This window comes from Homalodisca vitripennis, chromosome 2 (assembly GCF_021130785.1).
Source record: "Homalodisca vitripennis isolate AUS2020 chromosome 2, UT_GWSS_2.1, whole genome shotgun sequence".
NCBI lineage: Eukaryota > Metazoa > Arthropoda > Insecta > Hemiptera > Cicadellidae > Homalodisca > Homalodisca vitripennis.
Window position 1 is genome coordinate 158,174,857 of NC_060208.1, and position 72,089 is coordinate 158,246,945.

Sequence of the window (72,089 nt, forward strand, 5' to 3'; positions counted from 1 at the left end):
TAACCTTAGAACTACTTTTTTGACAATAATATTTAGTGTTAAATTATACCCATTAACATTTTTACTTACATACATGGGTATGTAAACTAAAAAAATTTAAGTTTATTTGAGATAAATGTTTTACCTCTCACAGTAACCACGTGTCATTCGGAAACCGAAACCTTTCAACAAGCAATCTTTCAGGAGCAAACAATAGCACGCGTGGTTGGTCAACAGAGGCCATTTTACAGCCCTATCTCTTTCACAACTCTTATACTGTTTCTATATCCTCTATTTAGGTGATTGAACTTTTCATTTACTTCTTTTTCTACTAACCACTGACTTATCACAAGATGTGTTGTCACTTTCATACATGTATAACGCTTTCTATAATGAATGTTTACAAGATTATTCAATAGTACAATTGACTGTAATTATCTTCCAATTATTGTACATATGAATGAGTGTCTGTTTGTCCATGCATGTTATCGGAGTTTAGAAAAAAATTATCTTTGGAAACAAAATACATCCTTTTGTGACTTGACCAATATTGTTTGTTAGAGTATTACTTGGAGTAGGCAATTATAAGAGTTCAATACCACTTATATTCCTAGATCGGTATGTACATAGCTGTTTGATACATATATGTAATCATTTTATACAATAGATTGTAAAAGTGAGTATTTCAAAGTAGAACGCATTTTGAAAAAACTCTATTTATTAGAATTGTAATTGAAATTATCAAAACTTCCCTCTTACTTAAAATAAGAATTAATATTATACTTAAATTTGTCTCGTGACCTTCATAGTTTATTTTATTTTGTTACTAACAGGCTTATATCAAGGTAAATAAGCCTAATAAGGCAATAAGGCTTATAAGGTAACAAAGGGGAGGGGGTTGTAAGGTATATAAGACTTGTATTAATTTTGTTCTAACCAAAGGCATGTTAGTATGTATATATATATATATACATATAATTTCAATAAACATTGAATCACAAAAATTACTTGCTCCGCCGGGAGTCGAACCCAAATCTTTCACTTGCCGGGTGAATGTGCTACCATTACACTGTATACATACATATATATATATATATATATATATATATATATATATATATATATATACACACTTTTGTTCTTCTTTACGTCTAATCAGGAACACTCCACGTCACACTAGGCATCAAGCAAAACACGAGTTTGACATTTAAACATCGACTGTTCTAAAATCTTTATATGCTAAAGAGTGGTGATTAAATTGGCAACGACTATAAACTGTCTCTAACCCCCAAAGATGTTGTTTTTAAGTACAGTACTTTATAGTATTGTTTGTAAATAGTTAGTATCGTAAATTATGTCACATTTAAGCAACTAGGATAATAATATAAAATGGACCTTAAGTTGCACTACTTTTAGGAAATAAGCATATAGGATGGATATATTTCCTTATATTTCTTGAACTTCTGAATGTACCTATCTAGTTTTTAGCAAATTTATACATACAATTTGTAATATTTTGAAAATTATTTAAAACAGTTTTACTGACATAAGAAGTGAATTGACAAATGTCGCTTAGGTATTGCTACTTTTTACTAGTCACACAATATTTGTCAATTAAGCTCTAAGCAAAAAATCAGTTTCTAAAAAAGTTTAGTTCAATGTTATTTACATACATTATAAAATAAAAAGTTAGGGTAACGTATTAATTTACCGTATATTTAAACATATAGTTTAAGTATATAAAATATTTCATAAGTTAGTAATATTAAAACTACACAAAAATTTTAAAATGCCAAATAGTATTACACTACACACACACACACACACACACACACACACACACACACACACACACACACACACACACACACACACACACACACACACACACACACACACACACACACACACACACACACACACACACACACACACACACACACACACACACACTGAACGTGCGTGTGTGTTTTATGAAACAGATAAAACATTGAAATGCAGTATTGACAATTATACTTACAATTAGTGTACTTATTGTACCATTCAGATGAATAAAAGGACAGTTAGCTTTATCGAATGAAATAACACGTTATTCTTCACCAATTTCTCTTATATGATTGTAACGAAGTCTATGTGTTTACACAGTTATAAAAAAGCTTTTGAGCCTCACTGTATCAACTCCCTATTTTAAAACCGTATAAGATTAAAAAAAATATGTTTTGGTTTCTGTTATTATAAATGAATATTTATAATAAGAGATGACCTTTACCAAGTATTACAACGAACTTTTGTGTATTGTAAAGGTGTCCATCAGGGAATTTAAAGATTTTCGTATATTACGTCTTACGAATAAGTTGACAATATGCAAGAAAATTCCGTAAAGTGTAAATACTAATTGGTATTAACACGTTTTTGTTCAGTCTTAAGTCAAGGATATCAATTGATCGTTCGTTACTATAATGATTCTAATGTTTTTGGCAGTTGACCAAAGCCTTTATGTGTGAGTTGTTTTGGGACCAATCTTGCACAAATGTTATAAAATCCCAGCATTTTGTGGATAATATCTTAGACAGAATCTTAAATAATTTGCAGATAATATGCTATTTCGTCAATAGTTACTCATCTGTCTAAGAGAACCATTTTAAGTGAACGATCAATGTTTTCCTTATTTGTGGCGGTAAACAGTCGTCCGGTGCCTTCATCGTACATAAAATTTTTACGACATATTTTTTAATGTATTTAATACATTCGCAGACATTCTGTAGGGGCAATACTCTGTTCCCGTACAGTCCTGAAAGCCTTCTATGAATGTTGTCCGTTGGTACACCCTACGACAACGAAAAAAGTGGATCGCTGAACGTTGTTGTTCTCTGGTGCAATTAGAGAGTATCAACCATGATTAACAGAATTAGAAGCGATAACGAAACTAACCTATCAGCTTGAAACTTGCAGATACATAATAAGAAATAAACAAAGCAAAACGACATTACTACCAACATATAGAAAAATAAAACTAAATTTCGGAGAATAATTTATCTGCTCTCCTTTTATAAAATATTACACATTACAATGTGAATAGAATGTAGCATTTAATGTAGCATGATATATTTCTACATTTAAGTTGGAAAATAAATTTTTAAGTATCTGTTTTATAGCATTAAATTTTGTTCACTTTTTTATTACTCTCTAAAGAACTATAAATGCTGTTCTGTAAAAAAAATTCAGCCATTGAAACTATGTTTGCTGTTTCAATTTACAGGCGCTGAAGTATTTTAATAAGGGTAGACGGCGCTGTTAGTGACGGCATCATTACGAGGACTTATCGCCTCTCGTTACTGGAATAAATGCTTTTTATCTACATGTATTTGAGGAAGTGACGTCTAAATTACGGGGTGTTTTCAAATTAACTAAAGCTGGGTATCATTCACATTTGTCTATTAAAAATGTAAAGTATTATATCCAATTATTGAATAGCCCGTATAGAAGTAAAATCACTAGAAGCATACTTTACGATAATGCTTTTAAGAACAGTTAATAATACACATTTTAAAATTTGGGAGGAATTTTCACAATTAACAAATACTCATGTCGAATTTGGAAAGTTTATAACAAGAATGTGAAATGTACACATTTTTAGAGAACTTCACTTTAAGTATTATTCTTAAAATTTATTGATTTATGCTACACGACGCGTAACTGGCTAGGCTGATGTATGAAAAATTTAAGGTCTATAAATATATTCTCAAGATGTCCTGCGGACAGGCAGGTATACAAATACGAAATGTTACACCGCCAAACAATCAAAAAAGAAAAAACATTTCAGCCCACTTAGTGACAGGTTTCAGTGCAGCTCATTCAAATTCCATAGTTAAAAAAGCGCCACCATAGAATGTATTCTTGACTTTCTAAAAATGAAGTTTTCCACAGGGAAAAATCGTTCTTGAGATAATGTATCACACTACAAATTCAATGTAAACAAAATTGTTTCACATCAGTGTTTCCGGTGAGGTATAGCAGGCACTACAACAAAAGATTACACTAGTATCAAATCTTGTCACGAACTTTTTATATAACTTAACACTCCATTAAAAAAATCATTGATAAGCAACATGTATGTCACGACTTTTTTTACAGGCCCTCAAGTAATAGGCTTCAGTGATGCTCAGTTAATAATGTAGTCTTGTATATATATTTAAATTCAATTACTGACATGGATTGATGCATTATTACGTGTACTGGATTGAGAAAAACTCGTGCGGAAAACTTGCATGTGTTCTTGTCTCCCTTTTCCATTGAGAAACAAGAACCACCATATACCACTCATTGGACAATACTTGGACTAGATGGACTCAATACTTGGACTCAATACTAAATTGGACAGATGTACGAGTATCAGGCATGACCTTTTTCGGCTTTTTTTACCATGGCCTCCAATAATCCTGAAGTTCTTGCGGAAAACGTTGGGATGTGTTCTTGCCTCCTCGATCTTATTGACCTTACTTTCTGCACTGGATATGTGTCTCACGCATAACCATTATCGGTTTTCGTAACCAATGAACTCTGATATTCCCAGAAATCGTGTGAAAAACTTTAGTATTTGTTCTTAAATCATAGCCTTCATTGACGATACATTTTCCATATTTATATCTCTTAAGCATCAACATTTCTGAATTTTTTTCTTGTAGCAGAGACTTGTATGAATGAACTGCAGGGAGTGAACCTCTAATCGGCGAGTATCCATCGAAAAACAGCATACATGATTAGGCTACACCTGCTAAAGATGAAAATAATTACTTTCATGTCTCAAATTAACAATATAGTAATAATAATTTCTTTATCCTTTTATTTTAACAATTTTTACATCGCAATCGTCAATCATTTTTGTCAATTTACTAAGTTTTATCTACACATCCACACACTTTCATATTCACAATTCATACAATCATTCAAGACACAATCTCATTGACCTCAGATCCAAAAATCTCAAATATACCACCGGCTTATCATGAATTCATCAACAGAGTAGAAATTCTTGGACACCAAACGTTGAATTTGAGGCTAGTTTTTAATTGATTTTTAATAATGGAAATTTTACTTTTTCCAAGGAGCCTGTTGATTAATCTGACTATCTTCTTGCGGTAGATATTGTGCTAATATCAGTCTGCGTTGATGAGTTCGAACTGTCTCCAGTTTCGTATTGAAGACCGTCCGTGACACGAATCAAGGCGCCCCTAGATGTGCAGTACATAATCACCTCAAAAATATAGAGTCAGGACAAAATTGCCAAACTCAACTCCACGCGAAAGATTCCCCACACGGCAATCTGTAATTCAAATTTCCAATGACACTAAAATAATTTTATCGGAGTCTAAAGACGCGCTCAATTTTATTTTAGTCTTATTCCTACGCAAAATGAGGATGGATTATGCTATAGTAGGCCACTTTTTAAAAAAAGTTTGGGAGCTAGGTAGAGTAAGATGCCTGACAACTTTAGCGCATACCCTTGTCAACGTGATTGTTCCAGGTGCGCCCTTCGTCCAGAATCATTCCTAAAAGCTTTGTGGAATTATTTTCTTCAAGAAGGTCGTCATATATGGCCGGACTCACCACTCGATCATGCCGACGAATGTCGAAATTGACTACAATTGGTTTTGACTGATTTGTTTTCAGATTCATTTCAGTGAAATACTGAATGCATGTGTTCTGCTCCATGAAAGAGTTGATTTCCAGTTCTTGAATTGATTTGATTTTAAAACAAAGAGTCGTGTCATCTGCATGTTGAACCAGTTTTCCATGCTGGATAATTGAATTGAATCCGCCGACATAAATAAAAAAAACAGCAGAGGCTCGAGGATAGAACCATGGTGTAAAAAATAGACACTGTAGTCTATTTTTTTTGTAATTACGTTTGACATTTTCATGCAATGACGTCGATTCTTAAGATAAGGACAGATCCATAAGTACGGGAAACCTCGTAAATCACATTTCTCCAACTGGTGCAACAGTGTCTTGTGGTGCACGCAGTCAAAGGCCTTGGACAGATAGAGAAATATGCTAGGCACGTGTTCTCGCCTATCCAAACCATCGACAACATTGCCAAAAAGGATGTTCACAGCGTCAATTGTGGATCTGTTTTTTATAAATGCAAGCTGCTCTGGATTCAGAATTTAGTATTTTTCCAGAAAGGTTTTTAGCCTTTCATAGACTATTTTTTAAAACATTTTGGTAAGAACTGGAATAATTGAGTTTGGACGATAAATGCTCGTCAGACAAGGATCGTCCTTTTTCCAAACTGGGGTGATCGTGGCCGCGTTTAAAAAAGATAGAAAACGTACAGTTTCCCATGAAAAGGTTATCAACTTTGTTTGCGGACTTAAAATATGGTTGAAACAGCGTTTGAGTAGCCACATGACATCCCATTGGCGTCACTGGTCTATTTTATTTCAGTCTATGTATGGCACGTGCTACCTCATACACAGGAGGCAAAGTCATGGACGCAACAGGCTATCCAGTCTTTCATCCGTGAGACTGAGGATTCTTAAGGGGAGTCGGGAGGTCAAATGGGTCAACAATTACTTTTTTTGTGTTTTTATTATATATTAACTTGCTTTTCGTAGCGGTTAATTCAAGACCAATTTCATGAAAATCGGTCAAGTAGTTCTTGAATAAAAGGTTTTTTCTAAAGGCTGTACTTCAAATATTTTGTGAGATTTTCAGCACTGAGAAGACAGTATTTTATATTGTACTATAACTCTTTGTGCAAAAGAGAGCTGTATTACTATAAAATTTTTGCTATTGGTACATTTGTTTGTCACCTGTTTTTTCTTTCATTACCTAGTTTGTTATTGTTTTCTTATGTTTATAACCAAGAATAACATTTCAAATGTCACAGTTAAGGTTGACAGATCTGCGATCCAACAGATCACTACCTTTTATGGACTTGCCATCAGGAGAAATGTTGATAGTCTGACTAAGATGAAACAAGCTGCTTGGGCAGTATACTATCACCTTATTTCTTCTGATTCTCAGCCAGCACATGGGCTTTGCCCTAAAGATCATGAGACGTGGTGCAAGTTTCAGAAATCATTCCATAATAAGGAAGTATACCAACACAAAGAGCACTTTTACCTTCCAGCTGTGGTTATGGAGGAAGTTAAGCCCATTTTCAGGGACCTTAGCAATAATGAACTGTTGAAGAGGTGTTTGCATAGCGGTACACAGAACCAAAGTGAATAGCTAAATAACATGATTTGGGCTCGTGTTCCCATGAACTTTTGTCATGCTATCAACTCTAGAATTAGGGATATAAGATGCTATTGCTGTCTTCAACAAAGGAAATATAGTCAGATGCGAAGTGTTTGCTAAATCAGGGATTGTACCTGGGGTAAACTGTGTGTATGTGCTTCAAGACATGGACATGCTACGCATCAAAAAAGCGAATGAAGCCGTCGATGAAATAGAAAAAAAGTGTCGAAAACAGACTATACTGGCAAAAAAGAGGCTAAAAGACGACTATGAAGCAGAGGAAACAGACAATCCCTCATATGGTGCAGGAATGCATTTATACAGTAGGTTTAGTTGCTAAGATAATGGATGTTCCAATTAAATGGCTTTTTCCGAAAATGAATTTTTTTGGTAAATAAGGAACATTATCTCCAAAACTATAAATGATTTATCAATAATTTTTTTTATCTTGGAGAGGACATTAATCTTCAAATTTTAACACATAGTTTAAGAAAATTTCAATCAGAAAATTTTTTATTGCGACTAATTTATACGTATTTTTTTTTAATTGCCAAAAGTCCAAAAAATATTTTTTACAACAATCTTGTGTTAAAATATGTTGCTGTGCTTTATCAAGAAAAAAAGGTGCTATCATTTTATAGTTTTTTGGTAAACGTTCCTTAAAGTTTGAGAATTTAAACATGGGCTTAAATGGAGCTCCCGACTCCCCTTAAATGAGGAATTCGTAAAAGTAACCGTTGAAAAGTATTTTTTGAAATAATTTGCCATTTTTAATCTATATTTAACAGTAAACAACATCTATGTAACGGTAAATAAATAAATAGTGAAAATTCAAAAAAAAACTTTCCCAATAGAGAGTTGCAAATCAATAAAATTCCAAAACAAGAAGTTTTAAACTTAGAATTAACTATCAATTAACTGTTTTTTAGGGCAGTACGCTCCTGGTTACATTAATTATTAATTATTTAATATGGACACTTTTTGCAAGTTAATTAAGTCTATTCCGGAGTCAAAGCTGTTCCTCAAGTTAAAGACACTTTAAAATTAAATTTAACCAGGAAGCGTCGTGGATTATGTGTTGATCAGATAGAATCAGTCCAAATGGCGATTTGTACACCTTACTCTTCTTAAAAATATAAGACATTCAGGCTAACACTGTTTGCTGCTACCTGGGTATACTCAGGATTCGGGGGTGAATTCTTTCACATTTAGGTGATATTTAAAATTCCGTGATATTAGGTGATATTTAATTAACACATAAGGTGATATTTGAAATTCCGAGATTCCGTTTACCAACGTGTAAAGTATAAGATATCAAATTCAAACTTTCTGACATTTCCAACAATTCAATTTAGATTTAAGAGAACTAACTGTTCTTTTCAGCGAAGGCGGATATGTGTAATAATGTATACACGTAGTTGGCTTACAATCCAACCAAGAGACTAAGCTTGAGCGAGGTAATATGGGCAAAATATAATTCGGTATTTGACGGGATTGTAGCAACCTGTGCTATAAATGGAAAGACGTTTACCTTGTTTGGGGCAGTGTAATAGTATTAAGAAATAAGTAGGTAGACCTAAAAAACACTGATAACAAGGGGTTAAATTCTCCAGATGTTTATTACTGCGTTTAAAATTGATACAAAAGGTTTATTTTAATTAATAAAGGCAATATGTTAATTGTATGAACAAGTACACAGAAATCCATTATATAGTACCATATTACCTGATTTGATTACTTAAATTAGTTTCATAGCTTCGGGTAGGGTATTACAGATAACAGTAGGGTATTAAATGTTAAGATTTAAATAAGTGGTAATTTTATAACGATATCCAAAATCATGTAACAAGTGTATTAAGGTGTTAACAAGTCCGAGAACAGAGAGCCGCTATTTCAACATCCCGGAGGTTCACAAGACACTAATTACTCTCCTTTGTTGGTCTAGGGAAGACCGCGTCTTCATTTAGGACCCGTCACACGTTGTGCTTGTATATTGGTTTTTACACTTAAACAGCTTACACTTAGAGTTACGCTAAGTAATTTTAGTATATCATAGTATTTTATTACCTAATATAGATTATGGTGAGAAGGATTTTTGCCTGTGCTTAATTAACATAACAAATGGATGTTCTGAATTGTGAACAATACACGGCTTACGTTATCTAAAACACCTACATTCACGTTGGGCGGATATTGCATTATTGTTCGATCAGAACCGTGTTTTTGTGGGCATGATCAAAACGAAACGTCTCCTTGACTAAAGTTTATTATTGATGATTTGAAACGGTAGTAGGAGTTCAGAAATTCGACATCGAGAAGTGTTATAAAAAATATAACAGTAGTAAATTCTAGAATTTGAATCTATCATCTTCTTCATCGAATTTCTAAATTATTATTCAATTACTGCGTTATAAGCAACGATAAAATAGTAGATATCTATTATGAATCTAGCTTTATTTCTGTATAATGAAAATCTAGTTCGAAATTAATAGTTGATACTCCATGGTATTCGGCTGAAAAGTACCAAAATGTTTTATATTAGTCTAATAGGTAACCATGACAGCAACGAGAATATATGAGATTAAATAAATTTGTAAACTCAATGAGTAGCCCACGAATTATATGTCATTTAAACATATGACCTAGTACTGTATTAATGTAGCTTAACTAGCCAAACAATCGAGTGTGTGTTTTCTTAGCTTTTTTGTGCTAAGAAATTATTAAGACACAATCTCTCTTTTGTCTGCGGCAGAAATGTTAACATTATTTTTCTGCACGTAAATTAAACGATGATGGGATTTTACTCTTTTTTGACTGGCATTACCGATAAAAATGGACTAAACATGAATCTACAATATATGATAATTAGAAACTTACTGTTAATTCACTTTCTTTTCGTCTTTTAAGTACATTTTTTCGATTCCGAAGTAACTTTACAAAGACCTAGGCTGTTGAAATTTGTAACTTAGTTCAAAACTGGGTAACATTTACTTAAATAACGAGATAAATTTACATGCCTTTATAGGACTGTGCCATTTAAAAAGAACTATATGCTTTCTAACATATGAAGTCAATGAATGTTCGGCACTGGATAAAGCAGTTATATTTATTTATGTGGTTTTCCAGATACAGATAAAATCAGATGCTGTTTTATTATGGAAGATGTGAAAGGAAACGTCACAATGTAGAAATAAAATTATAAACTGAGATTCTCCTATTATAACGTAATTATATATCTAAAGGTAAGTAAGAAGTTTAATTGTCTGAGCGTTTAGTGGTTTCTTCTAAAAGTTTATAAAGTGATCAGATATCTGTCTGTATTCACTATAACTTTTGCATATCATCTTTGAGATTCTTCCTCTATTACCTCCTCCTATATATCGAAATTGAAAATGGAAATTAGTGATACATTGGGAGTCACTCTATGGGCTAGGAAGTTTTCGGATGTGGGGTGAACGTGGAGCCTCCCACATTAACACGAGGAATAGAGTGGTTTTCACCTTGTTAAAAAAATGCTGAAAGTTAAAAAAGTGTTATGTGAATATTATTGGAGATATTAAAAAAAATGTTAATTCCAAATATACAACATTTGAATACTGAGCCTTATTTTGTAGTTATATATGATAATGAAAATATTGGACATAAAGCACAAGGATGTTTCTTTTAAACTTTTATTTTGCATGCTAAAGTAACCTTGAGTTTATGGTAAAAGCAAATATTAAACTTTTTGTAAGCTTCAAATCTACAGTGAATACTCTGTGATACTTAAAATATTACATTTTTTAGTTTGGATGCTATTTATTTTGATCAAGTTTTTAAGTCACAAAGCATTAATAAAATTATGTATAGCGTTATGTGAATTAAAATTTTTTAAACTAGGAATCGTATCATATACCTAAGAATTTTACGCACCCTACTCACACATTCATGAAAATTAAACAATTTTAAAAAGTTCCAGAGTTTTTCTAATGGCAAAACCATTTAGATCACTCTTATACGATAATTTGAACTTTCAATGTTCCACATTTCTTATATTACTCAACCTGTAAAGAAAGAAAAACGCTCTGAAACACGAAAATTATGACTGGCACCAAATACATAAAACGGGTAATTCTGTGTTATGTGAGAAGTAACAATAGCATTGACAGGAACGTTCATAGTTAGAAAGGAATGTTACAGCTTGTGTTCTGTATGGTGGGGTGTGGTATTGTCAACTCAACAACGATTGTCTGTCGGAATGCTTTTGTTCTAACCGCCAATGTAACTGGGCACTAACACCCAATACCACTGTTCCCTGTCCACTGTTCTCACACCAGTAATCCCAAGTGTCAAATCAATCTTCCTTCCTCTATTGGAATAACAGTACAAACCAGTATTGTATGCAATTTTTAGCGATTAATACAATACAATTAAATGTAATATTTATTTATTAAAAAAGTTTTGGGTAATTCCACAATGAATTTATTTAAATAACGATATTATATATTTTCGAACAGCATAAGTACACTGGGGCTTTTCATACTTAAAGCTCACTTTATTTGTACAACTAACAAAAGTATTTTTAATGATACAGTTATAACGTTAATCTACTTCCATATTTCTCTGAATGTCTTTGCCTAGACCGGTCTGTCTACGAAGAAATTTAGTATTTCTCGATCTATGAATCTTCCTGTTTTCTGAGATACCATTCCAATTAAAAAATCTACTAATATCTTAGGATTTCTAATACTTGTAAGATTTCTATCGTATCTCCTAGTCTCTATCTTCTTGACCTCACTAATTCTTTAGTTCTTGATCACTTAGCTGCTTGAATCTCCTGGTTAGCTAACTATCGATTCGATACCTAAAGAATTAATAAATAGTTAATGATATTTTGAGAAGATTTATTATCGTTTAAGTTTGCAAAATATAATATTAAACATTTTTAACACGATTTCCATTAAGAATATATATTCTACTGCTGTTGGTACAGAGAGCATGGGTAACGAGTACAAAACGCTTCCTGTATCTTTATCCCGTTTAGTAACTAAAATCATATATTTTACACAGAGAAATGCTAAAACCTTTTTTTATTTTTATTCATACAAAAATGTGGTATTCGATTTACTTTTCCTACAGGTATCACCAAACATTCATTACAAAACGTAGAGATATTTTATTTATTTCATTGTGTTTCTATTCAATAGACCTTTAAAATAAAATTTCACAAAATAGTGGTTATAAATTTGAAAATTTAGACAAAGTTACCCCTTTCTACCATTCATTGAAAAGAGGAAAAAAGTCATCAAAAGTATTGTAATAAATATTGAAACTAAACTAAACCTGTTTCGAATATATCTAGGCGTATCAGGACTTAATTAACACCCTGCATATTGCACTTCAATCATAATTCACAATGGTATCAAGGGTCTGTTATGAACTTCCAGAATATTTACTAGTTCTTAATTAGTAATAATAAGGACGCAAAAACACAATCCTACTCTTTTTATTTAAATACGTATATACATTATACAAACACACACACACACACACACACACACACACATATCATACGATATAATGTTACCCGACTGTTTGTATTGGATTTAAAATAAAGTGGAAGAATTTAATACAAATTATGTAACTGAAAATTGTTTACATAATTTTTAATCAGTTTTTCTAACTGTATGAGTCTAATTATATATATAGATTTGTTGAAATGGTAATTTTAGTGTCCACAGTTCCTGCACGAACGTCAAAGTGTGTGCTAATATATTGTATAACAGATGCGATAAACGCTATCTATTTGTACACAAGCATGTTAATTTCCGTACGGAGTCATGTGGTTTGATAATGTATGGCTAGATTTAATCATAACATCCTGCATTAGACAAATGCAAGATTAAAACAAACATATATTACGTGTCACTGTGCAACGCGCAAACCACATAATTAAAACAAAATAAAATTCAATGTGTTGCAATACTTTTTAAAGAGTTTTTTGCATCAAAGCTCGTTTTTATACTGTGAGCACATACACATTAAAACATACATCATAAACAATTATAACAATCACGTTTATGATACAAAGTTAAGATAAAGTCCTGTGACATTAAGATGTAGAAATGAAAATAATTTTAAAAACATTTAAAAGTGCTATATTTGTCAGATCTATTAATTATTAAACATTGGTAGCATTTCAGAATACAACAAACATCATGTATTATCTTGTAGACTATTAAATAAATGTATATCCTGACCACCGTATATCTTGTACAAGAAAACACAAAATTTATAATACTTTTTTATGAATATATACTACATATAACCCTTCTTACATTAACCATTACAAAAACCTATTTATTCTTTGAATATTCCTAAAGTTTATATATCTGCGTTTTTAGAGAGATAGAATGTACTTAGTTGGTTTTAATTTTTGCTATTAAAATCATAAAAAACGGAAACTTTTAAGTGTGTGTTGTAAAGAATATCTTCTGCACATAAATGTATTATTCTTTACTGGAGAGATCAAAAGTCTTTAAAGTTTTTGACGATCAAGAAGAAGACTAGTATGGAACTTTGTCAGTCACGGAGCCAGTGACTATTATCATACATTTCAGCAGTCACTTTCTGTCTTCATTGTAATATGTGTTCAAGTTTGAGGTTAGCCATTACTTTCAGCACTGTTGAGAAGGAGGTTTACATTTTCTAAACTTTACAAGTCACATATATCTTAAGAAGACGAGTTAGTTGTCGAAGAGTATAGACAATTATAATATTCCAAAGCTGCGGTATCTTACGTCAACTGTGATGGTGTGATAAATTTTTGCATTGATTTTATATAAATGTATGTTTGGTAAAAACTATAATAAATGAATCTCAGGAAGATTTTTAAATATTTTTTAAAAGTAACTCCCGTTTGTTACTTTATATGATACATGCCGTCAATATAATTGATTGCTTGGTATTTCAATAAAACTTACATTTTCTTGAACATGGTAAAATTATTATTTAACTTTTAAACTAGTGAGTATTCATACTTTAAGCTGGAATTGTATTATTAGTCTACTGTGTTCGGCTGAATTTAAAATCGGTAAAGTTTTTAAATTCTATGCATCACTAATACATTATTGAACATAAGTCACGATGTTTTAACATAGTGTCACACAAACATGCAACTAAAAATAAATAAAATAAAAGTTATTGAATGTTATGCAAGTTATTAACAAAAATCTTTTATTTAGAATGAAATTTATAATCAAAAGAAAAGTTTATTTAAAATGCATTAGTATCTTGCCGATTCCAATTACATATTCCAATGGAATTTGTTTTCTAAGTAATATTTTCCTTTTTATTTTTTGCTCTGTAAAGATTTAGTTTTTATTAAAGTTTTTAAATTTTATTATATGTTTAATTTATTATTTGCAACACTTTTTATTTTACACTCAAACCCTATTTTACTTTACGAAGAAACAGTAACATTTTATTCCATGAAGAATATTTATTTATCATTTTATGCAATAAGTTTTTCTTATAATTAATTAATTATGTTTTATTTTTCTGAAGATATAAAATTTTGACTTACATAACGTTAGTTTGGAATCCGAATAATTTTTTAAACATAAGTAGGGCTTATCAGGAGGAGTTTAGATAAGTAAGACGCGCGGGTAATCAAGGCACAGTTCAGCCGCTGCGCTGCCAAACCGCCACGCTGCAATGCCGTGCCTGCCTGTTAAAATTAATCATCCGCTGTTGATGTCTACTCCTGAGGTACTTGACGCATGCGCCGCTGGCTATAAAAACTGGCCGCCCGTCCTTGGGGCAGTGAGTTCAAGTCTCGCATTTTATCTTTACGGATAGTAATGCGTCTGACAAGTGAACATCGATCAAGTGAAAAAGAATAATTTGAACAAAAATCCTTCATTTAAAAAAATAACTTTTGGGGTTAGTGCAAAAGAAATGATATATTTAGAAAATAATTATTTTAAACAATGTTTCAAATCTCATTGTTAGTAAAATTAAAATTTACTAACCCGCTAACTAATCCCGTAATAACTAAGTCCCGAATCCCCAAGTAGGATAGTCAGTCCCAGACCGAGCGGATCATCAGAGACAAACAGTTAGTTTTCTGCGTAAGCGCGGAAAATCATACACAGACCTCCCCGAGTGCAAAATTCATACTTTGAACCATCCAAAACTAGCAAATTTGTACGTCACAGAGGGCGAACGAATCATTCAAGCCGTTGGGCCTACAAGACATCACCACAGACAGGTGAGTTGCGCGAACTTGATCCTGTACGGGCATCATCTGTGGTCTGGGAAATACTCTCCGCACATACAGCAAGTTTGTACTAAGTTCTGCTTCAAATGCAGGCTAATACCCTACAGTGGAATAGGGTAAACTCCATAATATTAAGCCCCCCTGACTTCACCTGAGTTAAAAAATGTATCACCAATCAGATCAATGATAGCTGTGCTGAGTGAGTCCTTTTGGAGTAGTGAGCTTCACTGTGTTCTTATATATGACTATTTTACCGTTACTGTGATTACAGGCTCAGCCCTGAAACATTGAGTAAACAGTATAATGTGTAAAACCTTACATAATTCAATGATGACTTGTTTTGCCAAACATTATTTGTAATATAAAGAAATAAGTATTAGTATGCCACATGCATTATTACCAAAATTCTGAGTACACATCAGAGATATTAGAACTATAAGTGAGAGATAAATATTAGGTTTCAATGGCTATACGTAATAACAAGAGAAAGAAATTGTATGTTACACATTTATATATTAATATAAAGCTTGCTTACGTCTATAACATTGACGTACCCAATTCACCTATGTAGGACACGTGGATTGAATACCATGAACTTCAGAAACTGTTATGATCTTTGATTTACACGCACTGTCCACTTAAAAAAGTAAATAAAATTTTCTGTACTACTCAACTAAATATTTCTTGAAGGTCATTTTTATCAACGTCCTCATCAACTGTATTATTAATTGATTTAGAGGAATGAGTTCCATAACTACAGTGTCTATCAGTAGTACACAACAGCACTTCTTATGTTTGCTCTGGAAATAATTTACGAGGTCCTAATACTGAAAATTAATAATCTTAAGATGTATATCATTTTATTTTAATTATCATGTTACGGTTTACAATGCATTTATTATTGATGTACAAGAATATACAGAGCTGTATATCAACAGAAATGGAATACTGCAGAAACCTACAAATATAGTTTTGTATCATCTTTCAAAATGACTTGTACTGACTTATTAAGATAAATTGTAAATAAATATTTTTCATATTATTTTATACTCAGAGATAAACGTATTACGTTTAATTTTAGAGGTATAACTCTGAAATAGAATATAATCTCCATTACAACTATTTAGAGTATTTAGGCCTGGCCAAGTTTGGAGATGATTAGACCTAAACTTGTTCAATATTAACTGAAGGATTGTTAACAATATGCTTTCTTTTCAACATTTCCTGGAATGTTTACATATAGTTCACAACATATTCGGTTTGTAGGCTAATTAGGGTATAACAGTAATTAAGAAAAAGACTGTATAAATACAGATTGAACACAACTTCTCTTTCATTCAGTAACCAGACGCCAAAACAAGAAACCGATAAAATGTAACGAAGGACGTGTCGGAAACGTCACCGCACAGACAACCCTGCTGGGTTTAAATAAGCAGACTTAAGCAGACGGGTATATAGCTTTTTTATTATAGCTACGTCACCAGAATAGCGAAGATCACCAAGTATAGTAATATATTGTGAAGTGCTAATATGTGATAATTTGCATCAGTTTCACAGTCGTAGGTTGTTAATGTTAGTTTTAAAGTTTTTTAAGGCACTGTTTTACGCCAAAATCTGTTTAATTAATATTGACATTATGAGGAATACGATTTTGGAATATTTTTGTCTACTTGTAACGCCTTAAAGTGGTTGCCTCTTAATATAGGTGACATATTTACAAATCCATGGATAATTTTTAGTAGTAAAAGTATTTGGGAATTTACTCACAAACTTTGAGCATGCACATCTTCTGAGCTGTAAAAAATTTGTAAATTGTAAACTGAGTCAGTTTTGTCTTATAGCCTAACAATAATAAAACTTTATCGGCTGTTATTTCGTATATTAAAAAAGAATATTATTAATTTCAAAACAAATTAACCACATAAAATTTCCAATGTAGCATTAACAAAAAAACCGAGTTTTTTATTTAAGTAAAGTTTATAAAAAGTAGTAATTTAATTATATCAAAATAACTATATTGTTGATAATTAACTTAATTTTAGCGTTGGTCGGTGTACTTCATAAAGTGTAACCGTCCATTGCAACGTTTTATTTCTCTTGGACCATATTTAGCAATTATCGAAAACCATTAAACTTCGTACATCTAAAGCCATAAACGGTTTAATGTAGTAAATAATAACTGACGTCTGAGTGTAGATAACTGTTGTGGTCACTGTTTTCTGGTGTCTTCTTATATCCTGTAACTGAAGACAAATTACCCTTAAGCAAATTAGTTTTACATGAATAATAAACTCATGTTTATAAAAAGAAGGCAAAAGGTATGTGTAGAAAATTTATTTAATATACGAGTAAGTAGCTATATAAAAGTTTAACTGCTAGGTTTAAAGAATTTAGGTGTATTGATTTTTATGTTTTATAAGATAATAAAATATATTGTGCTATTTAAAACTATCATGCTATTTTGCTATCAGTCACAAAATTTTATTAATACTGATTTTTAGACTGCCCTTGTCATATAAATGCTATGTTCCACTAAATAGCTGACTTTAACACTGTATACATTGAAATATCACACAGGTTTACCAACCATCCAAATAGTATAATGCAAATTTCCTTCAAACAACCATACAAAAACAGGGGTTTAATGAATTAATTTACTATACCCACGTATATATATATATATATATATATATATATATATATATATATATATATTCATTTAAAATTTGCTTTTGACGGTGGATGGACTGTGAAGGGATAAATCAATGCAGGAGTCACAGTATGGTTTTAAGAAGCTCATCTAGTATGAACCAATAATAAAAAAGGCCCACTCCCGTCCCTCCTTTTTTGCTGTCATCATATTTGAGTGTGGATAAAGCGTATATTTATATTTAGCTTGTCTTTTATTAATATGTTTATTCATTACTTTTCTAAATTAGAAACTATTGTTTAAATATACGAGTATATACAAAAACATAGAAAATCTTGTACAGTTTTTACAATTCTATTAGATTATTATTATATTCTTCAATAATCTAGAGAAAAGCTTGTTTTAAAAGGAACGGTCAACGTTCCCCAGGATAACATTTTGCAATAACAAACGTCTGATAGTGAGCACAAACACTAAGGTAAAGGTACCCATTTTGTTTGTTTACACCTGCCCAGAGTAGTCTCATACGTTAAATGGGGGTTCAGTTTCTTTTGTTACGCAGAGAGCTACTCCATTTATAAACTAACAGTTCCTCTATATTCAAAAGAGCATTAATAAGCACAATATGTGTGCGTGAGTGCGCGTGTGTGCGTATAATGACGTCTCTTTTGCCATGCATTGTTGTTAAGCTGTACAACCGAGCTGTTAGAGAAAGGATAGTTTTTTTCAAATAATTATGCATCATGATGCTGCAATCAAGCATGAGGCTTTATTAGACGTCGGATGTATCACGGCACAGAAACAGATGTACACTATGATGTCATAACTCCGAAGTGTTCTACACTAAAGGAGACAACTATTGCTTTATTAACTGGTGGTTTTCATGTTAAACATGTAGACGAATAGATTTAATATTTTCTGAGATCCTTTCACTCCGCGATCAGTTTCATAGTTGGGTTCAGCTGCTAACGGAAGTGTAGTTGATTCATAAGCTTTATCCACATTTACCTCTCGTTCTTATTTCCATATCTTGTCGCGTTTTTTATAAAAGTCAAGTAAAATAAGAATAAATAAACATATAACAAGAAAAAAGAATTGAAATCGCAAAGGGAGTGTCAGTTAAACATACAAACTGCGGTAAGTAGATATTACAATAGGAATAATGTAGGTCTAACCATTAGTGGTATAATTATGTATAAGTTTATAATTGTATTTGTTTGCCTATAATATTGTTTTGTTGATTCAATGATCTGTAAAAACATTTTTTAAACCATATAACAAGTTTTATGGTTGGGTAATTTAAAGATCGGGTTGAAACCGACTCAAGGTGTGCAGTTAAACATTTCCATGTGAAACATATCGTAATGTACGGTACATAATAATTGTAGAAAAGACAGCGTTAAACCAATGAAATGTCTGGGCATCACCGTCATATGATTAGAAAGTACTTCAGCGTACATTTTCGCTCAATGAATGTACTAATAATAGAATAGGAAAATATACTCCACCATAAAAAGCAAAATATTAAATTACTTCAGGTAGCATATGTTATTATTTTACAAAAACATGAACTTCCCAAGATTAGAAGACACGTTTTGTAAGGAATGTGTAGAGCTGGGAGAGTTGCTGACCACAGGCATCTATAATGCAGTACCGGCAATGTCTGGTTCTTCATTCGCTTTATAATTAAAAATGAAATCATTGACTGTGTACTTTTCCATGTGCTATCTCAAAAAAGGGAAAACACGACAAACCCCTACATGTGTCTTAAAAATATGAGTTCTTCTATTACATGGATATAAAATTTGAAGAGTTTCTAAATTGAACTTTATTAGTTTTATTCAAAAACAAAATACAATGAAGCATTAAAATGATGTCTTTTCCATTTGAAATGTATATAATTTATATTGTAATTCACCTACTTCACAGTTCAATGCTGTACCTATGACGAGATATATAGAGGTATTCCCCTATGAAGTTTTAAAATTTAAATAAACTGTGGAAAATTATATTACATGTTTGGGTGAGTATAATTTAAATTTCATACTAAATTTTATAGAGAATTGTTTCTCTTAATAACAACGATAAGCTAACAAAAAATCCAAATTACAACAGTTTGTACAGTTATATTCTCTGATCATTTTCAGAATTGAAATTATTAGAAGACTATAACTGACTATACGTTTGGAGACAATTCTAGAATGAAACCAATTCAGTATCATCATCGTAGAATATTACGTTTCCTGTATTTAGCGCTGTTGGTTTAAGGGTGACAAATATGTTTGGGTATGTGAAATAGATACGAGTACTTATACAGCTTGTTATTACACATACGCCTCAGTTATGAGGAAAATATTTCACAGACAAATCCTTAAGGTAATAATAGTTTAAAAGACCAAGCGAAAGTATTAACACAATAAGTAAATAGGCAGTAATGAAAGTTTTATTATATGATTAAAGAAACACTTGTTTCCTGTTTCAAAACTGATAAAAGGTTTCATAATTTTTCAACTTACGGTGTCAAAGCCATTGTTTGTATTAAAATTGTCATCAACATTTTTCCGTAAAATTTTCGGTTGATCTGTTTTTCTAAAGGGACTTTCATGGTTTATAGACGTGATCCAGCAGAAGCTGTATTAAGTACGCACATACAGTTGAAACGAATTCTAATGAAGTTAGCAATCACTAGTTCCCTAGCAGACGGTTATCAACGTCACCAGTTATACATTTTTACAAAAATCTAGCCAAAATAGTTTAAAAATTATTATTTAAAACATTGGTATTTATATTTTACAAACATACACTATACATGTCTACTTTAAAGTTTGCAGAAAACATAAGTATATAGATTGTATAACTCATGAATTAATAAACATATCTCCAGCTAAACTCAAGACTTCATTGGTTTTCGGCTTCCTAGGAAACATGTTTGAAATGTTATACTTTCATAAATGTGTTTATTATTCTTGATTTGAAAATATTATAAGTTATGAAAGTCAGCGTTATTTATTTTAATCCAAAATATTCAAAAAATCCATCTCGAGATTCAGTTATCTAATGGAATATAAAACTTAATTTTCATTGGGAATTATGCTGGAAATTAAACACTACATTATATTATTCGTGAAATCTGCCTTCTTAAGTTGTATTTTAGATAATGAGGTTCTAATTAATTATTCATCGTATTTATAATAAATGTTTTAATTACTTACAGGAGAGTTCATTTAGGAAGAAAGTAAAAAAGAGAGGAAGAGTTTGTAGACATCTGTTGGCCCCCACTCATGATAATTGTTTAAAAATAATATGTTGAAAAATGAGATAATATATGTTTGCCTAATATTAATAGTTTATTCCTAATAGGTTTAAATACTCTTAGACTTATTTGTACATGTCATGAATATACAGATTAAGAATAACTGTTTCTGAAATATTTATTATCAGTGCAATGCTAAAAAGTACAAAAAATGGCAGGTTACATCATTTAAAACTGCATTATTTACAGCTAATATTATTTGTGTGAATTGAAAAGTAGTTTGTATAACAACGCGTATTCTTACGAAGTGTTATTATTAATTAATTTGGATTAAATGCCGCAATGAAAGGCCTACATATTATAAATAAAGTAAAATGTTAAATTTAATGTTATTTCTTTTAATAACAGTGATTAGTTAACATGCGGATATAACACAAAGGCGACAAAGTAACGGCGATGGAATAAAGTGATTGGATTGGAACGACAAACATCGCCGTAAGTTCTCAGCTCGGCAACCCTTTCTCTCCTGAGACACGGTTTCTCGCCGCCCTCTGCTCTTGCGGCAACCATTTACTGATATTTTGATATTGTGATGACTGGAAGCACGGTCAAGGGCAACATTCTTAGCTCTTCCGGTTTTGTTCCTGATCGCAAAACTGTCCTTATCATGATTTTAGTCTTTATTTACCACCACCTGTTTACCTTTATCCCGTTGTTTTCATTCATAAGACACGAAAATATGTGGTATAATGTGTCAATTTTGATTTTTAATAGAGTCTTTCGTTATTTTTTGTGTTGGTATTACCGATTTCCTGTGTAGTGAGTGACATATGGTAAATTTGTTTTTATTTTAACCTTCTTCTCGACAATCAATAACATCTTCTGTGGTTGGCGTGAATGGTAATTTTGCCTTGATTTCAAGAGCTATAGCAAATCCAAAAATTATTAGTCTTGATGATATTCTTAACTTGTTTCTCGTTTTGTTGTTGCTACACAACTTATCAAAACATTTTACCTTTTCATATACTCAACAGCAATTTATTCTTTTCCATTTTTTCATGTTTTAAAGATTACTTTTATATCCATGTTTTCTATGGAAAATAACACGAAAATAGTATTTTGTAGTTTTTTAATAAACTATTTCAAACATCTTAACTTTCTTACATAAAGAGTTCAATTATTTTATGAATAAAATTTATACAAGTAAATGCACTTTTGTAACGCTGTATTTACTTTTAAAATATTTCAATTTGAAACCTTTAGAATATTAATAAGTACTAATTTTTGGCGATAGTAATATTACGAATCTAATTGCTTCTTTAAAATATAATTCCTGCAATTATTTGGAAAACGGGAAAATTTTGTTATAGTATAATTTCCAGAATTTAGACCAATAATAACGTAATAGATTGTATTAAGATTATACAATGTGCCTTGCTCTATAATAATCAATTTTGTGTTTCCCTATGATTTGCAAATCGAGCTGCTTTAAAATATAAATTTATCAATATTTTCGTGTATAATTCGTCCATGAGCATAATTATTTTTTTATTGAGATAAAACTTTGTATTATTTAAATTGTGTGTTTAATGCCATTTCGCGTTTGGTAGAACGAAACTTTGGCTTGGCCCAATACTCATATCTGCATTGTATACTTATTTCACAGTTCCAAGTTATGTATGTCCTTTGGTAGTCGTTAATAAATATCAAGACAAGTTGTTTCAATTGTATTGCATGCAAAACTTGCACTACATAATTAATAATGCCTTATTAAACTAATGGTTAGAACAGTACAATACTGCGTTTTTCACGTTTAAAAGTACGCAGTAGCGGCTTTATTTTTCACGTTACATAATGACTGCCGTCACATCACCAGACCGTGTGTACAACCCAATATTATAAACGATCGTCAATGTCATAGTAATTTCATTTTGATGACTGAACTTCATAATGTTTATTTTTTTTATGCGCCATCACGACACTTTTCTCATACGTTATGCGCATAAATAGATTACATTTGTTACACTGGCGGCTTATATTATGCTCATTACAATAAATAAACAAACTGAGTAAAATGAAATTTTTCCTCTACTTCGTGTGATAGACTTCTACAGCTTAGTAACGCTCAGCCAATGAATAAACAGTTTTAAAATAGCTAAAAAGAAGTTGCAGGTAATTTTTACACAATTTCACATCATACATACTAATTTCTGTAATACTGTAAACTTTTATAATCACTATTAAAGGCGTACTTGAATTTTAGTGCCCATTTAGCCATAAGGCTTCCATTTAATTTCAGCTCTCGTTGACTTTCACTTGTACACACATAAGTTTTAAGTCTATAAAAATTATATTTTTCAGTAAATTAGTACAAAAAATAGTTACACCTTCCTGGTGTAACTTTATTCAAGTTTTGTATTTTTAAAATACTGACTTCTAGCACATGTGCAGAAGTGCAGTATATTTTTTTGTAAATTCTAGCAATAAATTTTGGTACGTTGGCGAGCGTTACCAATTTAATTTCTGTTTGTCTGTCTAACCCAACGATATCTAAAAAAATTACCTGACCTATAGACCTGAAATTGTGCTTGAAGCTTCATTTCTAAATGAGGAACACTGAGGTCGATCATGTTTATTGTCACTCTATGTGATTACACTGAGTGTTAGTAAATATCTTAGTAAATATAAATAAAAACGTGTCTGTATGCGTTTTACATAGGTAACCATGATGGAAACGAGAAAATAACAGAAAAAGTAAATTTGTAAACAAACTGAGTACAATCATACGAAATTTTTGTATGTAACAAATGAAAACATGAAGGTTATTCATAAAGTAAAATAGAGTGAAAGTCATAATTAAAAGTTTGCTATATGATTTGCTTTTAACGAACTCTTTCGTTTCGATGCCTTCCCGATCTTACCGGAACTTTTTAAAAAATTTAAAATATTATCTAGATAAATTATATACAAGAATAAATTCTACGATGATACAAGTCTCACCATGGAATTTGGCTGAGCATCATGGAAGAATATCAATCAAACATAATATTTAAGGCCAACATAAATTCCATTTATCAGCCAGGAGGATGAAGAATTTAATTTTCAATATCATGTCTGGATGTCTATCTGACTACAGGACATCTCAAGAATGAAATACGAAATTAAGGGCCTCGTATTTTTTAGGCCCTTAAAATTGTACTAGCAACTTTAGTGAAGGCTGTTACACGTTACGAGGTCTGGCGTACTCTCACCTTATTTGATAATAGTACAAATTATTTTCTTCCAATTATTTGTATAGTTGCAATGAAAATGCAATTGAGGAATTCAAGAAGAATGTAAGTAAGTACCACTTTTATATAATGATAATGATGGGATATGATTGTATGGGATCGAACATTCACTGATATGCTTCAGTATGTCAGAGATACGATTAAATGGACTAATGTCTGGTGTTTGGAAATAATTTTTTATTGTATTGTAAAAAATATCCTAAGTTGTATTATTGGAAGGTTAAGATCGATTGCCAGACAAGAGATTTTTATTGGCATGTTCAGCGATACAATAACCCTTGGCATTATTCCATCCCCTGTTTGGTTGCCAGCACTGTACATCAAACAGTAATTTGGCCTCCTTCTATGAAACACCGGAGGAATGTTTTATCAAAGTATTTTAAAGATATCATGTATTTGTAGTTATAGAATAAATTAGGGCGGTACCAGATTATGGTGTATATAAAATTTAATGTAGACTAAATTTTAAGCATTATATGAATATCCTTTTTCAAGACTGATAAAATTACCTAAATAAGGAGATTATAATTTTATGTTACGTATTATTATACTCTTAATTTCTTTGTGGTAATTAAAAAAATTTAAAAATATTTCAATAGATAATACCTGGCAGGACTCAATGTGGTATAATACATGTAATATGGTCGTTAAAAATTGCTTCGATCAATATTGGCAATGGTGTAGTCCAGTAAGGGTTATTATACGATAATCATGCCATGCAACGCCATTATCCATTATAAGGCGTATTTAAATATATTAACAAGTGATGAAATTCTTATTAATAAGATTATTAATATATTAATAAGTATTTGTTATTCTTATTTAATTAGGTAAAAATATTGGTTGAAGACTCATTGGCTTGAAACATTTCATTTAAGGTCAGTCTGTCTTCTTGTCTGCACGATATCTTGAAAGCAAACTGACCGATTTACTTCAGACTTTTCATGAAGGTTAATTTTTATAGATGGAACATAGAGTTCGTTTCTAAGTTGTTTCTTGTTGAATCACATATTTAAGCAAATCGGGAAGGCTGAAACGTAGTGATAAAACATATCGATATAAATTTTGTTTCAGAAATTTCTTCTACTGTTTTTTTGCATTATTCACTCACATTTGGTTATTGTAAGCACATTAGATCCTTTCCTTTAGATATGGGAATACCATTCTGAATCCTTCAGAACATTCTTTACAAAAATCAATTCCAGAAACGTTTCTTCTTATTTTTCTTATACGGTAACTTACATCATATAGCCATGCACAAGCCTCAAGGGCCTTTTTCGCACCCCGGAAGCACACTATGAAGTCCACCAGTCTGCAGTTTCAGCAGTTCTACAAACCGTCTAAATCAACTGATCAGGTTCTCCAAAGGGAAATTGCCAAACTATCAAAGATTGCGTTCCGCTATCTTGCTATTGCAGAGCAGTCAACGAGCAGGTGTTAAGCAGTTTTCTACTGTTCGTCACACATTCTACAGAGCGGATCCTTCCAAAGGATACAGACTCTGTCAAAATGCTTTCACACGTGACCATGTCCCGTAATCATACCCATAACCCGAGAAGACACCGATCTTCCTAATTATAGCAGGTCAAACACCGTCTTAGGAGAAGACTACTGTAAAACAATTCTGTTCATTCTCAGACCCGGATACAGCCTCCACATTCTTTCATGTTCAGCTTAGGGCTGTATCACCCATTACGATACAGCCCCAAATGATTCATACCTACAAAAGTTACAGAACTGTTGAGGTTTCATCATATTAGACACTGAGCCCAAGTTATCCAGGACATGAGCTCTTTCGTCCCTGAGACCCCCCCATGACCAGGATACAAGAAATAGCCACATTATTGTTTCTCGGAAGGAGAGAAATTACTTGATGAGCGTCACAGCCAATGACTAATTCCAAACTGTTCCTCTCAAAATGATCTACCAAGGAAGGGCGTGTAATCATCATCATACGAGAGAAATGTTAATGTAATCTACAGGGCTCGTCTAGCACTAGCCCCAATAAGCCTGATTGTGGAGAGATCCCTAGAAAAAAATTTCAGAACATAATGTTGTTCATCTTGTTGCTTACAGTAATACAAGCTTTGGCATTACTAACATGGGCGCTAACAATTTTGACCCCTGCCATGAAAGGTTCTGATATTTACCCTTAAAAATCTACGCCATAAATCCCTTGGTAATGCACGGGTTGCCTTATACCATGGGATTGGGGGATCCTTAGTCATGCAAAATTAGTATGTGGTACGATTCTGGACAGACCAGTCGAGACTGGTCATGGCCGACTGGCACCACTACTGCCGAAGACAACCGCCGCACAGTGGGGACAATCGTGGCACTAGCTTAAATCCTGTCGAAACAGTGCCTTTTCTTGCCGGACGCTGAACTAGTGTTTATCCGAGCCCAAACACTAGTTGTATCCGGATCACCCATTGTTCTTTAGTTGCACCTGGGTGTCACCCCCAAAAATCGCTGCTAATTGTACAGTTTTAAGAGTGACTGCTAATTTAAGCATAAACGAATCAATTTTACGACAGGTGGATAAAGAGTGTAAATTTTACAAACATATGTAGAGGTTCATCAGTGTTTCCATACAAATGAAATTCCCCACGTTCAATATTATTTATCTTCTAAATAAAAATGAATGGCAAAATATCTTTTTAAAAGCTAATGTCAAAAACATATGAACGAATTCAGCTAATTTCCTTTTGTTAAACATTTTATGGAATCCAAGGTAGGTTTATATGAAGAGAAAGATTGGAAAAGTTGTTTAAAATGTCAACTGAAGTTCCATGATAGTTTCCAAAACATTTGTTTACGTTGAAACTTTATAAAATATTAAGTATACACTGCTTTATCAGTAGTGTAATTCTGTAATACTGTTTTTCCAGACTACGTGAGAGACGAATAAAAAATCTAACGCATTTCAAATACTATTTGAACATTACTACAAAACCAACCTTAATAAACAAAGTTGTAAATGTTTTCACATAAGGTACTCCAAACTGGAGATATTACTCCAATCTTCTTTGACATTGATATATAGGATTTTAACAGTGGCTTAAGGAAAAACAGTGAAATGATAAATAACAACACAAAGAATCATTCTTCCTAGCTTACAATCCTAAAAATCAACAAGAACTTCTACAACATAAAGCCTTATAAGCCATTAGTTTGAAATTTTGCATGCAATTATAGGAATTTCACTTACACTATTAGAAACTAGTTAATTCACAATGTATACTCTATACAGATTACTCGCAGGTTCCAGTTGAGATGAAATGAATTAAATATGTGCTTAGCACATTACTCAATATTATTTTTTTGAATACGAACCTTTAGTTAAAGCTATGAACGTAGAACATTAAAGCTTGAAAAATATGACACTAGATTTGTCGATTTCTTTCATTAACCTCCAAAAAGTCATATTTAATGAACTGACAGTCAGAAGAGTATTAGGTAATGAAAAAAACTTACAGATTTGTCAGATAATCTTTATTTTAATTCCTAAATTACATATTTCAAGGCCAACGTAATGTCGAAAAATAAAATTATAGTCTTCAAAATCCAACTACTTTCAAGGGCTTACAGTTGATTTACATGAAAATGTGTTTATCTTTCTACTTAATTCATCAGGAATGTGAGTGTAAGATTTCATATTTTAAGCATTGGAAAATAATTATAAGTATTAGTACCTCTAGGGATTGAAACCCCATTTCAGTCCCTATTGATTGGTGATTTCCAAGAATAATCTTTAATTTGTTTTGGAGAAAAATTAAACACTTGATTGTCAAATTTAATCTTTCTAGAATATCTGGAAGTAGAAAAACATAGCATGTGTTTCTAAAAACTAGGAATTTCTTTTTATTTCTAAATAATAGTTCTTTAATCTTCTACAACAGTACTTTAGTTTTCCATACGTGTGCCAGATTTCAACTTTCTTTGCATTAGAAAGGTGGAGAATCAGTGATAAGTGAGATAGTGCGTGTTTCAGTCAGTACTTACATTTTTAAATAGAGAAAATTGACGTGGAAGAAATGTCTAATATCATTGGAATAAAGATTGTATTAAAATATTAACCTCTGAAAACAAAACAGGAGTCTTATGCTTTTATTATGCTATGCACTACAAAATCGGATAATTTAACTAAAAATTTTCAATCTGCAAGAACATTTTGTATTTTTATAGTGAAAATATAGTATTGTTAAAGCTGAAATATAGTATTTTTTTCCTACAATTAGCATATTTATCAAATCTAATGTCAGATGAAAGGCTGTCACTCGTACACTTCCATGTGTCTTTCGTACAATATAACGTCAAGATCCATAAACGAGACGGTAGAATAAGGCTGCTCACTGCGGAAATTGAATTCGAGAACATAAACCTGCCTCAGTCTCGTCGTTTCAAGTATTGATCAATTTATTACGTACCATCAATGAAAGTTATCTCAGAGCGACAGTGACAGTGTTATGGTTCGTGCAGTGTAAGACTCATAGATGATTACTCTCGTGTTACAGATGATAGCATGTTTAGTTTAGAAGAGTGTAGTTGGTTTACTTGGGAACCATCTTTAGGTTTTAGTTTCTCATTTTACACTACACTACAAAAGCCAGATAATTTAAATACATTTTATATGACATTTAACATTTTATTAAGATGTCTCCAATTCATTAAATTTCTTTGATTTATTATTTAAATACAGCGTTAAAACTGCATTCTTTGAACAAATTTTAATGTTTTTGACTGTGTTAATCTGTTTCAACTAGGCTGGCGGATAGAAGGTTAATGCTTTAGTTTTTATAACATTTTTAATAGAAATTTCTACTATAATAAATTTAAAAGGTACCACCGATCACCAGTAGTGTACCCCCTCCTGTGAGTCCTGTGAATTAGTCCTCTACAGTTCAGTGACGATGAGAGTGAGAGCAGCTTGCGGCATTGAGAGACAATGTACGCTGGTAGGAACCTTCAGCTTCTTACATTGTCTGTTCTTTCGCTTACCGCAAAAACTATTTTTTTATGTTTCTTGAGCTGTCATTGCGGCAAACAAATGGTTACGGTCATCCTCGAATTATGTGGCTCAGTGAAGTCATTTGTAAATTTAATTATACTTCATTTAGATTAAATTCAGTGTTATTTACAGTTTTTATGTTCAAGGCAGTTGATCTTTATATGTTAGGGTGAAGACGTTTATAAAATATATTAATGTCCTATATGAATCCATTTTGACTGTTATTGAGCATACACAGCTTAACTTTGAGCAACATGAAAGTATCTCAACCACACTCTTGTTATGTTGCAACGATCCAAGTTCGGTGAAGGACCAGACGATACTCTAATACACTTGCCCAATCCAATCAGAAGAAACCACCATGTGTTTCGTCCTTACCTGAAATATAGTCCAGATGATCCAAACAGTATTTTGACCACTAAAATGTTAAAGTGATCAATAACTGTCCTCATGTACACATCATTACTATGAGTAAGTTAGGAGAGAATATAAGTTTTTTATATTTGTAAATTTCAAGTTCTATGTGATCATTACATAGAATGTGACGTTCCTTTTGAACAAAGTACCGGAGACAATTCTTGGTTGTAGGTATTTTAGGTATATTATACATATATACCTTGTCAAGAGATGGTTGTTTTTTAATTTACTCTCAGCAATGGTGAATTTTGTTACACAAAGTATCAGTAGAAACTTACATTCTTTAAAGAATATTATCGGTTGTTCTCATGCTATATTTTTCGTCAATCCTTTTACATTCTGAGCATTTACTAACTATAAGCTGTAGTATTAAAAGCCATGATGAGATAGAAATGTTTACATAATCGCGGAAGGTAATGGAAACGACATCGTAACAGAGGTGGTTGTGGTTATTGCTTCTCACTTATAAAATTATTTACTAGCTTTGGTCTTAACAGACATCCGATCTGCAGCGTCTACAGAGATAACATGGCTCAATTTCTCCGGGAATTAGTCTTGTTTTCTCTGTATCCAGAAATAAAAACAAACAACGCTTCTTTTTTTGTGTATTTTCTATAATTCATTGTCATACTAAATGTTATATCGGCTACACAAAAGTCGGAGCTCTTTAAGTTTAAGATTCAAAGGCAGCAATGAGATTATATTGTGGCAAATATGTGTTGGTGATTCAGCTGTTCCCGAATGTTTTCATTATGCTGTAATATTTTGGCCACTATAGCAGAGATGATATTGCAATCCTTTGATAAGCAGTTTAGTCATCTGGAAATGCACGATCACTTAGTATAAGATGTGTTCGTCTCAAGGCATACGATCTTTTGATATGAAATCTTTTCTTGCCATTCGCAAATTATATATTTATTTTTAAGTCCCTTAAAGTCCAAACATTTTTGTACGATTCCTTCGTTAATTTTTGGAGATAGATGGAAGGTACGCTTTTCGTCATTAATAGATATGTGATAGGTAGAGACTTGTCTACATTGATTTATCTGTACTCCGAAAAGGTAAAAACTTGTAGACAAGAAGCCTTTAGGTGGGCACTCTGACTAGATCCAGTTATAACATGGTATTTGTGTATTGTATAAACAATTTTAACTATATTTTTTTTAGAATCTAGAGTTCCTTGTTTATCTTGGCCTCATATCTTAATTGAGTAGATAACTCACTAAGACAGTCAAAAGATTAAATGAATTACGACTAGAGCTGTGAGTCATGTATAAGATTAAGCAGTATCATAACCTGTTCTTTGAATAATACTTTGGTGAATACTCTGTAACAGTAATAATAACTATTCTTACGAATCCATTAATGTTAATTTATTTCCATATTATGTGAAGCTAAGGCGCCATACAATTTTACTCAATTGCGTGAAACATCGTAGATTTATAAAGGATGTCCTGTTTATACAAGTTTTATTTGGTGATGCGTTTAAGGGTTTATTATTGTGCAATCGTGCACAAATAATATCTTTCAATTACATTTCCGTGTATCACTCAATCATTCAATATATAAATATTTATATCAATTTAGAACTCTCAAAAGTAATATTAATAATCAGGGCACTCACAAATAAATATCTTCAAGAATGAAATTAATACCATTGAATGAACTTATTGCTCATAGGTTTTATAGTCAGGTGTATGGATTTAAGTGGTAGGAAATCCATACACCTCTTACATACACCTCATAAATACAACTCTTAGTGAGTAAACATATTACAGGAGCTAATGCACGCTATTCACTATATTTGAATAACTCGATTCCGCTATTTACACATCCTAGTTGGCACAAAAAATATTACATGTTTGGCTTGCAATACGAAGACCACAGTACCATGCACTAGTGGGAATATTTGTTGAAACAGTATTACTGTTATTGATTTAAACGTGAAGTATATTGTATTGGTAATTAGTCTGCAATGAACTATTTGTACAAACTGCTTGGTCAAAAACAAAATTATTGCAAATGAAATATTGGATATTTACTTACACAAAGGTGACATGTTTGTTATACCCAAAATAAAGTGTTACTTAACTCTTTATTTAAAGTATGATCTTACGAGTTATAATAGTATCAGAACATATATACTGAATGACAAGTGGGTTATACATTAGTCTGAATTCAAACAGCACTAAAATGAATTTAAACGACTAGCTAAACAAATATGTGTAATTTTTATTTTCTTATTCACAGAAAACTGGTTTATTACTTTAAACACAATTGCTTATACAAAATTGTACGCAATTAGTGCAGTAAGGAAGAAACCAGCCAACAGTGTCTTATAAACATTTGATACGTTCATTGATCTCCTCCGACAGGGTTAGAATGTAACAGATTTGATTAGATACAGGAAAGCATCGAAGGAATCCATGCAGTCCAGAACTAATCACTATCATAATTGTGTTATACAAAATCAGGAACATATGATTAACTCTATTTGACGCGACCACTTCTCCATGAATAACATATAACCTATGTCACTTATATGTAGATTATGTGACCAATAATAAACATCACCATAATATTATTGTTGTAATTGTATAACACTATGTAGATAAGTTATGTAATAACTGTATAAAGTTTAACTAAAATATCTGATGCGCCATCTTTTGGTTTTATTCGTAAAAATATTTCGGGATTTCGGTTAATATTCAGGTAGGTTATGCTAGCATAATAGATTGTTTGTTTTTTATGGTACTAATTATGCTTTCTTGATAACAATGCAAGCAATTTACTAGTTAAATCTTCTTAATATAATAAATCACTCTAATTTTACTATATTTATAATACCTATGAATCAAAATAGACAAAATTGGTGATTTCGTGCTAAACTATATAAGATTTCTTATTCTTGCTTATATTACTCACTGTTTATGTAACTAGTAAAATCAATGTAATAAGGCAAATGTATTTATAATGTATTTAATGGATATCTCTCTCCTTTTAATTATATATATAATTCTTACAGTATCAAGATTATTCTAGCTTACACAAAAGTAGGGAAACAGTTAAAGCGCACATTACCTGCAGGCACGCATTATATATTTTATAAAGAAAAGTTAAACCGTTAAATGTGTTGCTAAGTGCTAATCTCCAAAATGGCTGGAACAGTTTGGCTGATTCTTTTTTTATTACATTCATATAAATCCGAGGAAATGTTTATGTAAAGAGAAAGATCTGAAAAGTTACCTGCAATATTTTTTATTCGGAAAAAGTTGTTATTTTTGTTTCACAATAAAATTTTAACTCAATTGTACCAAGTTTTCCGATAATGTTCGTCAGAGAAGCAGAAATATTTGTTTACAATTTAAATTTTAAAACCGTGCGTGATGTACTTATGCAAACTGCATATGCAAAGTTAAAATCTACCTTGTATCAAGAATGCGCCAGTGATAATTTAATCAAATAATGCAATTTAAATACTATTAATTTAAACACCTGTATAAAACAGTAAAATGAGGCAAGCTGTGAATGTTTTTAATTAAGGTACTTCAAACTGGTAAGTTCCTTGCTGACGTTATATGGCTTAAAGAAAAGTTCTTGTCTAAGAATATAATAAAGATTTCCCCTTATACGATAACTAAATAGGGGTTTCCTCTAAACCGTAATAGGCTTCTCAGTCCTTAGAATGTATTTATATGCGTATTTTCTTCATCAGGATAACAAGGCGAACTCAACTAAAGTACGCGAAATATTTGTAACCCAAAGTATATACAAAGAGCAGGAAACTGATTTCCGATATCCACATGCGTATATAGATTTTCAATCGGTGCAATTAAGCAAACTCAACTGTGGACCATAATTGAATCTAATAAGACGAGAGTAAACACTCTTTTAACTAAGTAGGATTCTCAGTCCTATGTAAGTATATTATATTTTCTTACTTGGTGATACAAAACAACCTCAACTAAAGCAAAATAAACTTCTTATACGAAAAATTTGCCCACTGCTGGAAGTTTACCGAAGTATGTATCAGAGAGTTGTGTATTTGTATTTCCTTTCATCAGTGCAAAAAGGGAAACCCAGCTACGAGGTCCGAAATGTATAACTAATACGAGAAATGCTCCTATACCTGTATACGTAAAACATAAAAGTCACGTTAAACTAAGATCATCTTAATTATGAATAGTGAAATAATATGTACTTGCCTTCTTACTCACGGTTTGGAAGTTTTATACGTCACCATCATATTGCATCACAGGTGCTTTTACTAAGTATAATAAGGATTTCGATTTAGAAAATTGCGTATACAGCCGCGGATAACAGCTTATACATAGACATATATGTGTTTATTCTGATTTATTCAATAGCAATACAAACTGTATATGATATTAACTTAAGCATTGAAACTACTTCTTAATTATACCTGTATTCTGCGTGAAATTTATTATAAGTCTTAAAAACAAATACAAACTAAAATTTTAGTCATAAATTTACTCCAGCAATAAGGGTTTGCACGTAAAACGTACGTATTAGGTAAACTTTATCTCTGACAAATGTCTGATAGCGGATTACAAACACTAAGGCGAAAGTAATCAAGTTGTTTGTGTGGGCCGACTAAGGCCAATCCCACGTGTTTAGCTGAGGTTTAGTTACTTCTGTTAAGGAGAGAACAAATTCATTTGTAAACTACTATTTTGTCTATTTTGAAACAACCCATACTATAAATGAGTGATTGCATTGTTGTACATTCTTGATATGACCTATAGTCAGGCAGACTGACGGATGATCAGACAGGAGGAAAATATCCACATTGCCTATGAAACAACAGAACAAAAAAGAAACACAAACAAACAAAGAATGCTGTTTGTGTATGGGTGAAAAATTGTGTTTGCCTACTATATAATGACGTATATTATGGATATTATATCTATATATACATAAAATATTGGTATAATTTCTATTTTGGGATTCTGGTATATATATAGTGTATAGTTTACATACAAATAAATACATTGCAAACAATGTGTTTAAAATCGTAATGTTAATGAATACGCCAAGAAACAAACACACGATATTACCATGTTCCAGTATTACTAAGGAAAGTAACTGCCCAGAACTGTGACAATAGCCGTGGTTTACAGCCAGCACGAGTGACGTCGCGTTGGTCGTTAAGTGGTGATATCTGGGTTTGTGACGTCCAGATATTGTCTGTCCTGGCTGGACGAGTTTGTCTGCTGTTAGGTGCAGGATTTTCACTTTCTTCCGCATACATGGCATGTTTCACAATATACGGTATCTACTTTGACATTTTTCGCTCAAATATGCGTTCCATCAACTCTAAGTTCAAAAACATTTTTCTCTTGTGGTGTTCTTCTCTGTGTTGTGTACGTGTTACGGGGACTCGGAATAAAAGACTGAATTAGTTTACATCATCGACTGTGCTCGGTTAAGGTTGGAGGGTAACTGAGAGAGAGACAAGGGCAGGACACTGGAAGTGGTAGTGGTGGTATGATCTGGTGGCGTGATGAGAACAGCCAATGGCATTTATTCAAACTGATCACCCCATATGACGTCACAGCATCATACGATCATACAGTTGGTCTTTGGTTATGGCTTTAACTTGCCAGTAACAATTTATAATATGTATAATAATTATTATTATAATTATTATTGTAATTCAATACATTACATTTCCTCCCTTCCAAATTCCAAAATAAATTGAATTCACACAAGTCATAGATAAATTAAACAATACAAGTGTAATAATAAGTATATAATAAACACATTTAAATATAAATAACACATATCATTAGTAAATGTTATCCTTAAGTACTGTAAGTTATTTACAAGTTTAATTTCTCTACAGGTTTCCTAATACGAGTTGGGTATCTGTTTGTATGATCAGCTGTTCTAGTGACAGGAGAAGGAACAGCTGAGGGTAGAGAAAGACGTGATCTAGAATGAGGGGTAGTGATGTGACATGGAGAGGTATGATGCGGTGAGGAGGGGGAGAGACCAGCTGATCTAGTGAGGTCAGTGTTACTTATTCTGACTGGGCTTGGAGTTGTCGGACACTGAGCGCCTGTCTCACGCTCCGCGACTGTACGGTCCTGAGATGGTTGAATTTGACTGTCACTGTCAACAATACTACTGTGTAGTCCTATCAGCTGATCAATATGTCTACTCCAAATTAAACCAGTTTTTGTCTTAACAGAATACATCACATTATTTAACTGTTTTATTACAATGCCCTCTATCCATTTGTCTTTAGAGCGATAATCTCTCACTAATACAGATTGATTAGGAAATATAATTCTCGTTTTTCTACCGCCAAAATATTCTTTTTGTTTGTCCTGTTTTAATTGCACAGTTCTGGCTACATTAGGTCTGAGTAAATCTAGCCTGCATCTTAGTGGTCTATTGAACATTAATTTGACAGGTGTCTCGTTAGTAGTACTATGAACGGAGTTTCTGTAATCAAATAACATCCTATTCAAGGCTACTTTAGTATCAATATTTTCTTGAAAAGCCAATCTTATTTTACGTTTAGCATACTTAACTGAGTTCTCAGCCTGACCATTAGACTGAGGATGATAAGCTGGTGAAAATGTATGTCTTATACCATTAAGTTGCATGAAATTTTTAAATTCAACTGAGGTAAATGGTGGTCCATTATCACTATGGATAGTGACAGGTAATCCAAATCTAGAAAATAGTTCTCTTAACTTTTCTATAGCTAGCTTAGCTGAAGTAGAGCCTACTTCAAATACTTCCAACCACTTAGTGTAAGCATCAATTACTACCAAGTAGGTCTTATCTTTGAAAGGACCCAAGTAATCAATATGCAATCTTTCCCATGGCATAGATGGATAGTGCCAAACATGTAGATTACTCTTACTAGGACTAGAACGTTCCATAAGACAGGAAGAGCAATTGTTCGCTAGGCTTTCAATGTTTTCATCTATATTTGGCCACCAAATATAGGATCTTGCTACTGACTTCATTTTTACAATTCCCAAGTGACTCGCGTGTAACTCATTTAATACGTAGCTACGCAACTTGTTAGGAACAACAATTTTATATCCCCACATAACAATGCCATGCTCAACTGTTAGCTCGTCCTTCCTTTGGAAATAAGGTAACAATTCCCTATTCTCTCCTGACAAAAAATTTGGCCATCCGTACATCACATAGTTATGTATTTGTTTTATAATAGGATCATTTTGGGTTTCAGCTTTTACATCTTCAAAAGTTAAAGGTACTGAACTTTCAGCGATACAGTGTAAATAGGTACCTTTCCACCTTGGTTCATTGTTATTATTTACAACGTGTTTAGTGCTTAATGGTAAGCGTGATAATGCGTCTGCGTTACCATGCTTTTCTGACTTTACATACTGTACATCAAATTTGTATCCACTTAAAAATAATGCGTATCTTTGTAATCGGGTTGCTGCGAAAACAGGTAAACCCTTTTTCGGTCCAAATATGCTAATTAAAGGTTTGTGATCAGTACACAATGTGAATTTTCGGCCATACAAATATTGATGAAATTTCCTTACTCCATATACTACTGCTAAAGCTTCCTTATCTATTTGTGAATATTGACATTCTGCTGGTGATAAAGTACGAGAGTGGTATGCAATAGGTTTCTCAACGCCTTCAGGGGTTATGATACTAAGTACGCAGCCCAGCCCTGTCGAGCTTGCGTCTACTGCTAGTTTTACAGGCAACTTTGAATCATAATGCGCCAAAACTGGTGCTTTAGTCAAAACATCCTTGACATGGCTAAATGATTTGAGACATTTTTCATCAAAATCAAATGGCACGTCCTTTTTTAACAAGTTGTACAACGGACTCAAGATTGTTGACAAATTATTGATAAACTTTCCATAATAATTTACCAAGCCAATAAAAGCTTTGACTTGAGTGACAGATTTAGGTACAGGTGCTTGATTTATAACTTTAATTTTAGATTCAGAGGTATGCAGTCCATCTTTATCGATACTAAAACCAAGATACTCGATTTTGTCTACAAAGAACGTACATTTATCTTTCTTTACGGTAAATCCTTTTTCACTCAGGCGTTTACAAACCTCTTGCAACCTACTTACATGAGTTTCGTTATTAGGTGCGGTGATAAGAATATCATCCATGAACACTGATATGCCTTCTAAATTATGCAAAGATTGTTCAATAACTCTTTGAAATATGCCTGGGGCTGATGAGATTCCATAAGGCATTCTACAATATGAGAAAAGACCCTTATGCGTGCTAATTGTACATAATTTTTGTGACTCACTGTCTAACTTTAATTGCATATAGGCTTGACTAAGATCTATTTTAGAGAAACGTTCTCCATGCTGTAAATTTGCAAATAAATCTTCTATTCTAGGTATAGGGTACTTGTCTACTTCTAGATACTGATTTAGAGTAACATTAAAGTCTCCACATAGCCTAATTTCACCGTTCTTTTTTAATACTGGTACGATGGGCGTTCCCCATTCCGAGCTGCTTACTGGAATTACACATGTTCGTCAACTAAGCGTTGTAGTTCTTTTTCTACCTTACTTTTCAATGAGAATGGTATCGGTCTTGGCTTAAAATACCTAGGTCTAGCATTTTCTTTTAGATTTAGTTTTACTGGTTCGCCTGTATACTGACCTAGTTTCTCAGTGAACACTTCTGGAAATTGATTAGTTAGCTCGGACGTCATTGTCTCGAAATTAGCCTTGTTATCTATAGGTCTGTTTATAACACGCAAGTTATTTTTAAACGAAATGTCAACTCCCAGTACTTTAAGCCAATCACGACCCATTAAAGGATGTGAACCTCCTCTAATCACATACAAATCTAAGCATTTATGTATTTTCTCATAGCAAACATCAACATTAACTTTGCCCACAGGTATAATAGTTTCATTAGTGTACGAACTCAAAGTTAGGTCGTTTTCTAACAATTTACAAGAACTAAAATTATTTTCATAAAAATCCTCACTACACACTGTGACACTAGCTCCAGTATCAACTTCAAATATGGTTTCTCGACCTTGCACTAGGACTTTAATCTTAATTGGGTCAACTCTAATTCTTTCACCGTGAGTTTCATTTACTTTAAATACATTCTGTATGTCCTCGACATAACTCTCAAGATTTTCATCACTCTGAACATAATTCTTAGAACTATTTGAATCTGACAGTTCTGAACTATCATTTACAAAATTATGTTTCTTATAATCTTTGACTTTCTTGTTTTTAAAATTAGACTGATAAGATATACCTTTCTTAACTTTCGAAAGCTGATTGTCTGGTAACTTACTAATTTCAGTAGATCGACATACCTTAGATATGTGATTTCTTTTACCACATTTGTGACACACAACACCAAACAATTTGCACTGCTTCCTATAGTGACCACACTGCCCACAGCACGTACACTGCACCTTGACTTCGTGCCTTGCGTTGTAGCTCGCGCTGCCACCGCTGCCGCCGACTCTCACATGTGGGTGGTGATGCGCTGCCATCCGCTGGCAACGATTTATTTACATTGAGGTTATGTATACTGATGATAGTCCAGTTGATTTTGATGTGAATATTTCTTAATTTTTGAAATCAATTCTCAAACAAAAAAAAAAAACAAAAAAAAAAAAATGTAAATAAATCGTCAGAACACAATAAGCAGTATGAGTCAGCTGATGCATTATTATTTATAATAGACTGTAGAGCTGACACCAACAGCTGATCATGCAGCTGGAACGTTGTCACTTTCGTATCTTCTTGACGTGGTGTAAAATTGTTTTGGTAATACTGGCTATTATTTCGGATTAGGAAAGAGATAGCAATCTCTCGTTTTCACTACTATTTAAGTTTTTTCATGTTCTTTAAAATGAGGGGTCACTTGATAGGGGTTTACATTTGAAATTTTTGGGTTGCCCCCAAAATTTCGCATTTTTGGGGGACAAAAAAAATTTTCAATGTCATAAAATGAAACTTCCTTTCCACATTGCACCACTACCCAAAGGATATCTCCTTATATTACCTATAGAAGAAAATAGAGGGGGGGTCCTGACTTTATATTCACCCTGTATATATATATATGAGATGAATTTAAAATGTATTTTCAATTATAATGGAATAATTTGAGTGAATTATATTTCCAAAGTTCACACATAACAGTTCATTACATTTACCAGGATCTTTCAACTGATTGAAAGAGGCAATTTAGAGGCAAATATGGGATTTACCAGGGATAGAGACTAATGAAATGTAGCTTAGAGGGATGTTACAAATAAAAATAGAAGTATATTTATACCATAGGCTTTAAGAATGTCCATATAAAATTTTGGTAAATCGGGTCAATATTTGACACATGAAAACAAAACGAAACATTGAACTTTTGCTTTTATAATTCCATTAGGATGTGTAAACGAATAGCAGGTCACATATTAACGTAAGAAAACAAATTAACAATTATGTTAACCTCAAATATAATTATCACAACATTGTCTAGACAAAACTTTAGATGTTTAATGATCCAACAGCTGGAATAAAAGCAGATTTTAGTGTGACTCATTCTGGAAAATTAGCATTAAAAACATGTTGAAGGCTGTTTACGAAATGCTTTTCCGACGATATTTAATAGCTCATGTGTTAATTATTATTTAAAAGTATTTGAACACTCATAGAACGTCCAATATGCTCTTGCAATTTCCTTTAGAGGATAACATTTTAAAAATTCTTAACGATTTTAATTGTATCTATGTGGATCGGCTACTACCTACCCTAGTTTGGAAAATGATAAGAATTCTATTAAAAATTTTCAAGGTAATGTGGCGTGTCCAATAGGAAACTATCACATTGCGTGTCATGCAAAAACTTTCAAATTAGAGATTAAAAGTTTTTTTTTTTTTTGTGAAATGTTGGTGATCAACTTATTTAGTGCGCATGATGATCGAGAACAAGACGAGTATATAAATTTAATAGTTTTGGAGCCGGTGAATATGATCATGTATCTATGTGTATTCATTTTAATAATTGTTTAAGTTTGAGGCCAACCATTCGCCAATAGTCTGGGAGAGTGTATTTACATAAGGAATAATACAGTCATAGTACTGCTATATTTCGGATAATGTGTATGTTTCCATCTTGAATGCATAACATAATTGAACGTCAGTTGTCTAAAGCATTAGTGGTTGGGATAAACGTTTGCTCAAATATGAACAGCTGCTGTATAAAAATTAGTTACTGATCTAGGCTGACTACCTAAACTTTCTGAGGTAAGCGTGATATTTTTATCCAAAGTATTGTTAGAGTATAGTGTGTATTTAAAGACTAGTAGTTAGCCTATTACGTTAAGTCGCTCATTTGCTATATCATTGTCCCATTATTCAAACGTTCAATAATTGCCCTCAGGATAAAACATACATTGATATAAAACTAATTAGATAATTTCGTTTCGTAAGTTACCCAAAAATCCAAAATATATGTTCCTTATTTCCTACGCTATTTAACAATCCATTGCACTCTCAAGGATATTCAAATATTACCAAGCGTAACGGGGATTCACTTTGCTTAATTTTGCTGTTGGTTTACATTTGAAAATGAAGGTTTACTTTAAAGTTAAATAAATTATTTCCAAAAGCATTATACTTATAAATAGTTAAATTTATTATAGCCATTAGCGTAAGTGATAATAACTATACATTTACCAAAGAATTAAGCGAAGATAAGAAAGTAACGTCCAGAATATTAAAGCACTAGATGATACATACAAGAAACTTTTATGAATAAAAGGAGTTATAATTTCCTTCAGTTTTTCTAATAATGCTGTATTTTTCTGTAATATCAGAAATACCAGGGAGGAAAATATGATACACATTTAAACAATTACAAATTAAAAAATATTGACTCAAGAAATCTGACTAACAACTTTAACTAATAATGTAACTTTATTTAAATACAGATTTTTAAATAAAATAATGTATGAGATGGGTTTCAATCCAAAGGTTAAAAATAAGGTAAATAGTGTTTTATAAATCCTTAGATTTTAGGGAAGTAATATTAAAATTTTGAAATTTACAAATATCATATCACTCAAAATATACATAATGATAACATGGTATGATACAATTAGTTTTCGATAATTTTGCTATGATTGTTTTTAAATTCATACAAATAACTTACACAAAGACAGTAAACAATAAAAAAGAAAGAAGTTTTGAATGTTGCTACCTAGTTACGAATTACAAGCAATCGTAAAAAATCTTGTAATAATTTATGTGGCTTATAAATTTAAAGAAATGTAAATACACTCTCCCAGACTATTGGCGAATGGTTGGCCTCAAACTTAAATAATTATTAAAATGAAGACACATAGATACATGATCATATTCACCGGCTCCAAAACTATTAAATTTATATACTCGTCTTGTTCTCGATCATCAACGTATTTTAAGACTATATAATTCTTTCTAAGACTTATAAAGTTAAGCAAACTTAAATCCACCTCAGTATATTACTGAATGAGTGGTTTCAACTTCAATATAATATATTACAATGACGACACAGAAACTGCTGAAATGTATGATCATATTCATCGGCTCCAAGGCCAACAAATTTATATATTTGTTTTCTTCTCGTTCATCAATAACTGTTTAGACTTTATGTTAAGGGTAAAGCTTAGGAAACGTAGTGCTACAATTAATGGTTGGCTTCAAACTTGAACACTTATTACAATGAAGACACAGAGAGCTGTTACAATGTGCAATCTACCAGCTTCTTTACTAGGAATGTGATATACAAGGTTTCCTTTACTAGAAATGTGATATACAAGGTTTCATTATTTTCGTCAACTAATTTTCATTGTGAACTTTCACATAAGCAGCCATAACTATATGTTTATATGAGAGGTATTCTTAAGGATACATACATTATTTCATTTCCAATGTAGCCTACTTAGCTGATCCATTGAAATTTATTTTTAACACTATGTTGGAAATGAATTCTTTAATTGTAAAAAACGAAGACAAACAAGGAATGAATAAAGCATTTTAGTTATCAATTTTATAAGTTTCTTAAATTATTCAGAAACTATTGGCGGCCATCTGACTGCAGTCTCATAAAAAGAATGTTAAATCACTTCCGCTTTATTACCTTATTTTTTAATTATGGAAGATGCTCCTTTTTCGCCTTATTTTCGTTGTAGAATTACGAAAGATCTTCTTAGGGTGAGTTTCACTTATGTCTGTCTGCCTACACGGTCTCAAAAATGAACTGACCTATAAACTTGATATTGTATATAAAGTTTTATTTATATATGAGGAACATAGGGTTTGGTGATGGTATATGTCACTACAAGGGATTTGGCTAAGAGTTTCTAATATTTTACATTAGTCATGTAAGTAATCATGGTAAAGAAAATATTGTACAATAATTACATTTTAAACATGGTCAATACACCCAAAAGTTATTATAACATTTTACATATTATAACCTTTAGCATTACTTTCTCAACACATGAAATATCATTATAGTGATTCAGATTTGTACAAAACACCTAAAAAAATATACGTTAAAAAGTTTTTAGACAGTAAAACCATTACAAGATAGAATGAACATATGCTTGACTGGCAGACTAAAAAACACAGTGCACAAAACCTATACGTTGAAATATTTTAGTGAATTAAGTTATAAATGAAAATTATACAAAACAAGTAACGCGTTAGTGTAAATAATAAGTTTTATGTTCTGTTTGATTATAATTTACTTTTACTATATCCATACATTGACAATAGGAGCTAGTGAAATGATTACTTTCTGAAGTAAACATTTGACTACTCGGTAGTAAAATGGAAATTATGTCTGTTAGGTATACCAAATTTTTAATACATTTAATAAGCGAGTATTTTAAAAATGAATGAATAACCATTTTCGCTTAATATATTATAACTGTATGTATTTCATGACTGTAATATATATATATATATATATATATATATATATATATATATATATATATATATATATAATTTCAATAAACATTGAATCGCAAAAAGTACTTGCTCCGCCGGGAGTCGAACCCGGATCTCTCACTTGCCGGGTGAATGTGCTACCATTACACCACAGAGCGCTTACTTTTTCCGATTCAATTATTTTGTATTTGGCCGTACCTGTCACATATGCGTTTAAATAAGCAAACTAACATATGATCGGAAGACCAAATACCTGTCAAACGACTTTTATTTACATTAAACTGTATAAATATAAATATATATATATATATATATATATATATATATATATATATATTACAGTCATATATTAATATATATATTCGTGTGTGTGTTTATTTTAGTATTAAAAATTATTACCAAGTTTATTTGTAAATCCTTTTAAAATTCCCAAAAATATAACAATGTTTTTAATTCCATATTTAAAGTAGTATTGTGTACTTATTTCTCTGTAGCAAATAAATCGAGTTGAATGATAGTATATCTCAATAATTGAAGTTTTTAAATGCTTATAAATTTCTAAACTACACATTGACTTATCATTGTTCAAGGCTAATAAAATTTTTCATATCATTAAATGAGGCCAAAGCATTTGGTTAATAAGGGTTTGGTTCTAAGGCTATCAAACCTCTTTGTACAGCTTCTTCTATCCCTTTCTGATCGCTTTATATCCTAATGATCTGATGAGCAAATAGGATTTCTAAGAGGTTGGCAGAAGCCGTCATAAGGCGTAGGATTATTATTCATTTTTTCCTTTTCATTTTTCTAACCCCATTAACTATCGTAGCATTGTATTTATTCACTGATATTCTAAACAAATGTATTTGATGGTAATTGGTTCAATTTAAAAAGAAGAGTATATTGTGCATGACTTCTGGTTTTAAGAAAAAACAGACGATGCTATTTACTTTTAGGAAGACTGGGAACTTATAGCTATTTGTTTCTGTAATACTTATAATTTGAAGTATTTTAGATACACTATTTGTATTTTACAAATAATATTACTTACTATATTCTTAAAATTATTATTTATTACATTATAGTATATTATTGTTATATAATTTATTTAGTGTAATGTATTTTATTTCTCAAAATTTGGCTGGCTATACAATAAAAACTATTCACTTATTTTAGTTTTTAATACTTAAATAAACAATATGTTACCAGCAGGCCTACGTGAGACCAATAAAAATTAAGTTTAGTATTACATATATAGTAAACAAATTACATCTTTCTCGAGCTATTTTAAGTATAGGCTCAGCCAGATTCAATCTAGGAATATGTCTAAAATCAAACACTGTCTATGTTTCATGTTTAATTTCATATAAATTCAAGCAAATATTATTCTTTATATATTCAGCGAAAAAATAGACACAGAGGCAGATAGATGGATAGACAAGTTGCTTCAGCCTTAGTGGCATTACACTGGACATATTTTTTAATTTATAGTTAAACTAATTCTTGAGGTATCAATCTCAGTTATATGTTTTACTAATTTTCAGCAAAATTCAGTGAAGGAACTAGCTTAATCATCAAACTCGATTATATCTGTATATAAATTAAGCTTCTTGAAAATTCAAAATACATTTGTTAGTTTGTACTGTGATATCGTTCGTATAGACGATCCATACAGAGGGAAGATAAACTTCCTTATATTTAGTATAAATGAAACAGTATAATTCTTGTAAATTCTTAAGGCTGGGTAATGTTTTTTTACACTTAAAATTTAAAATGAAAACTAATTGACCTATAGACTTAAAATGTTGAATTAAAGTTTATTTCAACACGAGAAGTATTGGTTTGATGATCTTCTACGGCCAACTACGTTGCTAAGCGTCGCTAAAGCTTACCTATTAGGAGCCCAACTTTCTGTCCGCAGATACTTAAAGTACAAATTTAGATATAGGCTTAGAATGCTGTATTGACATTGATATCGAAATCTATGATAGTGCACTTCTCACCAGATAATGATACACATTCTATCCTTACTGAATTCTATCACGCGACACTTAGTCTGGCATAATTCTACCTTGAATTTAAAGCACAGCAAGGACGTCTAAACCTAACTGTGTTTATCTACAGAACTGCTGTAATACAATATTAACTACAGGGTAATGGATTCTTGTAACTTGTAGTCTCATCAAATGACGTGCAGGATTTGTAGTTTATTGTCAATTTACTTCGACTGCGTGAATTTTGAGAAGGTCAACTACAACCCCTTACCTATATTTTAACTATTAACGTTTTAATAATATTTTTAATTTTATGTGTGGTATTTTTTTGGAAGAAACAATGTTCTGAACACTATCCCTTGAGCATCATTGCTGCATATGTACACTACAAATATTCTTAATGAACTTATACCTAATATATAATGTTTTCCATAAGAGTATATTTTAATATTTATCTAATGTTTAAACACCATGTGTACTATGATAGACAAAGAATACCCCAATTCCTCCTAAATACTTGTGTTATAGTATTTATAATTTTCTATAATATTATAAATTATTAGTTTTAATAACTAATAAACGTAGTTAGCAATATTATAACAGATACTAAGTTTATACTAAGGAAATTAAGACGAAGAAGCAAAGTGTTTCATGAGATTCGTTAAAGAATTCAATTCTAATTTTACCTACCTCAGTTATTAGTGAATACTCCAACGGGTAATGTACGCTTTAATTAATAAGATTCGTAAAGACTCAAATGAATGAATTTTAAGTGTAATAAGGTGACGGTTAAAATGAAAAGTTACACATAAAATTTCCACCCAAATAACATTTCTCTCTGACAAATGCCTGATAGTGAACACAAACACTAAGGCCTAGGTAAACAAGTTGTTTGTATAAACCTGCCCATGGCAGTCCCGTGTGTTAACTGTGGTTTAGTACCTTCTGTTAAGCAGAGACCATCACCATATGTTAACCACCACTTCAAACACGGTCAAAATACCTGTATTGCAAGGGAATTCTACCTTTGTATATAAAGCACTATTCTTGTTGCCATGTATTGCAGACTGTCCAGCTGTAATACAAAGTTGTATTACAGTCTGTAATACAGAATAACGGCTTTTGGATGAAGCATCGTGATGCTGTAAGCTGGATGGAGGATTGATTATCTGTTAGCTGTACAAAAAGCACTTAAGTTATCTAGGAAAGTACACGTTATTTTCTAATATGATGACAACTATTGGTTATTGCCTGGTGGTTTCTACGTAGAGTTGTTTATCAAGTACATTGATATTATATATATATATATATATATATATATATATATATATATATATATATATATAATTCTAATTACATCTATTGACCATTTCGTTTAAAATGCTAATAAAAATAAAAATATAAGAAATTTAAAACGTAATATTTAAATAGAAATGGAATATTCAACTCTTAGTGGGTGGTAAACTTTCGCATAGTTTGTTATTTTATATACTGTTTTCTGATATCGCTTTTCTGATTTTTGTGATGTATTAAGAGAAACAAAAAAGAATAAATCTTGGTTTAAACGTTGATTAATATGGAAAATATCTTTTCGGTGGCAAAAGATGTATGCAAATTCATTAGCAGCAGTAAAGGTGGCAATTACCGGTAGAATATAATATATATTATATTATATACATATTTGTGTTATATTATTATATATTATTAAATGTGTTTGTGTGTGTGTTTTTGTGTGTAGATCTTTATGGTTTTACAGTCAAGAGTATGTACAACGCTTATATTCCTGTAAAAATAAAAATTCAATAGGCTGTAAAATGTTAAGCTTTATATATGTTAATAACGTATTAATTTATGTTCCTAGTATTGGAAAAAAACGTCTTAATATTATTAGACAAATCTTACAAAATGGGAGAGCTGCTGACCACTGGAATGTATAATGTAGTACAGTATTTGTGTGCAAGCCAGCTGTGTTTGAGGCAACGTCTGGATCTTGGTTTGTGATATAATATCAAGTTAAATGTACTAAAACAGAAAAATACTGTTTCCATGTTCCACACTAAGCGTTTCTTAACAAAACACGTTATGCCATACATTTTAATAAACTCTAAGGACGTCCAGTTTTCAGTTTTGTGACAGCTTTCTATTAAGGATAGTGGCATGTATATGTGAAAAAAAATCGCCATAAATATATTTAACTTTGATGATTAGGTGAGTGAAACAATTACTACATCTTGTTTTAACTGCAAGAATACATTAATTAATGATACGGTTTGTTTTGATAATCTTTCGAATGTAGTACTATATGAGACGTAGAAAAGGTGTTGTTAGAGTTGGTAAAAATTCATTGTTTTAATTCCAATTTATGCATGAACGAAATGTTTCAAGCATTTTAGAACTATTACATATTCAATGACCAAGCTTAGATACGAATTATACATTTTGAGAAACACATTGGTCTATTTTACTGATCTTTTGTCCTAAAGAGACATTTATGGTTTACCGATGAGACTCAGCAGAGGTTCTATTAAGTACGGCGATACAACTTCCAATAAATTTTATTTATCACTATCATGTAATTGATAATTCCTCTATCTTATACATCTCTTATTCTAGGAATGAGCGTTCGCATAAAAATTCACTGTACTATCTCTCCACCGCTTTAGGATGGCAATATTCTCTATAGACATAGTGACGTGAAAGATACTGGATTTAACTTTACTTCTTCACTGTCATGGAACAAATATTGTTTCTTAAAAGCCTACAATAGGGTTGCCAAAATATGGCCTATCGTGAAGAATAGGCTGACTCTTCCATGTGGTGAATGGTAGAATAGGCTGCGCCGGTCTTCGCAACCAGGTACAGCTTCACATATCGGTGTTACTCATTCCAAAAACCTTTCCAAGGCAGTCTCAAGAAGAAATGCAGCCAAGAGGACGATGACAAGTATACTGCACCACAGTAACGACCTTACGGATCAATTGGACTGCCTTGGGTCCTCGTCAATTACCTCCAGACACCAGCTTAGAGGGTTCCAGCATTGAGGTGTAAATTATCCGGGAACATGTTTATGTACATCTTCTCATACCCAAATACACACTTACATACACCAAAACGAAGGGCTAGTCAATGGGTAGTCCGTTTATCCAACTTTACTCTTGACGGCCCTAGAGACTTAAAACATAGAACATTGGTTACTCTTGGTCCACGAAAGATTCCTTAATAAGTGACCGATCATTACTTTTAATTATATGCTTTGAAAATAAATAAAATTTACAGTTCAGTACTTCTCTTTGCAATACGTATATGCCATTTGTAAATAATACAGAAACATTATGAAAGTACTGAAAAACAGTTATCTGTAGACTTATTTAATAGAAGGAATGCTTGGTGAAAACATGTTGGGTACGTACCGTATTTACCCCTTTAAAAGGATAAAAAGAACACTAATTTTCATTTTATCAACATATTATAGCCACTGGATTAGCACTTGCATTAGTGAAATGGGCTATAAAACACGAAAGTGATAGAAAAACGAAATTCATATAAACATCATATTCCTAACCTATATAAAGATAAATTTAAGGGATAGATTATTTATTCAGTGTCATTCTCTTTATTCATAGGTCTTTTCAAAGATACATAGAATTTGTAACAAAAACATATTTTAAAACAACCTCCCACATAATACACGTAGTTTTTGTATACAGTTTAGTAATGGGACTAAAGACATCTTGTTACAACATTATAATAGCTCTTCAATATTGTGGTTAGGAACACCTCTCATCCGATAGTAACAATATTTGCTCATCAGTATCTAAAATACTTGTAGATTACTCTTTATGTACATGACTCCGTTAAATAAATAGTAATAATGCGTTGTATATAGATGCATAGTGATAATGCGTTGTTTCGTTATAGAGAATTCTTTTATTTTCTATGCTTATAATAGTCTAGTTTTTCGTACATTTAAAACACACACTCACACACTCACACACTCACACACTCACACACACACACACACACACACACACACACACACACACACACACACACACACACACACACACACACACACACACACACACACACACACACACACACACACACACACACACACATGTTTGTGTGTATGCTAAAGGTTATTACGTATATTTCATAAAATATCCCTAATCCAATCTCCCTCATGACAAATTTTCTGGGAAATACTTCGGATTTTCTCAAATCCAAAATACCCTAGAATCCTAAACCACCATAATCCACAAAATGTGCGTACAACGTGTTCAAAAAAGGATGACACAAACTTCTGAGGGTGGTAGTATTTATCATTAAAAGCACATATTTTGTACATAAATTTTGATACACAAGTGAAAAATGTTAACATATAGTTTTGTTATTTTCTTTAATATTAACAAAATAAAGTCCGTGGAAAATTGTTTAAAGTCAAATAACAAAAAAACAGTAGGGTTATAAAACCTTTATTAGAAATTAACTATTTGAAAAAGGTCATTGCACTTCCAACGGTACTATTATCAGCAAATCCGTCAATGCATAAGCAATCACGAACCACTTTAAATATACGTTTGCACAAGCCAAGAGCAATAAACTGATACCTCTCAGCTGTGACATGTTTGACACCCCCAGCTTGTGCAAGGGTATCATTAGTTTTCGTGCTAGCTTATGTGTTGACAGTTTACATTGGAAAGATACTGTTGGAATTTTTATACAAATTTTAAAATATTTTGTGTCTTTTAAAAGTTTTATAACCTATAAAAACAGCTGATACCTCTCGGAAGGTAAAATGTTTGCTACTCTAGGCTTGTGCAAGGGTACTGTTAAATAGCGAAGGGACGAAACTCATGGGGTTGAATACCGCTGAGGTCATATTAATGAATACTCGATTTGCAAATCTTAATTATATGTTTAAATGTGGCAAATAAACATAAAAGCACCGCTTCTAGATGTTAAAAATTAAGTAATGTATTGCCACGTTGCTTCCAAATAGAGTGTTAATGAACTAAATGATATAATGTGGGTGGAACTAATGGTTCCCATGATCTATGGTAATTTTGCATACAACCTTAATAATTAATAAAACTTTAAAATTTATTTCCTTTCACGTTGATGTCTACTTACAAGCGCGGGTGTATGCATCTTGGCTCAACATTGCAGCTGTAGTCGTAAAAAGTGAAGATTAGTAGACTAGAAGTCTAAAACATGAGTGCTGTAAGCACTCGAAGCTGAATTATAGTAAAACCAAACTCAGATACTCGAAATTAAACTCGCCTAAAATAAATCACCACGGTATTAACCATTTATTGAGACATACATTTACAACAATACTTACATTACATTAGATACTTAAATATTACATTCAAAATTAGGTGTCTCACAAGAAAGATTTAATTTATAATACGAAAATATAAATGTTATTTGCGGATAGGTACACGAGGTGTTGCTCGGTAGCAAGATGGTCAGCTACAAAGTTCATGAGAGAAAAAATGAATATGCGTGCCAATTAGTTAATTAATCCGCCAAGAATGTAGTTCCAAGAACATGTAACTTATATTAGTCAGTAACAAGTAATCAGTAAAAATATGTATTATATAAAAAAGAACTTAATAACGGTACAATTTCATGCGTAATTCCAGGTCTATAGATCAGATCGTCTAGAGATATCGCTTAGCTGTTCGACCTGAACATATGTAATTTTTATATGTTTTTCTGCACAAATCATTTAAAAGTAATTCAAAATTTAATACAAAAAACTGACCAATATACATGTAAAATTACACTATCTAAGTTGCAATTTTAAAATTTAATGTGTTCATATATAAGCGTGAGATTTGGACTATTGTATTCATAAATAGAAAATGGTCTCATAGTTGCTAGCATGTATATTTTTTATGGATTTATATGTGTACAAATATTTCCAAACATCCTAGTGTCGATAAATTACAAATATTATTTTACTAATGAACATGAAACAAGTGTGATAGTTTAATTGATGTTTTATGAACACATTAATCTATTCGTAATAGGAGCAATATGAATTAAGGTAGATATTCTAGCTCAATACTTTCATTTGTATTTTATTTTTATAAAGTTATTGAGCAAAACAAACACACTCACATCCAGTAATTCGTTGTTGAACTGTTACATGTTGTTTTCAACATGCAATGAGATTAAAACGAGATTTTGATTGCAACAGTTAGCGGATTTATACTGCCATATTGTTTTTTCAATATGGAAATTAGGGGCTTATTTTCATATGCGTTCCCACTGACGCCTTTATGGATGATATAAAAATGATTAACGCTGATTATGTGGATGATTGCTATGCATTTTTCGTCCTTATTTTACTACTATTTGGAATGAAACTAATTTACTTTATAAAGTTAAGTACACAAATGTATGTTTATACTTTTATATTTAACTCAGATAACTTACAAATATATACGTATATTTATATATACATATATACATATATATATATTTATAAATGTATTTTTATATATATATATATATATATATATATATATATATATATATATATATATTAAGGCTTGTCGAAACCAAATGTCTTTATTTTAATATATTTTATAAGTATTATATTTAAATTTTTTATATAAACTACGTAATTATCTATTCTGTGAAGTCACCTTACATTCAATCATTTGGTCTCGTCAAAAATAGTAGAATTACATTATACAAGTTTTAATAACTAATACTTATAGCAAGATGTCTTGTTTTTTAATCCAACCTTATTCCAGACTCCTAATCTCAGAAATTAGGAAATTATGGATTGTTGCCAAAGACTGTCTCTGTCCTAGTTTGCTAATCTGCAGTAAGCATGAGATTATTATCTGGAGAACATTTTATTAGACCAAACTCCTAGATGTAAATTCTCAACGAGTATTTTTCTTAGTGCTGGACTATAAAATTAAGTTTCAAATGTTATGCCTCTATATTCTAAAATATACTTATAACTAAATTGTCTGTGTATTTTAAGACAAACTTTACTAGTATTACGTTTCTGCAAACAACAATTAATTGCAACTAGGCACTCATTTCTTACGGCATTAAAAATGTTTATGGAGGTTTGAATTTAATTTCTATATCTTACATTTCATATTACAAAACGAAGCTCATAATTAGGTAACTGCAAAATATTTAGTTGGACAATGTTATAATATTTTAACAATTCCAACTGATGTACAATATAAATTTATATAATTCAATAATTTGAAAAATAAATTAATGAATCATATGTTATGAGAATCTGTATGTTTGAACCTAAATACTTATATTTTGGATTGTGACACTAATCTAACACAACGTTTTCCACACTTTCCATGACTTACATAAACTAAGGACCATTAAATTAAACTATAATATTAAAGATCTTCTTTAGAGGTATATAAAAATTCTTATTACTATAAAAAAATGTAGAGTTAAAACGTTATATGCCACATCTTTAACATTTAAATAGAGTAGAAAAATATATCTAAGTAATCTTAAAGTGTTGTGCAAAAATTAAAATTTGATATCAAAAAGTTACGAATAAAGCAAAATAGTTTCTTCCTAGACATTAAAAGTACATTCAGTGAGTTTCAGTCTAATATTTAGAGATATATTCTTTTCATGTGGTGTTATGAGTTTATATTGTTTTTTACGACAAAGGGGATTACAAGACTGAAAATAATATTTTATTTTTATTGATTGAATATACAAAAACTATGATTTTTTACATGGTATTATCTTAGATTTATAAGAAGTATCTTTAAAAAGTTATAGACATTCGGCTTAAACAGACATCTTGGATTCATATTCCCGATAAATCCTTCAATAAATCCCTATAATATGTAACGAAAAGACAAATACAATTTAGAAGTTTAGTGTTGACATGTCCCCTACTCTTTTGAGAAAGAATATTTGAAATTATTTGTCATGTCAGAAAGTAGACACTATCGACTATTGATCTATATACATCCAGTCGTTGCATTTTTTAACACGTTATCAGACAATGATCTCCTCGAAATATTTGTGAAAACAAGTCATTCGTGGTATTTTACGTGTAGTTTAAAACAAAATATTTTAATTTATGGGTTGCAACTGCATTAATCACTATTTCTAGTTGATCTTCATGAAAGTTCTTTTCTTGCACGATTTTAGTCATTAGGCACGTGTTCGTGAAATAACACGTTTCTAAGATAGTGGGAGTTTGTAGATTAACTTATGGTTCTTCGAAGAGTTGCAATCCTACTTCATCCTTTAAAGTTTGTTAAATCTGCATGATGAATATGTTGCATTTGTGCTGAGCGTATGGTCGAGTATGTACCTACTTTTATTCTTTTAAGACATCGGGAATTTTAAAAATAAAATGTATCTCTTTTATGGTTGTAACTATTTAAAATCCCGTTGGTTGGTTCATATTCCTTAAATATCTTATAGTTATCGTATGTTTTCCATCTTATTTTAACCCCTATAAGTGTTTCATCTTCATTACGATTCTTTCCTATTATCTTTGTCATTCGGCATTATTGCTTGCCAAATTTCATTCTTCTAGGCGATAGGAGTAGAAAAACAAAACATGGTTCTTTAGGGATTGCAATCTCATTTATACCCCTTTGTGTTTTATGGAAATGCTTTAGTTTTTGTAGAAAAGTCTATAGGCAAACGTGTGCCAAATACAAACTGCTGAAGTTCGGGGCCTTGAAGGATTAGTAATGAGTGAGTGAGTGACGGCGAGTGACGGCTTTGCTTTTTACATACAGAGATTCGCATAATAACGTATATGCAAAACATATATATATTAAGAACATCTATAATATTCATCCATATATAAATATGCCACAATACCTTGTGATTGTATTAAAGCATTGCATGAACCTGTTTTCGAAATTAAAAAAAAACTATTTCAATATATAGGTTGTGATTACGTTTAAAAATCTGATTTTCAAGAATAAAAATAAATTAAAGTAAAGATTTCTTATTTTACAAAGCGAAGTTAGGACTAAGAAGCTCTCTCTAACACTTAACCTGGGGACCAATGCCTTAAAGGTGACTTCCGAACCACCACCAATGGCCGGGCAGGCGGGCTGCTTGTAAGGACAGGAATACTATATATACTATACTATTATATTATATTATTATTATACAGGGTGGAAAAAAAGTATGGAAAACGCTTTCACTAATTTTGTATGGCTTCACTTATACAAATTAAATTTTGTACATCACCACTTGTATTAAGAACCTATTTTTGAGACCAGTGGGGACATTTTATCTTTTCAGGGGGACGGCCCGTGAGGAGTCGGACGAAAATATTAAATGTAAGCATAGGCCGAGTTTGATATCAAATTAACGGTCTAGTAAAGAGAAACTCATTACCGCAAACCGCACTTAAAATGGTTGACCCTATCCAGAGTACGGGCCGTTTGAATTTCAGAAGTAACGTTTGATTAATTATTATTTTTCCGCAATTTCACAGTCTCAAGTGAACTGTTCTGACTGAAAATGACACTTTATGGAACACAATTATCCAAAAGAATTAAATTAAAAATTATCTATGTATTACAAAAAATAACCATACCTTTTAAATGAGGTGCTCAAACTGCTCTCCGAACACTTGTTGGCAATGAGCTAGTCTATTATAAAAACCTACTGCAGTCACATTTTGAAGCATCTCGGGTGTAATTCTTCTTGCTTCTTCTAATAAACGATTTGTCAGTTCCTCAATGTTGGCTGGTTTAGTTTTATACACATTATCTTTTAAGAAGCCCCACAAAAAGAAATCTAGTGGATTAAGATCCGGTGACCTAGCCGGCCACTCAACGGTACCCCTGCGACCAATCCAACGGTTAGGAAACACTTCATGTAACAGATTGCGCACCCGCAAATAGTAATGGGGCGGTGCTCCATCTTGCTGAAACCATACTGCATTAAAATTTGCCCCAAGAAGAGCACGCACTGCTGGCAAAATGTTATTTGTCAACATGTTGAAATAAATTTCGCCTGTTAGATTTCCATCTATCACAAACGGTCCTACAAATGTTATTGTTTATTATTCCAGCCCACATATTCACTTTCTGAGGCCTTTGTGTGTGGCCTTCTATCATCCAGTGTGGATTATGGTCGGCCCAGTAACGGCAATTATGCCTATTAACTTGTCCATTAACAAAGAATGTAGCTTCATCTGAAAACAATATCGAACTTAAAAAATTTTGAATTTCGTCACACTTTCTCATAATTATTTCGCAAAATTCAGTCCTTCGATCAAAATCATCCTCTGCAAGTTCTTGGGTTAGGGTTACTTTAAAAGGTTGTGATACTTGTTTTTGTGTAAAACATTCAACACTGAGCATATGGCTCATATCAAGATCTTCTGCAGCCACTCTGGCCGAGGTGCTGGGATTTTCAACAAATGTTTGGAGTACATCCACAGATTTTTTGTTCATTTGTTGCCGATTTAGGCCTGCCACTTCTTTCGCGATCTTTGACTGTTCTAGTTTCTTCAAATCTTTTTACTATCTTAAACACTGTTGACTTACTAATTGGGGGTCTATCAAGAAAAGTGTCATTAAACAAATGCGCTGTTTCTTCATAGGGAACGAACTAGATTTCCATAACCCACGCATCATAAGCAGCGTGATTCTCTCAAAACTCACTAAGTGACATTGCTTTTAAAACTAGTAGAATAAAATGTAAACACTTAAGTAAAAAAATTTATAACTATCGCAGTACCTTCCTAGTGAAGACTTTAAACTTTAACTTACGTGGACGAAATTATAACGTAGACTAAAAACCAAGTTGATATTAAAAATACAAAACTGTGGAGTTTTGATGTGACAGTACTGTTTGTATTGCCTAAACCAGTTTATGTTTGCCTGAGATAAAAGGGCTGGAGGGACTGGACCTTGACCTCATGTTGATAAGGAGTTACGGTGGTATTATTGAATACTCTCAGTTTCTTGAAGACAAGACAGGAAAACCCCTATTTAGTGTTATCCAACAAATGTAGAGGTAAAAAAAAAATTATTTTTTTGTTGGAAATTGTTTTTTCAAATTTACATAACCGACATAAAACATACTACTGAAAGTAAATTAGTTACTTCACAAGACAAAAATTACTCAATTTCTTTGTCATGAAATTCATACGGTCCGTACTCTGGATAGGTCAACCATTTTAAGTGCGGTTTGCGGTAATGAGTTTCTCTTTACTAGACCTTTAATTTGATACCAAACTCGGCCTATGCTTACATTTAAGATTTTCGTCCGACTCCTCACGGGCCGTCCCCCTGAAAAGATAAAAATTCCCCACTGGTCTCAAAAACTAGGTTCTTAATACAAGTGGTGATGTACAAAATTTAATTTGTATAAGTGAAGCCATACAAAATTAGTGAAAAGCGTTTCCATACTTTTTTTCCACCCTGTATATTATAGTATTATATTAGAACAATATTATAATGTGTAGCATGTTAAAACACGTTCGTTATTTATAACTTTTTGGTTGGGTTAGTAGAGTAAAGGTAGATTTTACATGAGGCTATAATCTAAAAATGTAAAACTCGGAATGAGTTATTAGTTTAAATGTTTGATTTTATAATAGTAATCAGTTAAAACCCCTCTATGTTATCATGTTAATACAAACTTGTAAAGTTTAGAAATTTATATATGATTTAAACATAATATTATATACTATAATATTAAAAAATCTTTGGACAAACAAATAAATTTATTTGTAAAATCGTAAACGTAGTTCCAACAATCCCAAGATACAATCATTTTATAACGACTCAACTGCATATGTCTTTAAATTTAAACATATGCAGTTGAGACGTTATAAATTATTGCATCTTGGGATTGTCTATAAATTCAAACGGTAAACCTATTGAAAAGTATAACATTACCGTTAAATAATTTAAATATGCTTAGGGTAAAAATTCATGAAGAGTCTCAAATTTTATTTATGTTGTGACTTTTTTGTGACAAAAACTTTGTCAATATTATTTCTATACATTACATTTATACATTTCTATTATTTATAATACTTGTTTGTTTGCGCTATAACGCATAGAAACTGAAATAACGTACATTTTTCTAACTTTTTAAAGGGTATTATCATGGATAAAAAGATTCATAAAAAAAGTAAAAGAGTCATTGTATTTAATGACGTACTATGTGTAAGATATATTATATCGATTTGAGAGAATATTGTGAAATAGTTTAGTTAAGCATGTTGCTCGCATGTGAATGGACGCCATTGGACTTGCCATTGGTTAACACTCGCTAACGAAATCACCCAAACTATTTGAAAGTTCTGGATTAGTACTAAGTTTATGTTAAGTATTTTAAAAATCACGCTGTTATAGTTTAACTATAATATTTACACTAGTCAAGACTTTTTTGTCGAATGTGAATGCCCATCATCTTGAAACTTTTCGTTGGTTAGGACTGGCTAACTAAGTAAATTTCTAGTTCAGCACTATGTGCACCTGGGTATTTATTTATTTATACTATTTATTCTCTGACAAACTAATAATCTTTAAAAGTTTGATTTAAAGCTTTGAAAAGTTTTCTTCATGAAATCTGACCAAAGTGGCATTGCCTTTGAACATATAAATTAATAAACAAAGGTGCAATTTACAATGTTGGGTTATAAATGGTTTTATTTAATATACTTATTTCAGCATTTACGAAGCAGTTTAATATAATAATATTCAGATTGACGATGTCCAGCTCATAATTGCTTGGAATGTTGTAGTAAAGAATGTTATCCCCGCTACTAAAGCAGTGCCTCTGTTCTGCGTGCAACGACCAACTAATTTCTGGTGTTCAACATTACTGGCTATAGCATTATATCAATATTAGTGTGGCGAAAGTATTTAATACATAATTTCTAGAATAGTATGCATTAAAAAAAAGAAAACTTATTTGTCATAATTCTATATTGCGTTCACGTTGAAACGAACTGACTAAATTCTTATACTCTTACTGGTAAAAGTTATAAAAGAAACAAGTATAATTTCCAAAACCATGGTTTCGTTGAGCAGTGTTTATTTCTAAATTAATTCGCTAATTATATTGAACTCCTTTCAGTACATTGAAAGTTAGGAAGTAAATATTAATCGATTCTAAGGTCATAATGTTTTATATGATACATTGGCAATATTTTTTACGATGCCTGCAGATTTGTGGTTCGGGAGCAATCATTCGCCACTGTTTCAGGATGCCGGTATTATGAAATGGTCAGTAAACAAGACGATAGTGACAGCTCATGATCGTTACATTGACACCAGTTGAAGTAACTGTTGTGTTTGCTGAGTGATTTTACTACTAATTAAGATAAAACTATGAAATACAGAGGTAGTTATTTAGTGTATCAGTTAAAATTTTAAACAGATGCCAATAATATTATCCAAATTTCATGCATGATACTGGATATGGTTGACCTGGTAAGTTGACCAGTGTACAGGATACACAGCTAAAATTCTTCGAAGGAGCCACTGGATTTTATCAGCTATAATAACGTTTATTTCAGAGCTTTGCCTATAAATGTATGTTTTACTTGAGAATAATCTTTTTTTGTGGTATCCAAGAACATCTAACACATTTGAAATATTTATCACTTTAACATTGTTTATAAATAATAGCTATAAGTATGTCACACAACGTATTGCTTCACTGGGATCGAATGAAGATTTTTCAAGTGGATTATTCTTTAGATATGTTGTAGGTATTAAACAGAAATTAATTGTTTTTATCTCACAAGTAAAGAAATTGTTCAGCCTACTGAGTAATAGATTCAATGACGCTCAGCCAAATTTCATGGTTGGCAACATACAACATCTTACTATTACTTCCACGTGGTCTATGTAGAAACGAAGTTGCAGCGTGGTTATGCATATGACCAGTGTAATAATATTTGCTAACACTGAGCCAAATCCCATGCGTTGACATCCATCATCTTCGACCTCAGTGTTGTTCGTTAAATGAGGCTTCTTTTCAAGTTTCTAGATCAGTTCCTTCTCAAGGTATCGGGCGGACAAACATTTAACCAAAATGAAATTTTCCAAGCCCCTTAAGCTTTGCTAACCCTCTTCCAAGAAAATTAAGTACATGATCTATATTACAAAGTTGAGGAAACTAAACATACCATATATCGCCTTATGGAACTCGGTTATTACACGAGGGAAGTGAAAATGATGAGACCATCAATTACATTTGTGTTGCAATAAGAGTTCCTTAATAATATTTTCAGTCAGAATAATTGTCAGTGTTAAGAATAATTTTATGGGTTATTCTCTGAACTTAATTACATACTAACGTTTAAAACAATTAACTCATTTGAGTAGCATCGATAATTATTAGTGCAATCTTACACTGAAAGGTTATTGACTATTATATGCATATTCACTTGGTTGCATGTTAGAGACATTTACAGTTCACTTCACGCCGATTTGACATTCGTACATCTGTGAACACGTAATGGAATTAATTATGCCATATTACCTGAGCGTTACCGACGATGTGTTCATATTCATGATGTATTTTATTCAAAACAGATGCAGATTGAATGGCTTATACCAAGTATATCTGCCTTAATTAATACATTCGTATACATGTTATTTAAATACTTTTAACACGATATCCTTATATTGCATAATCTTAAAAATACAGATTTTATCCTTAAGAAATTACGTAGTTAAGTATTAGTAATTTTTGTAAAATTTTGTTTACAAATGCTTATCATAGCGAACTTTAAAATAAGTTTTAATTATACTAATCCAGATCCTTAAGGACCAAGGTTTTCTACCTATAACTCACCATGAATGCTGATCTAAAGTTGTACTTTAGCAATTTCTTTGTGAAACCTTTGTGAAACTGAGCTGACCCTAAACACACATATTTTATTCTTTTAAATATGAACATGAGGTAAAACAATATAAACTTTCTGTACTACACATCTTTCTAGTAATAATTGTTTGGTCCCCTACAATTTTAATGTAGTAGAAATAGCATTTTCTGTAATCATGTCATATTTTTATAATCAAAATGTTATGGCTTAATTGTTAAAAACCTTTTTATTCTCAAAATGTTACAAAAGATTGAAATAAATTAGTTAAAAGGTAACTGTATACTTCTCTTTAAATAATTGGAATTTTTTTAATGAAATATTAATTGCATATTTCATTTAAATTTCGAAAAAAACGTAAATAAACATTATTTGTTACTTAAATAGAACCTAATGCAATTTATAGTTACAAGTGCCGCCTAAAATAGATATCAAGCCAGTCTAAAAAATGTAAAACTACTAATTTTATCAGGCAACTGTTGTGAATGTAGGTTAAAAAATGCTAACTCGATTGTTTTATCAAAATGCCCAACTTGTCAAATCACTATATCTCTTAATATACTACAGACTGAAAAAATGTCCTTGGGTAATATACAGAACATTCAAATTTCTCGTTATACAATTTAATAATCTATAATTTCTATTTTAAAACTGTCTCACAATAATAATCCTTTTTCCACATCAAAGTTCTGCATTTCATGTTAAACGCGGTCATCAAAATAACTTTTATCAACATTGAGGTAATTAGGTAAAATTGTTATAAGCATTATTTCTGAATTGTAAAAACTATCACAGGTCCAGTAATGGCCAATTTATTTTTATTTAAAACAATTTTATTCAGTTATATGTAATATTAAATACACAATCTAAACTGACTTACATATAAAAACTGTATAACAATTTAAAATTATACTAACCAAATTCTGGGTAAGTATCAGACATTGAACGAAAATACCATATCCGGCCTTCAACCTATCTCACTGGTTCAGATCTAACAGTAGTTAACTTCATTATCAAAGGTTAATTAAATCGTTTTATTTGTCCACTAAGAGACAATAATTAGCAAAATTTGAAAGTCTTCCTCTGCACTTCATCATAAATCGCAAATTCAACTAAAATATACTTTGAAGCAATAAATAGCACCTGTAAACAAAACTAGTCAAATGTTATCTAGCTTACGTATTTTAAATGAAGAGCTTTCATAGAAACTCTTATAACTGCACATTATCTGATTTCGCTATTTCAGAAGGAAATACATTTAGGCTCTAAGTTTCGTCATTACGAAACAAAACAAAACAATGTAAACAAGAACATTAATATGATAAATATAATAGTGTAAATATAATATAAGATTTGACGGTCAAAATGCTGTTGTGTAGAGTGTATTTTTTTTTTAAGATTTGTGAAAATGGTCATTTAGTAACACTTAGATTAATTTTCTATACCAAATAAAAGTGTAAATTCTTTTTCTTGTCTATTACGTGCTATATGCTAGTTATCTTAGGCTGGAAGAATTTCATTCATATTTGTCTACCCGTCATCACGATATATCAAAAACTAGCTTTACCATAAACTTGAAATTCGTCTGTTAAATTTAAAAAACAATGCCACTCTTTATGTTGGATCGCTAACTAAATAATGCCTTTCTAATAAATAATGTAATGCTCATTTAAAGGTTTGTACAAAATAAGTATTTTAATTAGTTATAAAGTAAAATTAACAATTTTAATAACATAGAGTCTTTCTTGATTTCAGGATAGTAAACAGTAGCAAAAAACAAAATGTATTTTGTTTAATAAATGAACATTTTAAAAATAAAAGGTTTTATTTTGTAAAAATTAGTTATACATAACCTAATACTTTTACAGTGATAGCATATCGTTAGCTAAGGGATAATAAAACGAATCTTTAAAAGCAATGTTATTATTATTATAGTATAAAAAGGTAAGTAAATAACAATGACAGCTACAGTGAGCAATTAACTCATAAATATAACATTTTAAAATTGAAATAACTCTGGTGTGACATAACCAATACGTATGAGCAGACATTTTAATCATGGAAATGTGGAATCCACGAATACAGAAAATCTAACGTGACTGTACTACAGCCCTTTATGTTTCTGGTTCCATACAACACAGCAGTGACAGTGATAAACGAGAACACTCGTGTTTTGTCTGCCCGTTTCATGTTGTGGTATCATGGTCTATTACCCCTGGACTCCTTGAAATCCTTTGCATCTTCCATGTACCTAACCAAATCAGTTATATTGTAACGCTGTTGAAGGATCTCACTGAATGCATAAGATGATTATAATCTACACATTAAAAGCTCTACATTTTACTATATAAAATTAATACTTGAGTAATCATATCATATTTAGAAGTAAATAAGACTGTAGTTCTGGCAGTACACAAACGAAATAATAGTGGACAATATTTATATTAAAGTTTTATTAAACTCGTGTTATTCCAGTGTATGTAGGTATACTTAATGATTAATTAAGTTCAACAATATCTTCAATTTTCACATTCCTTTCGAAATTCAAACTACTAGATTATTGGTATTTAATAAAACTAAACGATAAATATTTGTTTATTGAACGAGTATTACTTATGGGACTGAGATAGTTTTGATTATCTCTCAGTATTTTATTCCATACGGTATCTTAAGATGAAACTGATCTATAGACTTGAAATTGTGCAAAAACCTACAATTATATTCATCGAGTTTGGTTGCATGTACCTCATAGGATTGGGCTGTACTGTTGGCAAATAATTTAAAATTGTTCTAGTGTGTAACAATGATGGCAACGATAAAATCGTAGAATATGTCAATCTGTAATCAAATTAAGTACAATGGTACGATATTTTGACGTGCAACATATTTCAACGATACTTTACTCTCAAAGTGCTGTAACAATATCATAAAAATGTGTGATGTATAAAGTTTTCAAGCAGTTAACGCACTCTCCATTTATTTATCACCTGATGCGTCTAACACCTTCGCTCACATACTACCCCACCTGCTATTCTAAGTGAATGAATATTACATAATACTTTGATTTACAACCCTTACCATATAATCAATCCCCTCAATGTTGTTCTTATATAAATATGCACCCTTTTTATACATTAGTCGTCCAATAACAACACCCAAATTGTGTAAAGTCTTGACAATTATTTATTCCGATTAGAGCGTGATAATAGTTAACTTATTCATAATTAACTAACCAAATCGGGCTTGCACCATCATTTTTTCTCATCGAAAAACTGTTCCATAGCTATAGTCTAAGGAGTAAGAAATGAAATTTTTACCTTTGTAGTGAGAAAATTACTTTTGTACATTTAAAACATACCCTTGGATGCCAATTTTTTACCCCTCATGTTTTAGTGATAGCGTTTTAAAATAAATGAATTCACTTATTAATCATACGGAAATGATAATAGCCATAACAATCCTAGAAGATGACTATATTGCAACCATACAGGATAAAATCAATTTTGGAGGAAATCAAACATCGGACTTCCTCTTCACTGTTACGCACTATATGCTAAAACACAGAAGTCACAACCATCGCTAATCTGATGAATAAACTGATTATCCTATAACCTTGACTTGTATTATCACTATTACCAAGACTAAATATGTAATAAAGACGATGGAGAAGAAATAGCGTAACATTTTAAATACAAAGTTTTATACTAATACCGGTAATGAATTATTTTTGGAATAAAGACAACTGAGGTGAGTTCTCTGTAAAATTATTGAAATTACCGTTTAGCAATACCGTTCAAATAATTGTACTATTCCTCCTCTAAACAAGTGCGCAAACTATAAAATTTTACATAAAAATACTGAAGTATAATTTATTTTTATTGTACTTCAGCCTTAATTTAAAACACTTTTAATAAGTTGTAAAAAAACATTTTGAATAGAAAATTTGTTCCAAATATAACCAAACTATAGTCGAATTGATTACAAAATAGGACTGGGACCGGTGGGAGGGGCGCGGTCGACGGCTGAGAGCAGCGAATCAGCTTCGAGTAAACCGCACAGCGTTGCCGTTTTCACATCCGCACGTCACTCCTCAGTCTCAGTCTCTGCCCAGCAACCGATTCGTGCGTTTCACTTTGTAGTCTCGTGTTCTGTGTAACTATAGTGGTGTTACCGTTGTTTAAACAGTCCTTTTCAGGAACTTAGTTGTGGCTTAGGCCTAGTGTGTAACAAACTATTTTGTACTTTCATAACCTTCGTACTGGTAGTTAATGATTATATTTACATCATGAATGCTGAAAATCAAACTGTGAAACGTCGTGGGCGTCCGCGCATTCATCATAAGCGTTTACATTATCAGAAACGTAGGACGTGGTGTACCTCTGCGCACTCAAGCTAGAAAACTTGTTTGCACTGCCAAAGAATATTTCCAACAGGAAAAAACAAAACAATGGCCCACTCTTACCCGTTGCCAAAGTTGTACAACGAACTGCAGCGGCCCTGGGCATAAATAAAAATACCGTTGTAAAAATTTGTTCAGAGAAGAAGAAAAAAACATCGTTGAGGGAGGAAGTGGACAAGTACATACCCCAAACAAAAAGAAACTTCCACGTCAGAAAACGAGTTACAAACCTGGATAATTTCCAAAAAGATGCAATCCGTCGCCATGTGTATGCATACTATAGACGAAAGGAATATCCAACTTTAAAAAAAACTAATTCAATCATTGAAGGATGCCGATTTATTTAACGGTTGCAAATCTTCACTTTCACTTGTTTTAAAACAACTTGGCTTCAAGTACAAGTCAGTTGGGAAACGGAAAGTACTTCTTGAAAGACCAGATGTAGTTGCATGGCGCTGTAGGTTTTCTTCGTCAAATGAAGAACTTAAATTTAGATGAAGTAGTCTGGATTGACGAGACATGGGTTAACACAAATCACTCCCAAACAAACACTTGGACAGACGGACTCTGTTCAAGGTACAATGTCCGTACCTCTGGGTAAAGGGGGAAGAATGATATTGCTTCCACGCCGGTAATTCTAAAGGGTTTATTCCAAACAGCCTTCTACTTTTTTTTCTTCGAAAAAAAAAACGAGTGATTACCATGAAGAAATGGACCACGAAAAGTTTTTAGGCTGGTTTGTAAGTAATATCTTCTTCCAAATTTGGAAGAATCCTCAACCATAGTATTTGATAATGCTTAAGTACCACTCAAAAGTATTGGACAAGGCCCAACAATGGCTTCAAAAAAAATGTTTGATGGTGGAATGGCTACAGAAATTCAACATCCCATTTGAAGCAGACATGAAGAAAGCAGAACTTTTGGAAGTAATAAATTTACACAAGCCTCGCTTTCCAAAATATGTTATTGATGAGTTAGCCAAGGAACGTGGCCATACTATTAATTCGTTTACCTCCGTATCACTGCCACTTCAATGCCTATAGAGTTGATTTGGGCCCAAATCAAAGGACACGTTGCAAAAAACAATAAAACGTTCACATTGACGGAAGTAACAAGATTAACCAAGGAAGGGATAGACTTAGTAACAGGAGATGAGTGGAAAAAAAATTGTATCACATACAAGGGAAAACCATAGAGGATGCGTGGGAAAATGAGGGTGTTCTGGAAACTGCGATTGAAGAGCTCATCATCACGTTAAACAGCGACGACGACTCCAGCGACGACAGCAGTGCTTTTTCGGATGACCAAAATTTGGGAGAAGATCGCTTTGACCACCTGCTATCAGATGAATCTCAACATGACAGTGAAGATGAAAAGTGACAGTGACTTAAGTGGAGTGCAACAATTATGCCCAGAAGGTAGAGTACTACAATTTGATGAATTTTAATAAGTGTACGTAATAAACAATTTCAGAGTACAGCTACTAAACTAGACCTAATTAAACGTTATTGTTTTGAATGACAGTAATATGTATGTAAATAAAAATATTTAACATTTAATGCTTGTTGACTGTTTTCTTATCCTGCTTAATTTGACAGATTTACTATTTTATATATATATATATATATATATATATATATATATATATATATATTTATATATATATATATATATATATCGTTCAATTTTTCGAAAAAAATAAAACGAATATATTTTTAATTCTATTTCCGCATGCAAATACGACAAAAACTATACACTTAAAAACCATATTTTAAATAATTTTTATGAATAGGTACTGGTTTTAAAATTACATCATAATTATTATCTAGCCAATTGTAATGATATTTAAAATTAAATGTGCAACCAAAATATTTATGTAATTATTTAAATCAATATTTACGTGAGTTTGTTTCATTTATTAACACCAAAACGAAAAGTATGAGCAAACAAGTTCATACAAGGTCATGAGTGAACTTGATAATAATTTTGTGTAAATGACTCAAAAGTCACTCAAAATTATTAACCGTAATGAATAAATTGATAGAATAATAATATAATCAATTGAAGACTCAATAAACGGTCAGTGAAACGCGCGTGGCTAGCAGATCTGCTGTACCCTGTAACACCAAGCGACGTCAACGTGGCAACGCCGCTCCCCTCCTATGCCGAGCGCCAGTCCTATTTTGAATCAATTCAACTATAGTTGTATTCCAAAGAACTCAGGGATACTACTCGTACATCCAACTCTGTTACAAGTTCCACATCTACACTATTTGGAGGGATGAGAGTCGGTTTAGGGAAATTTTAAAATGTAAAAATAAGGCTTTATATAAATATATAATGTTAAAAACTGTTGTAACAAATTTGAGCAACTTTAAAAGTTATGATTAGAAAATTCCCACTCAACATACAAATTTGTAAAATATATGAGGAAAATAAAATTATTAAATAAAAATATTTTAATAGCAGATACACGCATGTGTCTATTCCGTGCTACGCATCAAATTAATTTAGGGCTATTTTGTAAATACTTGAATTCTATAAATTACTTATTTTATTTAAAGAACTTCTTACTTATATTAAAAAGTATTTGAAATGCATGTACAATAATCGAACTTAAACTTGCGTGTGTCAAAGAAATCTATGACAATTTTCTTCTCTCTCATGAAAAAACTAAATTGATTAAATGAATTATATTTCACTTTAAAATTAGATACGAAGTTGCAGTTAAATTTTGGTATAGAATAAAACAAGATGGCTTTTTAGGAGTTATAGAAGCAATAGTGAAATATCAAGAAAAAATCGAAACATTTGTATAAAATAAACATACACAATCATGGGCAATTACAGCAAATTGCAGATAATTTACCTTGCGAACTCATCTTTATTGTTCACAGCATCCTAATACAAATGTTTTCCAATTTACAAAAAGAAAAACGTTGAACGCACTTTTGGCGTCGGTGCTTACAAACATTAACAATGGAAGGTACAAGTAGACTACTGATAAAGTTGTAATAAACACTTGTGCATAAATTACATCATTGTATATATATATACGATCAAAACATCCAGGGTTAATGGACTATGATACTTTATCACAAATCAGGCAGGCAAAGCACTGGGTCCAAAGCACACATCACAACTGCGTCGTACAAATTCAGTAACATACAGAGCTGTTAGTAGTACTGTACAGTTGTACCACCTCTACTCCTGGGATCTTCATGTCCAAGAGTAACATGTCTATTTCTAACACATCGATTATATTACCAAGTACTACCACAAATAATGTCGGTGTATTAATAAACTATTGGTTCATTTCAATGTTATTGCGTATACAATAAAACTGTTTCCATCATAGGACGTAAAATCCAGATATAACATTAATATTTAAATTTTTAATTAATAAACCTATAAAATATGGAAAAATTATATTTCATTGAATAAAATAATACTTTGTATTTGCTGATATGAAAAATTATAAATTTTTATTCTATTTATTATATCCAAACATAATAGAGTTAGCAACACTAAAAAGAATTGTACAAAATTAAGTCAGTTACTCTTTTTTATTATTGACATGTACATTGATGATACATATAATTTTTAAGGTATATCATAAATATATATGATATACCTTACAAATTCATTTATTATACTACTAATTTTGATGATAAAATAGTGTTTCTTATTAAAAAATATACTGAATATAAATAATAAATACATGATATTACATGATAATCATAATTTTGACTATTTATTAGTATTTTACACATCTGAATTCAAATTTACTGAGAAATTCTGGGATTTAAGTCAAGATCCACTTATAACGCAATATTAAACCTTCATCCGGTGTTAATTGTAGTGCAGGTGCGCGGCCGCCAGCTGACTAGCTTTTTTTGTTAGTACACTACAAGACGTAATATAGTACATTATTCATTGTTTTAGTTAATAGTACTTTCTATTTGTGTATATCTTGAACTTAAATGCTAAATCCTTACTATGTTACTTTCAGAACTAAACAATACTTTCAACATAGACAGAGCCGCCATGGGTCACAGTGGGCCTGGGGTAGAACTATTGTAATTCCTACACTTGTTGTAATGTGTTCCTTAAACATACAGTACTCTTCATGTTTTACTGAAATAAAACTGATTGTAAGGAACTCTAGTTTCCTCCAGAATAGGTAAAGTTTTCATATTTGACAATTATTGGTGTACCACCTGAGAAACATTTATTATTCAAAATATTAATACACTCTTATACGATTTATTCTTGTAGTCATTGTAGTCACGATCGTACCCCGTCCGATTGTGGCAAAATTGTCCTGAACCGTCTCCTGATTTGCGCCTTTGAAGTAAATGTACCGGCCATTATAAATAAAAAAAACCATCTGTTTCGTTAAACCGATGTAAAATGTTTAATTTGTTGTTTACAAAATAACATGACCAAGATAATGATTTTAAGAGGTCTACAGTCATATAAATTCCAAATTTTGTGAACCACTTTGTCAAGAATAAAATTTAAAATGGTTTTTAAAACAATTCTAAAATTGCGTACTCAAAATTAAGTACAAATAATGAAACTTATATGAAACTTTTACAGGAGTTTCATAACTTGTACATACAAATTTCAAAGTTATGAATATTCAAAGTTTTACTTTTGTTTAAAATAGTTAAGATCAGATACCCATTTAAGTTCTTAACAGCATGGAAACTTAATTTATTAACTTTAAACAACTTTCTTTATAGATCTACGTACAGAAATAGACAAGCAAAATGTTATTGTAACTCCCGTAATTTTTACCCGGTATGTAAATTTGTTGATTCAAGGGTAGAACATATCTTTACGTACAATCAATAATGTAGATCTTTGTTATTATTAAGGTTTGTGTGGATGTGATGCAAAAGAAACGTTACAAAATTACGAGGAAAGTACTGTACAAATACAAAGTGTAGTAGGTATAATACGACTATCATTAAGATGTAGAAAACAGAAGGCATAGAGTTTTGGTAAGGATATTAAAAAGTCAAAAGATTTCTGGAACATTGCTGAATAAAATGTAATGGATTATTTTTGTTTTGCTTTTTTTTAATTTGCACCGTCATAACTTTATATTGTTAAATACAAAAATATGACGACACATTAAATTTCAATTACTGGTACATTCACACTGATGGAAACAATGTAAAATTGATAGTAATTTTATATTACATATATAATGCTAGCCTAGTAATACCTTCAATAAAAACACCAAATCTTATTCTGCTGCTACTAAGATAACTAGAGCTACAAAGTAATAAATAAAATACCAGACTACAGTTAGATCAAGCTTTTTTGGTATTTTTTAAGGTAATTCCTCTAGTCAATGTGGCTTCAAGGGATAAAATTCCAAGCTGTGCCAACCTTAGCGAGTGTAGGCTGGCACGGGCCCACGCTATGTGCTGTGAGCTGTCGCTAGGGCTTCAGACTCCTCAAAGCTTAACTGTTATATTTGAGTCACCCGCAGATACCTACGATTCTTTATAAAATATAATACCTTTAAATGAACAGTAAATAAGTTGTTATCTAGGTACTCCTAAGAGAATTTTATGTTTAAATTATTTATTGTATATTAACATTTCTTTTCTCTTCGAGTTCTCTCTATGCTTTCCCTGCTCACCCCATACGTCGGGCCTTAACCATAGTTAATTAATTATCCCAGCGATAGTATCACTATGTGTTTTATTTTAAACCAACCATGTTTAAAAATGTGTTCTTTTGTATATAATAATAATGTACTGTACGGTGTTTTATACTGCGTTGGTACAGGATGTTAAAATAGTTTCAGCAAACATATGTCTACATTTTGCTTACGAATATTAAGTTTCATTCGTGAAATGTTTTATTCCATTTCTGTTGTGAAACCCCACAAAACAGTCAAAACTGTGTGTGTTTTTATTTACTAGTAATATACTTTTAGTAATAAACTTTTAATGATATATTCAGAAATGATAATTAGGATAGATATACTTCGCAATTTTAAAGTATTTCCACGCCTTTTTTTTATACTCTGCAAGAATACAGTCTCGATCAATTGTTTTTGTGAATGTTGGGTAAAAGATTTTATCGATTAATCATGCAGGCACAGATGTATTGTAATTACAATAAAAAATGTCATGATAGCTTTCGAACCATTTGATTAAATCTGATTACCAAGACTGCACTCGCAAAAACCAATTATATGTCCCCAGATTAATGCTAACGATTGCCTGTCTGTTGTTGCTATAAATGAAATACGCTTTATCTGTATTGGTATTGTGTGGTTAATCTGAAAATCAATTTCAATTCTAGATATTATTATATGTGTGTATTTTCTTTGTCAGCATAAACTTGTGTAACTAATATCAAGCATATGAGCTACTATCTGTCATCCGAGGCTCTCTCATTTTTCTGTCAGTGTGACGAGGACGTTGTATGCACCCCTTTTTGAACATCGCGCAAACATTTCTTAAATGTGCTGTACATTTTAGTACTCTCTTAATCGAAGGTTTTTAGAAATTTTAATGGCTAAGCTTTAAAATCCAGTTATTACATATGTAAAGGAGGAAAATAAAACGTAAATATATTTGTAAAATTTCAAAGCATTACTGATTGTGTAACTCTTTATGTCTCTGTAACTCCAAGGATAGTATTATTAAATCATACATTATAAACTAAAAACAAACAAACATTCATATTATATCTAAAATCCTTTTGAAACACAAATGAGTAACTTAAATGCTGTCGAGAGGAGGTCTG